The sequence below is a fragment of the Enhydra lutris genome, unplaced genomic scaffold (genome assembly GCF_002288905.1).
Source record: "Enhydra lutris kenyoni isolate GAN:26980312 unplaced genomic scaffold, ASM228890v2 scaffoldscaffold5, whole genome shotgun sequence".
NCBI classification, from domain to species: domain Eukaryota; kingdom Metazoa; phylum Chordata; class Mammalia; order Carnivora; family Mustelidae; genus Enhydra; species Enhydra lutris.
In genome coordinates, this window is record NW_019154089.1 from 36,417,277 (window position 1) to 36,479,108 (window position 61,832).

The 61,832-nt window shown below is 55.1% G+C and overlaps 1 protein-coding gene across 2 annotated transcripts; it reads right to left on the bottom strand.

Annotated features, from left to right (window-relative positions):
* Nucleotides 1–2,810: 2,810 nt before the first annotated feature.
* LOC111141220 (synaptopodin) lies at nucleotides 2,811–37,576 on the bottom strand. 2 transcript variants are annotated; one of them, XM_022493630.1, is made up of 3 exons: nucleotides 31,223–31,274; nucleotides 8,769–11,122; nucleotides 2,811–3,616 (listed from the first exon to the last, which is right to left on the bottom strand). In XM_022493630.1, the coding sequence occupies exons 2-3, from the start codon at nucleotides 10,788–10,790 to the stop codon at nucleotides 2,924–2,926; spliced, it is 2,715 nt and encodes a 904-aa protein (XP_022349338.1). In that variant the 5' UTR covers nucleotides 10,791–11,122; nucleotides 31,223–31,274; the 3' UTR covers nucleotides 2,811–2,923. The 2 variants fall into 2 exon arrangements, with proteins under 2 accessions (XP_022349338.1, XP_022349337.1); XM_022493629.1 differs by lacking the exons at nucleotides 2,811–3,616; nucleotides 31,223–31,274 and adding an exon at nucleotides 37,067–37,576 and having other exon boundaries at nucleotides 8,718–11,122.
* Nucleotides 37,577–61,832: the final 24,256 nt, after the last annotated feature.

Here is a 61,832-nt window from a genome sequence, read left to right on the forward strand (position 1 = left end):
GGGGGTGCTTCTGGCTGAAGATAAAGACTGGGTCACTTGCAGGGAAGCGTGGGCTGGCAAGGGTGCGCTCAGTCCAGGGCGGGCAGCACCTGTCCCCATGTGCCAGGACTGACTGTCCAAGGCTGTATTTCTGACATGTCCTTAGGAAGAACCCGGGGCTCTGAGGACTCCAGGAGCTCCATGCTCTGCCCCTTTGGTTCCTGTGCCCCGCCTCTGCTAGGCCTGAGCTTTTAGAGAGGAAGGCGAGGGATGTTCTCAGGGCAGGCTTGGCCTCACCCGGGAGTGGGGTCACAGTCCCCTTCTCGGGACAAAGGACACCCCCATCAGGTGAGGAGCACTCCAGATGGTCTGGGTCCCAGGCTCATTGTGGTTACCTGGACTCAGATGGGATCACTTGTAGGGATCTTTCCTCCTGCATGGAGCCCCAACCTGCCAGCAGGAATCTCACCCACAGCATTGGGCCCTGACCCAGCTTGGCCCTGCCTGCTCCAGTGACAGTGGCTTGTAGGGAGGACCAGGGCAATACCACCTTGCCCAGCTCACCCTGCACAGATAGGGAAGCTGAGGCTGGCTACGCAGCGGGCTTGCTCAGGGTCACCCAGTTAGTAGAAGACAGGATCAGGACTTCAACCCTGGGACCTCATCTACGGCCTGGCGCCCATTCCCCCTGTGTCAAACATTCCCATCCCTGCAGAGTCCTTCAGACTATCCATGGGGAGAAGGAGGGGCTTTAGACGCAGCTGAAAATGACACAGGAGGCGGAAGGATGCAGGAAGCATTTATTGAGGGCCAGAGATGAATTCTACAGGAGGCAAGAGACAGAACACAGGCAGTCTCTAGTGGGCTAGAGGGGAGGATGTTGGGGGGAAGGTGGTGACAGCGAGAACAGCCAGGCAGAACTGCAGCTTTCCAGGGCTGCCTCCTGCTGGCTCTTTAGGGAAATGCAGGCAGAAGTGGATTTTCTATGCCCCTCTATTAACCAGTGGCCTGATAGGGTCTCTTCTGTGAAAACGGCCCTTAGCCCCAGTCTCCCGTGCTACTAGGAACCCTGAAGCAGATGGGGACTTCAATGTGGTCACTCATCATCAACCAAGCAGGAACACTCTCTTATCTTCCCACTGTCAGGGCCTGTGTTCCCAAGCCTTAGGCCCTAGGCACCCTCTGGGATCACTCCTTAATTCTAAAGACCACCACCCAACTTTCTCTGACCCTGAGCCCAGCTTTCCCTAGTCTTACATAGGGGCTCCAGGTCTAACATCACCTGATGGGTGGGTAAGTCTACCCCTATACCCAAATCACACTCGGTCCCTCACTGTTAGCAACATCCTGGTATCCTTTCTCCCACATCTCTTTGATCCTCAGCCAAGTCCAGTGGCCCACCCCCACCCTCCTCTGCACTTAGTACCCTGAAGCTGAACCTTTAGAGGGCACCACCAGCCAACTCTGGAAACTACAGAATTTAGCCGCATTCCTCCCATGTCCCTCCTGGGGACTGGAATGAGAACCACCCACGTCTAACGGACAGACCAGTCTGCAGCCAGGCTCCTCAGGGTCACTGGGCCCAAGGCACAAGCTAGGCCGGAGTGTAACAGGAAAGAGATGGGGCAGAACAGTGTCCAGCCATCGGGGCATGATATGGATACTGGAGCCTAACTTAAGCATGGGGTATTTCCCAAGGAACAAAAAGCACAGGCAGACTCTAGTCTAATCCCTCACTCACCCACCCATGCCCATCTGCCCCCAAATTCTGCCCAGCCAATCCTCCACCACCATCTGCCTCCCTCCCTAACATCAAGCAATGCATTTCAGGACTGGAAGAGCCCTCAGAGGTCATCTGAGCCAATCCATTTCCTACTAGAATCTCCTCTATGCATCCTGGCTCCTGCTTGAATACCTCCCATAAGAAGGAACTCTTGCCTCCCCTTTTCCAAGTGGGCAACCTCAAACTCAGGGCCACCGGTTAAAGTCATAGGAGAGCAGATAGCTCCCTATCAACTCCTCTCTCCCCAGCTCAGCGTTGAGCCTGGAACCTGCCATGAAAGGGCGCAGGTGAGATAGGTGGGTTGGAGGCACCTACAGCATTCCTGGAGGCCCAAGTCCTGGGGCCGGGGATGTCAGCCATTACCTTCCTGCTCTCCCCCTCTGGCGGCACATAAGAGGCCCCAACAGTCTGAGCCGGGGCTGAAAAAGCATGAGGGATCTGGGAAGAGAAATCTTTCCACCTCTTATCTCCTGAGGGGCCAGCAGGGCACCTTGAGCTGGCCTGGAAGACCTCTCTAAAGGTCATCATGGTAAAAATAGAGCTTCTCTGGGAAGGGGTGGAAAACAGCTGCTCCGTCTGGGACTTGGTGCCAGGCAGGCGGATGGTCAAGCCAGGGCCTGGATAGGGAACGTAGGCTTAGGATCTTGTGAGCACCCCTCATTTGCCAGACTCCAGACAGCAGAGCCAGGAAGGGAGGGAGGAGTATGGAACCCTGAACTGGAGTGAGTCTAGGGGTCCATATTCACCACACCCTGACTCTTTAGAAGCAGGTGTGTGTGCATGTCTGTATGTGTATTGACAGGAGCGGAGGGGAATTTAGACCTGTGCAGATGGTTTTGGCCAAAGTCCCATTAAACAGATAGGAAAGCTGAGGGTCGGACAGAGGAGGGGTCTTACCCAGGGTCACACAATCACTGAATGACAGAGTAAGGGCTACACCCAAGTTTGGATCACTACCCCAGCCCCAAGCCCGGAGCACTCCTCCCCTGACCCCTCGTCCAAAGCGGCCAGACCTCACCCTCCATCCAACCCCCACAATCACCCCCTCCAACCCGGCCCCCCCCCCCACCCCGCACGCGATGCTGGAATCTACCAAGCCCCACAACTCTTCTTCTGGCCCAGCCCTCCCGGGGTGGGGATGGAGCCGGAGCGGGGGAGGCTTTAGGTGGTGCAGGAGGCCTCGGTGGGGAGGCTGCCACGCTTGAGCCTCAAGCTGCCGTTCCACCCGCGGGGACAGATGTTGTAGCCGAGGATGCCGGGCGACTTAGCCCCGGAGTCCTCGGAGTCGAGGGACACGTCCGAGTCCGTGGGCGAGCGGCGGTAGGGGAAGGGCCGGGGCGTCGCGGGCAGCGGGCTCCGGGGGCTGGCGCAGGGCGAGGGCCCGGCGGGCAGCGGGCTCCGCGGGATCGGGGAGAACGTGGCCCCGGGGGCAGCGGCGGCGGGCGGGCCCGGCCGGGCGGGCTGCGGCGAACGCAGGCGCGGCGGTGGCGGCGGCGGCGGCCGCGGTGGCTGCGCCTGCGCCCCGGGCGGCGAGAAGGGCCGCAGGCTCTCGGCGCCCGCCGGCCGCGGGGAGGCGCTCTTGCGCCGGGCCGCGTTGATGATGTTTCGCGCCAGGAGGGCCTGCAGCTGGCGGCTGGGAGGCCGCGCCTCTGCCTCGGGTCGCAGCGGGGATACCGAGCGCTCGCTCCACGAGGGCGACATGGGCGGCGGCGGCGGGAGCGGCGGGGGGCTGCTCATGCTGCTCCCCCGGCCCGGTTCCCACGGCCCTGGGCTCACCCAGCCGTCCAGGCTGCTGGGGGGCCGGGAGGCGCCCGGCGTCCAGGGCGGGGAGGTGGGCAGGCTCTCCTGGCGGTCCTGGGGAGAGAGCAGAGGGCGGGGCAGGCGTTAGTGCTGGGCTCCTCTAGACCCGAGATTCGGGAGCGACTGCGTCTACTTTGTTACTGTAGAGTCGGGAGGGCAGCGACCCAAGCCAGGAAAGAAGTGCCTGCCATAAAACGCGGGGTGCCGCAGCCGTCAGCACCTGCTCCTGCGCTTAACCCGGAGGCAGGGGACGTGTGGTTAAGAACGCTGACTTCCGAGACAGGCCCTTCTGCTTGCTGAATGAACGCAGGCAGGATGTTACAGCAGCAGAAGCAATCGGAAGCCTCTGGGCTTCAGTTTCCTTCTCTGTGAAAGAGGGGTATAATATCAGCACCTACACTTTGGGGGCTGTTGTGAGGATTAAATGACATAATTCATGTAGAAGAATATGATATGCCTTGAAAGATTCCCTGAAGGAGAGTCAGTGCTCTCAGTAGATGTTACCTTAAAGAAACATTGGAAGGCTACACGTGAAACTAACCAAAGTGGGCCGCTGTTAGGACATGGCGCCAATAGGGCAAGGTATGCAGCCACAGGAGTGGGAATAAAGGTTTCATGTATTACCTTTTATATTAGTTTAGGTTTTTGAAAGCTATGGATGTATTATCTATTCTAAAATTTTTAAACGAGGGGCACGTTGGTGGCTCCCTCCGTTAAGCATCTGTCTTCCGCTCAGGTCATGATCCCGGGGTCCTGGGATCCAGCCCCCACCCCATCCCTCGGGTCTCCCTGCTCAGCAGGGAACCTTCTTCTCCCTGTCCCTCTGCCACTCCCCCTGCTTGTGCTCTCTTTCTCTCAAATACATAAATGAAATCTTTAAATAAGAATTTAAAGTGAAAATATTGACCATTATTACTAAGGACTTAGGGAAAGGCCCTCTTTGCCCCAACCCCCTTGCCATGTTGCCATGGTCACCTCCTAATTTTTCCTTGTAGGCCTTGAGCAGAGAGGAAGTTCCCACTGACAGATGGGAACACAAAAGGAAGTTGGGTCCTCGAGCGCTAGGCAGCATGCTCTCCTGACTGGACTTCTTGCCAGCATGGGGTAGAGAGTGAGGAGTCGGTGAAGCCGAGTTGGTGAACATCTTCGAGGAGATAAAGCACTACTCTGCTATACACGACTGCACCTGTTTCCTACCTCTTTAGGGACTTTCCAGTCTACAAGTTTCCATGTCATCCTTTCTCCCCCATTAGATCCTCACAGCATGTTGATGTGGTGGCTGGCATTATTTACAAGGATGAAAATGAAGTTCAGAGGTGTAAATAACTATCTGGTGTGTTCTGCCCCATGAGGATGTGTGCATGTGTGTGTGTGACTGTGTGTGACTACCTTCTGCTCAAAGGCCACACCATGCTAAAGCAGTTTGGAGAATTGGTTTGAAAGTGGAAGGCTTGGGAATCATGCCCAGCTTGTATCTGCTAAACCTTCCAACTCTTCATCCAATCAGATTACAGCTGTAAACCAGTCCACTCAACCTTCGATCCAATCCAGATTCACCAGCAGTCATTTCTCAGAGTCCAGACCTAGCCAGTCCCTTCAATGTCTTCTGCCCAATCAAAATCTAGAACCATTCATGGATCCATTCTTTCATCCAATCAGTAATCAGCCACAGTCAAGCCTGTCAGCCTCTCATCCAATCAGAATCTGATTTCTCCCAATCAAAAGGAAGTAGCGAAGTGTTATGTTTTCTCCCTACAATGCAGCAGCTACTAGATGACCTGACTCAGAATGGGGTCCCTTAAACAGCAGTTCATATAGGAGATTTTTCATGGGATAGTAATGCTGGAGGGAAACTTAGGGACCTCCTGGGGACAACCAAGACCCCAATCATCAATTTGAAAAGGTAAAAAGCTCAGCATAGGATCCACCCCTTTCATTCCCAGGATCAAAGCTGTGTCTGTGTAAGCCAGAGACACTGGGACCTTCTCTGTCTGTGACACATCCCAGGAAGCTTTCAATCAGCCCAGCTATGGGAAATGCAGCCAAGAGTAATTGATCCCAGCCTATTGACAAGTCTGGGGGCACAAGGACCAGGGCTCTGCAGCTAGGAAAAGGGCAGGCTGGGGCAGGAAGAGTTATACCTGTCTGAAATCTCTAAGTGTTATCTCTGCCTTCGGTGGCCACGAGGGGATGGCTAGGCCAGCCGGTGGAAGGAAGAAGCAACAGAACTGACTTCCCAAGCCTGGGGTGGACTATTGGACAATGGTAAGCAGTTCGGCATCATTTGGAGGTGGGCCAGAGCCTGACCTCATCGGAACTGCCATGTCTGGGTACTGACTGTGTGTGTGCAGCGCAGGAGGTGGGGTGCGCAGTACAGAAAAGCTGTGAGAAATCAGGGCTGTTCACTTCCTGACAGAGCCCTCAATGTCTTATATAAGCCAGAACTCCCTGGAAATGCACATGGGTGAAAACTCAGAAACAGCGCCCACTTAACCCAGCACCAGCCCCACGGCAGGACATGTGTGTGGGGCGAAGGCTTAGGCAGAGCAGTCAGACAGGAACTATCAAAGACCAAATGGAACTGGCTCCCAGATTGCCATCCGCAGCCCCTTTCCTTGGAGGGAAGGGAAACTGAGGCCCAGAGTTGAGAAGGGGTTGTCTAAGGTCACACAAGGAGTCAGGTGGGGACCACAACCTTCTCTGACTCTTGATGCCAGCTTGTTCCTCTCCACCAGGGGCAGAAACCGTTTTCAGGAGCCCGGAGGTGATGAAGACGGGAAACTGCCAGATTAAGAGAACACGGAGAGGGGGGAGGGGGCCTGAGGGAACCAGAAAGTATATGCTCTGGCTAAAGGCATTTACATTCCACTTTCAAAGAATTCAAACAAACCTTGACTGTAAGGGGCTGTGGGTTTTCCCCCATGCTCTATAAGCTTTTTGGCCAAACTCTGGAGGAAGGAAAAAACAAAAGAATTTCCACAGGATTATGGTTCCCTACGTCTGACCCAGGGAAGAGAGAGGGCAGCCCTGGCTTCCAAGCCACCACACATCCGTACCCACAGCAGAACCAGAGTCACAAACAGCCCACGGAGACACGCCACACACTCACACACAGGAACGGAGTCGTCCAACCCCCCCTTCCCAGGCCTGAATCAGGGAGGAAGCGGGGAGAGCCCAGACCACCAGCCAGGGAGCGCGGAAAAAAGAAAGAAGCCAGACAGATTTGAGGCTGAGTGTATTGAGAACAGGAAAGAAAACGAAGTTGGGGGAAGAGCTCGGCCAGCCTGGCCGTGGGAGCTGCAGGATGGAGGGTGGGCTCTTCCACTGCTGGCCCTCAGGGGTAGAAAGGATCAGGGGCCTGGGGTAGGGGCTTCACTCTGTCCTGGGAGGGGCCTGGTATGAAGAAGCTGAGCTCACTTATGACTCCCTCACGCATGCCCCCCAGTTATGGGCAGAATGAACTCACTAGGAAGGCACCCCCCTGTTCCCATGGAGACGAGCCCAGAGCTCACGAAAACTGCAGGCTCAGCCCAGCACGGGCACCGCCTCCACCACCCTTCGCCCCGCTGGGGAGCCCAGAAATAGGGCCGGGGAAGAGGGAGTGGGTGGTGCTCGGCCCCCAGCCTTGGGAGGCTTCCATCTGAATTCTGCCTCTTTCGTCTGTATTCTCACACCGTCCCCCCCAACGGAGTCTGGTTTCAGGGCTGGCCCACCTCAAACATGTCAGAGGTGGTGAAGATCTCACCCTACCTGACTCAGTATCCTCACTGTATGGGGAAACTGAGACTCAAGGATACACATGGAATTAATCTGGTAGACTCCAGATCTCTTAAATCCCAGCCTTTTCCTCAAAACCTTAAGGTCTCCTCCTCGGTCCCACCACGAGGCTGTGCTCCTGCCCTGGCTTCCTATGCTTCTATTGTCTCCAGGCTGTCCCAGCCTGGGCTTCTGGTTCCCTGGCCTCCTGCAGCGGCTTCCTCCAGCAGTACCCTCCCCAGGACGCCCTCACAGACCTCTCATCTCCAGCCCTTCTACGGCCAACAGCCCATTGCCTCCCCGTCTTTTCCCCAGGGGACTGTCTTACCACTTACAAGGCCTTTCTCCCAAAGCACCAGCCTATTCTCTCAATCCTCACAGACAGTCACAGCTGGAAGGGTACTGACTGGGTAAATAAGAAAACTGAGGCCCAGGAAGGGAAAGTGACTTGGCTAGCCTCACACAGCAAAGGGGAGGCTAGGATGGGACAGACCCTCCTCTCCAGCCTCTCTCCGTGGCACCCACCGCTACGCAGAGATAGTTGCTTTTAGTGGGGCAGACCTCGGCTGAGGTTGAAGCCCAACTAGCCAATGGGTACGCTGCCAGGGGCCGCTCTCACTGCACGCCCACACCTGCACGTCCTTCTCTCGGGGACTCCCTGGGACCTCGCACACCCCAGCACACAGAGGGCCAGCCAGGTGGCACCGGGACCAAGGTCTCATCCCCAGCGCGGAGCCAGGTGTCTGGAGAGGACAGGGAAGCAGGGGAGCAGAGGGTCGGGACGGAAAGCATCAGACAGCAGTGGCAGGCTAAGTCCTCATCCAGCAGAAGAACCCACGAGAGGAGAAAACGTGGCGGCCGGGACAGAGCTCTCTGAAGCAGCGGAGAGGAAACGGCGTCCAGAAGGCAGAGGTGGAGGAGACAGGCCAGTGCAGGTAAGAAGCCAGCGACAGGCAGAAGGATGCCAGGAGCTGGGGCAGCTGAGGAGGCGGACCCGTGGCTGGCTGGCTGCACGGAGGCACTGGCCGGCTGTTTGTTCCAGAAGCCCACGGGAGGGTCCCCTTCTAGGCCATTCCCCAGCAAGACGCTGGCATCCCCACAGCTCACAAAGGCCTGAGGGAGTCTCTAGCCTCACTGCGGCCTGCCAGGGGAGCTCCCTCTTCGTTGCCCTCCCCCCGACCCAGTATGGGACGGCGGGTCCCTCAGACATGGAGTCTAATGACCCTTGCGGCAGCTGCAGCCCAGAGAGCAGAGGCGACTTGCCCAGAGTCACAAAGCTAGCTGGTGGCAGCATCGACCTTTGAGCCCCGAGGCCCCATACTCTTGACCCTCAGCTCAGTGCCACTTTCAGCCACATCTGCTCTCCATCCAGCCCTCAGAGAGGGGGTCCTGCCAGGCAGTGGGATCCCTGTGGGGTCCTCTACTTGAAGCAGAAGGAAGGCTTCCACACCTGAGCCTCGATCCCAGCATTCCGGGTAGAGAAGGAGGGCCTGGGGGCCTGCTTGGCGCGGGGAGACCACGCCCTGGAGGGCGACACGGGGGAGATATCACTGCTGTAGGTCGGGCTCACGGCTGTGGGCTGGAGGCCGTCCTGGCCAGGGGAGCTGTAGAGGCCCGGTGAGGAGCGGGAGGCCCGAGGCAGGGCTGGGGACGCCGGGAGGGCCCCCTTGGGGAGGCTGGGCACCAGGTCTAGGGAGCTTGGCTTGGCGGGAGAGGCGGCTCTCGGCGAGGCCTTGACAGGCTCCTTGATGGGCGAGAGGACGAAGAGCGAGGGCCGCAGCTGGTAGGCTGGCTGCTTAGTGGGCTCGGGGCGTAGGACCCCATTCTCGGGCAGGTACCCGTGGTAGAGGGAGGCGGGTGGGGTCCGAGCTGGGCTCCGGGATGCCACTCGGAAGCCGCCAGGAGCATTGGTGGAATATTTCCAGGATGAAGGCAGGGACATGGTGGGCGAAGGGCAGCGGGCCAGTTCGGTGTGGCCCGAGGACTCGATGACGTACTTCTCCATCCGGGATTGGCGGCGGGCGTAGAGCTCAGCCCCCTTCCCGGAAGCCTCGGACAGGTTCTGGTTGGGTTTGGGCTTCGGCTTGGCCTGGATGCGCGGGGACTTGAGGCACGAGGCCCATTCCGGGAGGACCTCCTCGGCCGCCGCAGGGCTGGCTCTGTCCCGGGGCGCTGACTCCTGTTGAAAGTTGGAGGCCTCAGCCCCCAGTGCAAAGGGCTCCTCCTCCACGCCTGCCTCCCCCTGGTCCCTCTGCCTCCGCTTCTCATCAGCCGTCTGCACAAGATCCAGCAGGTCCGGGTTCGGGGTCACCTTGGGCTTCTCCACGAAGGTGAACATGGATTTCCGGCTGCCCCTGCGGGCCATCGACTCCTCCAATATGCCCGTCTTGCTGGCAGGAACGGCCTGGCCCTTCAGAGGAGAAGGCTTGGGGTCAGAGCTGGGGTAAAGGGCAGAGTAGGAGGGGGGAGACCTAACCCGGGAAGCCGGGGGAGCCGTGGACAAAGTCTCAGCATAGGTTGGGGGTGGGGTGAAGTTCCCCAAAGGGCGTCTCTCCAAGGCTGGGCTTCGTTGTGCCACAGACCTCCTTTCCACCATGGGGCTATGGGACATCATGTGTCTCTGTGGCCGAGGGCTCCTGTCTGCCATGCTGGGGGGCTGGGGAGTCAGGGCCTTCTCTCCGAGATGTCGTCTCTCTACCATGGGGCTCCGCTCTATCTGGCTGGTGCTTCCTGACCCCTGGATCCCGAAGGGTCTGGCGGTCCTGTTGACCACTGATGGGGGCTTGGCCAGCGTGAAGTGGACCTCACTGTAGAGCTTGGCGGGAGTGGCCGTGGCTGCCCACACAGACGTCTCTTGTTCTGCTGATACTGCTGGGGCGCTGGGCCGTAAATCAATGAGCAGGGAGCTGGACATGAAATCTGGGGCCGGGGTCCCGGAGCTGGAGAGGGGAGTTGTTTCTCTGGAGAAGGTGTTGGTGGTGGTAGGTGGCACTGACACCTTATCAATTAGGAGCGTGCTGGGTCTCACCTCCGCAGCCGGCTCTGGCGGCTGCCCACCGGAACACAGGGTGCTGGGTTTGGAATCAGACACTGTGCCGTTGGGAGGGAGCTGAGCCTCCGAGGGCTGTGGGCTGCTTGAGAGCGGCGGGCTCTGTGGGGTGACGGGCCCCGGCGGGTTCTGGTTGATGTCTGCAGCTGGCAGGCTGTGGTTGCTGTTCGAGGTCGGTGTGATGAGGGTGCCACTGAGTGAGGAAAGGTTCTGGTTGACGTCTGCAGCCGGGCTATGGACCTCAGCCGTCGGCGGGCTTGCTGGGCTCTGCTGGGCTTCTCGGTTCTGGGACAGGTGCAGCCCATTGGCCGTCAGCAGGGCGGCGTTCTCCTTCAAATAAACCACCAGCGGTACCTCCTCCTCCTCGCTGGCCACCTTCTCCAGGTGCCGCAGCAAGTTGGCCTTCTCCGAGCATCCCTCCATGCTGTGAGCAGGGACCCCTAGGTCGGGGCTCTGGCTGCTGGCGTGCCTTGGAGGGCCTGGTTCAGGCAGTGAGGTGGGACTCAAGCTGAGCCCTGAGGCATAGCCTGCGGGACTGGCAGGGGGCGCTTGGAGGGACTCCTGGCTGGGCTTCTGTCCCCTCCGGCTGTGGTTCTCCAAGGTGAACTCGTTCACCCTCTGCCGGCGCCTGTTGAAGAGCTGGACGCCGCGGGAGTTGGAGCTGGGAGGGGTGGTGAGCTGGGCTGCGATCTGCTGGCTGCGGGCCTTGGCCTCTTTCAGATCTCTCTCAGTGAGGCTAGTGCTCAGGCCCAATGCTGCAGAGAGAGACAGAGATCCAGTTAGCAAATGGGAATGCGAGCCACTGGGGTACAGAGACAGACAGATGGCCACCGTGTCCCTCCTACTGATGATCTTTTCCTCTGGAATCTGATCTTTACTCACTGTTTTCTGGAATCCCCTCTCCTCATGAAGATCCCTGCCCCAATAATCATGGCCCAACTCAAACGCTAACACCTGTGTAAAACCTCCCCTGATTACCCCTTCAGCATGACCCGGCCCCTCATTTGGCTTCCCCCTGAAGGCTGTTGATACTGCACTTTATCAGACTCAGCAAGAACACATCACCCTCGCAGTAGAGGCCCACTCCATCCCTGACTCATCCCTTACCACCCTTCACTCACTAGGCTCTGCCCTGCTGGCATTCTTTCAATTCCTTGAAAATGTCAAGTTTGTTCCTGCCCCAGGACCTTTGCACTTGCTCTTTTCTCTGCTTGGAATGATCTTTTCCCAGGTGGCATTCCATGTTGGTTCCTTCTTGCCACACAGGATTTGCTTGAATGTGCCCTCTCTGGAGGAGTCTTGCTCTATAATCAGTCCTCTCCCCTCCTATCCCATCTCTTTATTTTCTTCAAGGCATTCACCATCATTTGGAATCACCATTTCCTTGTTTATCATCAGACACCTTACCTAGAATATAAGCTCTAACAGGGCAATGACCTTGTTTGACTTGGTCATCATTCTGTCCCCTGCCCTTAGAATACTGCCTGGCATAAAGGGGGCCCTTAGTAGGCATTACCAAATGCATGAATGAACCCCCAGGACATTTTCTATGTGCCTGTCTTAGGGTCCTTTTCACTTTCAAACTCATAGTATACTCATTTGCTAACACTAACAGTAACACATTCCCTTTTTAGAGCAGGGAATGCATTCACATGGTCTAAAAATTCAAAAATTTAAAAAACCAAAAAGTCTACAGTAAAAAATGTCCCTCCACCCCTGAGCACCCCCACCACAAATCAGTAACAACTGCGACCAGTTCCTTCTTATAGAGTTTCTTCTTTTATTTAAATAGTTGTTTTAAAATTCTCGTATTTTAATATCATGAGAGTAGGGTATTCAGCTAATTTCAGCAGCAACTGTACTAGAACACTGCATTACTTGATTTTGTCCACGCAAGGACACTGGGAGACAAACGTTACCTGCCCTTGTTTTACAGAAGCAGAAAATGAGGTCCCGATGCTTTGTAAGTAACTCACCCACGGTCACATGGCAAAGAGCGGCAAGGCTGGGCTCAAAACCAGTTCTTTCTGGGTTCACAACCCATGCTCGAGTTGCCCATTTGTCCCAATAGGTCCCTTTGGGATATACAGCAGGCAGAGTCAGTGGTTGGGGACGGGCTCAGTCTAGGGCTGTGGAGTCTGGGGCCTGAGGTCAGTGATCAGGCTATCAGGCTGGGGTCAGACCCCTGTTAATCTGTAAGTTCACTGCAGGCAACCACTTCTCTTTACATCCCCAGTGCCCAGCTGGCACACCGTTGGTGCTCAATTTATGCTTATGGAACAATGAATGAACAAAAGGACCAGTGGGCAGATGGACGAGATAGCCTGTGGCCGTGGTCAACAGCTCCGTCAGTGGCTGGGAAAATTCCTCCCTCTGTCATCCTCCCCCTACCCCTCCTTACTGTGGGAAGCTAATTAGTTCTTGAGGAATCTGACCCTGCCCTCCCTCCTGCCATGCCCTCATTAGCACTGGCCATGAAATGCTGAATGGGTCTCCAGGGACAGTCTTTCTAGGCATCCTGCCAGCGAGTCTCAGAATTCATGGGCTCCCAGAGCTGGAAGGGCCCTTACAGAGGAGCTATTTGACCACCACCCCCATTATATAGATGAGAAAACTGAGGCCCAGATTGTCACACTAGAGTCTACAGGGAGGCCCACACAGAGGAGAGGCTCTCTGGTCCCCACCTCCTTCTCCCCTCCTCCCATCAGGATCTGGCTCCCCACCCACACATACCTGTGCCCACCTGTCCAGAAAAGCCTACCCTGTGCACCCCGACACCTGCTCCCTCCTGGTAGGACTCCTCTCCTGCCTGGGTTGCGCCATCTTTAAAAGATGAAGGATTTGCGGGTTTGGCCAGGTTGCCGCCCGGGGGTGGGGTCTTGAGTGGGGGCACACAGGCCACACAGGAGGGCCCTGAGCGGTTGCTGGGCTCAAGCAGTGTTCACCTCCTCTGCTCTGCCGAGAAACCAGGACTCCTGGCCCGAATCCGGGCTCCGCCGTTTGCTACTTGTGCGACCTTGGCAAGTCCCCACACCTGTCAGAGCCAGTTTCCTTAGCTGAGGAGCAGTGATAAAAAGCTCTGACGTTAGGCTTGCAAGGCTGCAATGAGTTCATGAATGCCGGCAGTACTCATTGTCATCAAGCCCCGGGGGACAGGGCAGAGGGTGCATGCTACCCCCGGAGAGGAGAAGCTGCTCCGTGGTGACCATACTCTACTCCCTGGAGGGGATCAGAAATTTTTCTGGCAAAGGAGGTTCATCCCTAAGATCAGGATCCTGAGAGGGGATGTGACTCTCTTAAGGTCACACCTGCAGGGATTTCAGCGTTATGGAGAGGCAGGAATTACTGCCCCAAACCACGGAGCCTCAGGGTCTTGGGGATGGCCACCACTGGGTCCAACTACCCTCATAATTCCTGTGTCCCTAAGACCACACCCCTGAGTTACCAGCCTGTGTTTACACACTCCACTGACGGGGAGCTCACTACCCTAAAGAGCGGCCTTCTACTAATGCGTACTCCTCTGCTGTAAAGTCACTCTTCATGAGAACTCCCAACCTCTGCTGCCACATGGATGAAAAGCGTTTTCTTTCCAACCTGAGAGCCCTGTAGAGACTCACAGACACAATGCCCCTCCCCATGGGGCATGGTCAGGATACACATCCGTCGTCTCCCACTAGTGTTTCCTATGACACAACTGCTAACATTGATTATACATATTATCTTATTTAATTCACACAACAATCCTATGAAGCATGAACTATTATTATCCACTTTGTAGTAATGAGAAAGAAAACCAAGGCTTAGAGAGTTAAAGTGAGTTGCCTGAGGTCACAGAGCCAGAAAGTAGCAGAGCTGGCTCACCCAGGCTCTGTGTGACTCGCCTGGGCTCTGTGTAACTCCGGAGAGCACCAAGCCTTCTGGCTAACTTGTTCCCACAGCCTGAGGCTCATAGAAAGTGCTTCAGGGTTTGAATAATCCAGACCTCCCAATGTCCCTGCACTTGCCTGTTTTTCTCCTTGCTTCTCTGCTTCCATCCTGTCCCCAGACTTGCTCTAAAGGCCATGGGTTTCGAAAATGCTCAAAATGTCAGAGCATGAAGGGCCCTTGGGGGCTAAGCAGGCCTGGGAGGCTGAGAGAGGGAAAGGGTGGCAGAGTAGGCCTCAGGCCAGGACCCTGTCTGCTGACCCCCAGCTGGGCTTGGAACTCTGCCCAGTCCCCCTGCTGCTGTTCTGGGACAAGAGGAGGGTAGCAGGAAAGGCCAAGGGGTGAGAGAGCCCTGCCTCCGAGAGAGCTCCCGGGCCCCCACCCCCAGCCTGCGGTGACTCCACGGAAAAGGAATCCGGCAGGAGGCTTGGGCAAGACCCTGCCAGCCATCCAGCCGATTTCTGCCACCCTGCACAAACAAAGCTGAGAGAAGGGGGGCTGGGCCAGCCACAGGCACCCCAGAGTCCCGCACTTCAGGGCACCAGGGGAGGGAGCCCCTGAGTCCCCCAGAGCAGGAACTGGTGCCCCTGGCCGTGCCCCAGCCAGCCAGGACCTAGATGGGGCTCCCCGAAGCTGGAGAAGCAGGAGGCGGCCAAGGACCATGGGGGGACAGGTACCTCAACTGATCCCCCCATTTGCACAGCTGCAGCCTGTGCCTGTGTCAGCCACGATGCCCCTCTCTTCTCAGGATGGGGTGCTGGCCCTTGAAAGACCCATTCTGGACAGTGGATCAGGAGTTCTGAAGACAGGCCTTCAGGAGAGGAAGGGGTGAAGGCAGACACAAGGAAGAGATGCCCAGGGTCAGGACACCTGGGTCCCACAAGGGTAACTCCCTAAGTGTAGGGGAGATAAGAAGCCCCAAGGACAGCTGTCAGAATGAGGACCACAATGGCAATCATGCAGCCCCTGCCACTGCCCAGGGGCCATGCTGCATACTTTACACCCATCCTCCTTCTCAATTCTTGCCCCAAACTCTGAGAGGCCAGCCCTCTCATTCTCCCGAGTTGGCAGATGAACCTGCAGCTCAGAAAGGCCTATCCAAGTCCATACAACTTGCAAGTAGCTGAGCTGAGTTTCAAAATTCTAAGTCTGGTTGCTGAGTCTCATTCCTTAACCATTCTGCCTTCTAGACCCAGACTTTGGAGGGAAGGACACCAAGAGAGGCTCCAGAGCACTTGGATAAGGCTCTGCAGGACGGCCTGTTTCTCCGCCTCACGGTCCGTGTCCCCAGCAGTGCCCTCTCCCCTCTCAGCTGCCTAGAACAAGCCATGCTCTCTCCCTTTTTTCTCACAGGAGAAGAGCTGATAGAACTCATTCTTACTAAGGTAGAAATGACTGCTAGGAAATGAGAGACCAGTAGAGTGGAGAGAGCATAGTATCGGGAGTCAGGAGACCTGAGTTCCAGTTGTGCTTAGGCAGAGATAAGCCCTTTCTCCAAGCCTGATCACCCCTGTAGGCAGTTGCCTGGTCTGCTGACCATCAGGCCTGTCTGGACGGAGGATTTGAAGGAAGGAGGTGGGGCAGGGGAAGGGAGGCCAGAGCAGAAGGTCAGGACAGGGAGAGAATTCAAGGAAATGCTTCTTCACATGGCTATGGTCAATGGGAGTACCCAGGCCCCAGAGAGGGTGGAGTGGAACAGGGAGCCAGAGGAGGGAATAGAGACTGGCTGGAGGCAGCCCATTGTGGTCGCCTGGGAGTCTTGGCAATGGGACAGGTGAGCAGGCTGGGTAAACCGCCCCCCTGCCGGGGTCAGGAAGGAACCAATGGCTGGCTGCTACACAACCTCTGGCTCAGCTAGGGGCAGGAAGATGAACTGGGCCTGAGTAATGGCCTGGCCGCCTTGCCAGCCCCTACCCCATCTTCTCCCAGCCACAGGAGGAAATGACACAGTCTCTGTTCCCTAGGGAGTGCTCCAACCATGCCAAAGTCCCAGGGAGTGCAACCTGACTGAATCTTGGCAGGCTGCCAGCCATCCTCTCAGGAGGAGAGTAATTCATACTAAGGTGAGGAGGACTGCCAGGACATGGGAGATGCATAAGAACAGAAACAGGGAGCCCCAGACCTAGCTCCAGCCTTGCCACTAACAGGCTGGCAGAAGTCATCCATACCTCTTTTCTTGATGCCCAGAGGGGAGCTGAGACCAGAGAGGGAGGCCAGAGGCCCTAAGTCACACACCCCAAACCACAAAGGCACTGCCGTGTGCTCCTCTTACTCACTCCAACTGGGTCCTCCCTGCAGCCCAGCTTCCCCCTGGATGCTGAGCCAGCCTCGGTTCTCAAAGCCTCCGGGAAAGGCAGCCAATTGCCCCGCTGACAAAGAGAGGAAAATCCCACTTCGAAGGCAGTGCGGGAGCTGGATGTGACTTCTCTCCTCCACAGATGACTCAGCCCAGCTCTTTATCAGGAAAACCGATTTTGCAAGAGCTTTTTAAATGGCCTTTCCGCCCCCCCAGTTTCTCCTCCGCCAATCTACCCGCCCCGTGATGCCAGATTCATCTTCCTCTGCCTGGCTTCGCTCATTTCTCTCTCCTGCCTCCCCAGGATGTGGAAGATCAAACAGCAAGTCCTCATCACAGCATTCAGGGCCCCTGCCACCAGGGCCTGCCTGAGGGCTTACTAACCTGCTCTCTGTGCCCTCCCAGCGGCCACAGAAAACCCAAGGGCTCCCATGTGCCCCCTGGCAGTTCCCGCCTCCCCTGTGTGGTCTGCACCTGAGCAGGGGCCCCAAAGTCTTCCCTTCTGTATTCTCCCCTGTCCCCCGCACCTTCCATATGTGCTCGCAGAATAACAATAAAGTCAATGAAGACAACAATAGCCATCATGTGAGGAGCACCAGCCGCTGCTAAGCAAAGGGGTGAGCCTGTATTTTCTCAATGAAACCTCACACCAACTCATAGGGGAGGCTCCCTGACCTGTGTTGTGGAAAAAGAGACCCACAGAATTAGAGAGCTCACGCCGGGTCCCACAGCCAGCAAGGAGCAGGCAGAGCAGAGTTGGAGCTGGGAGTCCGGTGCCAACCAAGCCTGGGCCCCCTCGTTCTGAAGAGCTCATTTTCCCCATCCCCCATTCCAGGCTCAGCCCAACTACTGCTTCTTCCAGGAAGCCCTCATGGATCCATCCAGACTCCTGAGATCAGTGCTCCATCCCCAGCTCAAGCAGTCCCCAGGGCCTCAGAGCATGCTGAGAAAGTTTAGGAGCCAAGACCTGAGGGGAAGCAGGCCTAGCCTAACTCCTGGCATCTCTATCTGGAAGTGGGTTGGGATCAGGCAGGCAGAATGGGTGGGCTGGGGGGAAACTAAGAAGAAGGCTGTCAGGTAGGCGTGGGCCTTAGCTGGCAGCAATCCCTTTAGGCCACAAGCACTGCTCATTGCTGGGTCTCTGCTGTAGGGTCCTTTTCTGCCAAGGACCAGGAGCCACCACGCCTCTCCTATCTGCTCTACTGGCCTAAACACCAATCTACAATTAGATTTTCAGGGACTTGAACATGGTGACCCAGAGAGAGGCAGGCTTTTCCCCAGGTGCACAGCAAACTGGAAAGGACTGGTTCACAGGGATCCAAGCTCAGACTCGGGCCCCCAGTTCCTACTCGAGCCCAGGTAAGCCAGGCACAGCCTCCATCACCCCAGCCCTGGGAGCCTCCTGAATACGGAAAGGACTGCCACACCCTGCCCTTCCAGACAGAATGTTTCATCCAGGAGACAAAAGGCGGTGAGCCAGCCTGGGGAGAGATGGCTTCCCCGAAACTGCCTCTGCCAGGGGTGTGGTGGGCCTAGTCCATCCCTGGGTCTCCAGCACCCAGCCCAGGGCCTGGCACACTGCGCCCTCCGCAAAGATGCAGCCCTTTCTCTTGGCCTGTAGCATCCTGGGGCCAGAGTAGGTCTTCATCCTCTCTCAACGCCCCCACACTCAGCAGAGGCTGGCACTCATTCAGTGTGTGGAGGAAATTAATGACTGAAGATGAGCCCTCCCCAAATCCAAATCCACCTTCACAGTTTGCCCCACCATTCGTTCTGGGAGCCAATTTCTAGAAACCTCTAGATCTCAGATTCATCTAGATTCTAGATCAGAGCTCTAGAGGGTACTTCCTGGAAGAAGTGGGGAGAAGGAAGGAGGGAGGGAGCAACATGTCTATGGGCGAAGACGGAGACGAAAACTCAAATCACAGGGTTTGACCTAAGAGGCAGAATATTCCAATAAGCATGGAGAGAATTAATTAGGATGAAGGAATCCCAGAAGGCTTCCTGGAGGAGGAGGCATATATATATATATATATATGCTCTAGGTCTTGAAAGATGGCGCTGTGGAGGCATTCCAAGCAATAGTGCCAGCCCAGTGGAAGCTGGAAGGCTCAAGGCAATCCCCACCCCACTCCTCTCCACCACCCCTACCCCAAATCAAGACCAGCTGGAGAGGAAGGCACCTTTGAGAGGAACGCAGCCCAGCGTTGGGCTTGCCCGGAGTCTGAGAGTGAATGGAGTGTTCCAGGGGGAGTTCCACTGGAGCTGTGTACATTACATGGCACATTCCCCCAAGGGACCAGCGGCACCGTGGTACCTGGGCCTCCAGGTGGGTTACACAACTGCCCACCGTCCAGGCCGTGGATTCAGCCTGACCCTCCTCTGTGTCCACCTCGGCCTCCTCAGCCATCTGTCTGGGCCACTTGCCTCTTACAGAAGAGGCTCTGCAGCGAAAGTGAAGGCCAGCACCCTGTGGTAAATTCCCCACATTCCTTCCTCACAGAAAAATAAATAGCCCGGGAGAAAGAACGCAGGAGGAATGATAATGACGGCCTGGCCGGGGCTTAGAGGAGTCCTGGCAGCAGGGTAAAGAGCGCAGGGAGCCTGAGCGCCCCGAGGAGCCCCCGGCCACAGTGGACCCGGTGCCTGTCCCCTGGAGGCTGCCGGGCCCCGGGCCCCTGGAGGCTGTCTAGGGGCCCCGGGCCCCTGGAGGCTGCCTAGGCCATGCCAAATCTCTGAGGTCTCAAGCTTGCTCACATCTGCCCAAGAAGGCTCTGGGAATCCCTTGGTCAGGGCAGGTGACTGCGGAGGGCAAACTTGTCGGGGCGGGACACACTTGACTTTTATCACTCAAGCTGCTGTTTGCTGGGAACTTCTTAAGTTCCAGGCATTCGGTTTAAGTAATATCATTAGGTTATTATGTTGTTTCATTTTCTCTTTGCAAGTTATGGCCTGGGGGTGCCGTTATACCCACTTGACAGATGAGAAAACAGGCTCAGAAAGGTTTTTGGGCTTTGCCAAGGTTATCTGGCCGGTTAGTGGTATGCGGTCTCCACTCCCGCCTCTCACTCCCACGTCCGTTCAGCCTGCCTGCCCTTTCCAGAAAGCCTTCCTCGACCAAGTCCAGCGTGAGGCGCGGCCTGTTCTCCTCCTACGCCCTGTTCAAGCAGGCGTCCTGTACCACTCGCAGGCTGCCTTCCGTAGATCGCCTCACCTCTCTGGGTCTCGACTCCCTATCAGTGAAACAGAGATCATAATATCTGCTTTGCAGAGTCACTGCTGCGTAAATGAGATGCAGAAATGCTTCCTGTGGTATGCAATTCTGTACTCGCCTGAGGGGGACTGAACTCAGCTGTTTGCACAAAGCCCCCTCTGCATAACTCTGCAAGGCCCAGGCTCTGTCTGTCTCTCTTCCTCCCTTCTCCGGCCCTCTCTGGGTCTGGTCTTGCTCTTCTGCTCACAGTCAGGCACAGCCCAACTGCCCCGCACTCTCAGATCCCTTCCTCCCCCAGCATCCTCTCGGCAAAGGCACCCCAGCATCCATCTCTAGCCAACATGCGGTAGCAGAGAGAACCAGGTTTGAATCCCAGGTATACCCCTTGCTAGACGTGAGTGCCCCAGGCCCTTTGGGAGTGCCCCAGCTCCAAGAGTCCTAGGAGGGAAGGCGCAGCCATGGCTGGCTCCCACCTCCCAGTGCACTGCCCTACAGACTGGAGGGCACCGTGGCCCAGGGCATGCGGGAGGCTGCCGACCCTGCCATGCGCTCATGCCATCCCCCGGTGACCAGGCCTGTCTGGCTCGCCTCCAGCAGGAGGAGTCTGCTGCCAGAGGACAGGCTGGACCACCCAGCCCTTGCCTGCCCCTTGTCCCTCAAACTGCAAAAGAACAGAAGACTAGAGGCTAAGAGATTTAGCCCCAGGATCTGTCCTGTCACAGTTTGGGTGAGACACTGGACTATTTCCTGACCGTCTTTGGGCTTCAGTTTGTCCATGTGTCCAAAGAGAGGATCAGACTGGAACAATGATTCCTAGAGTATGGTGTCCCATGCCTCTAGCGGAAGCCAAAGGATCTAAGTGGGACCCCGAGACCTGAAATCATACTAGGTAGGTAGGTTTCACGTGGGTAGTGACAGAGGAGTAAAACGAACACGTCAAAACTGTGAAGGGCGTATTCCTGCTTGGGGAAAAGCAGGTATTTCAGTAATGAAAGTTAGACACTTTAAAGGAAAGAAGGAAGTAGAGGTGGTGATGGACTCATTCCCTCCCCTGATATTTACTGTACCCAGCCAAGGGCATGGCACTGTTCACAGCCATGAAGAGTGACGGACAAAGATCCCTGCTTGCCTTCTGGTAGGGGAGCAAGATGACACCTACATGAGTTAACGACACCAGTAGGTCAGAACGCAAATGTTACAGAAAGAGATAAAGCAGGGACGAGACATATACTGACTGCATGGGGGAGGGGGAGGGTCTGCAAAGAGAAATACAGTAACCGAAGCCCCTGAGAAGTCACACCTGTGTGAAGAAGTGAAGCGGGTGAGGGAGTGAGACCTGCGCTTGTCTAGGAAAAGAGAGATCAGGTGGAGGGAACAGGGGGTGTTAAGGTCCTGAGGCAGGCTCGCACCTGGCAGGTCTGAGGATGGGGCCTGTAAGGTGGATGTGGGGCACGCATGAAGAAACCAAGTTCTCGGGGTGCCTGGGTGGCTCAGTGGGTTCAGCCTCTGCCTTCAGCCCGGGTCATGATCTCGAGGTTCTGGGATCGAGCCCCGCATCGGGCTCTCTGCTCAGCGGGGAGCCTGCATCCCCCTCTCTCTCTGCCTGCCTCTCTGCCTACTTGTGATCTCTCTCTCTCTCTCTGTCAAATAAATAAATAAAATTAAAAAAAAGAAAAAAGAAAAGAAAAGAAACCAAGTTCTCTAATGGCCCATCAGGATCTGAGGGACCCCCTGCATGGTAGCCATTTGTGCACGTGCACACACACACACGTGCGTGTGCACACATCCTGCAACACGCGTTCTCGGTAGCTTCTCAGTGCTGGCGACAGCCTCGCCCGCAGCAGCACCTCCGCCTCTGCGCTCACGCCAACACGCACAGGCGCTGCCTGCTTCACGCCTGCAGTACACGGAGGCCTGCTGGCACCCCCTCAGAGGGGGCAGAACCTACACGCTGAGTGTGTATGCACTGAGCACCTGCACGTGTGCCAGCGAGACACACGGCTCCCCGGCTGGCCGACTGGCCCAGCTGCACCTGCCGCAGGCGGAGGGCCCATGCAGCCCTCTCCCGCCAGCTTGTCCAGTCCACCCGCGGGGAGCTGAGCTGCCACACGGCCCCTGCCCCGAGGACACACACTACTGTAGAAGGTTAAGTGCACTGCGGGCGTGACTTCAAATTCTCCTCTCCAGCCTCTCTGCCCTTCGGTCCTGGTCTCCACTTTCCAGCGATACGTAAAAATCTACCCCCGATGCTCAAATGTGCCAGTGGGTTTTGTCCTTGCTGAGAGTGTCCCCTTTTCTACCCATGCTGCAATTAAACAGAAAAGCCATGTAAAATGCCTTGCAGGGCACTGTAAATGTTACCAGCTGCCACCAGCATCACCACATGTCACCATCCTCGTCCCTGGCTTTGTCCCTTCAGGTTGCAGGGTTGGGGGGTGCGGGTACACAGAGCAGCTGATGAGCGGAGAGGCCGTCCCCTCTCTGGCCCAGAGCAGAAACCTGCAGGTGCTCAAGGATCCCTCAGGAAGTATGTCCCAAAGGCACATTCCTGGGATCCACCCCAGCCGTGGACCACAGATTGTCCACCTTAACAGTCCCCCTGAGGGGTTCTGAAACACTGCCAAGTTGGGGACCCACTGGGCTTTAGAGCGCATGCTTTTATTAATGTGTTTATAAGTGAATTAGCATATGAGGAAATGGCTGGAACATAGTTTGATACATAGGGAGACCCCATAATGTTAACAAAAAATACACTTAAGAAAATACATGTATTTACGTAATATGCCATCCCTTGGCTGTGCGCCCTTTTCTCATTTTACCAGCCCCTTCACATCTGTCAGAGACAGAAGCTGAGCAGGGATTGTTACACTATTTTCTAGACCAAACGACTGAGGCAGAGAGCGACCAAGGGGCCTGGCCAGAATCTCCCAGAATGCAGATCTCCCTCAGCTCAGCGTCATGAGGGTCCCACCCCAGGGCCTTATCGCCCCATCCCCAGTGGCTCTGACTTCTGGCCCACAGTGTGCCTGTCCTTCCCCTACGGGCTTGCGAAGCCTCCAGACACACATGACTTCTGCAGTAACTCCAGGTTCACCAAGAACAGACAACCGCAAACAGGTTGGTTCCTTCTAGCCATAATGTCCCCCTCACCGGGCAGTGCAGGGGCTCCCCCAATTCCCCCAATGGTAACTTACATGCTACCATTTGATCCCAAGTGGTCCTTCTGTTCCCAGCACCCCGAGTTCAAATGCCAGCTGAGCAGATCACTACCTTGAGCGCGTCCTATAAATGCTACGCCCAGCTTTCCCCCTTGTAAAAGGCTCCCCTCATCCCTACCCCGCAGGGTGGTTGTGCGGACTAGATCTCAGATGTGCCAAGCACCTAGCATCAGGCCTAGCACGGGTGCTCCTGGGAGGACACAGCGCTGTGGACTCACAGGCTCAAGCGGAAGCTTCTGGAAGGCAGGGATTCTGTCTCATTCACCTGTGTACCCACACCTACCGAGTATAATGTGTGCTCAATAAACACGTGTTGAATGAACACAGAAATGAAATGATATCTCCAAAACAACTCTGTCCTAGTCCTTGCTTCCCCTTCTATTTCATGACCCATTTCCCAGCTTGGGGGCTGGAGGCTCCAAGCAGGAATGGTCAGGGCCAGAAGGGATGGGTGACGGGTTCATGGGAAGTGACAATGACGGCCATCCGCGGAGGGTGGTGTTCTTCGAGCTCTGAATGTAATCCTGTTGACTCAGAGGCATAAATAATGCACTAGCATGTTCTCTCCTCACTATCCTGTCATGCTAAGAATAGCACCGGCTACCCTTTCAGGAATTCCACAGGGAAGAGAACAGGACACCAAGATGGGGACAGGCAGGGAATGAGGTCTTGCCAGACTGTGGATGGTCAAGCACCCTCCCTCCAAGCCCAGCTTTCCAAGCCCGTGAGACAAAGGACCCTGCACGTCAGAACTGAAAGGGCTCTTCCAGGCTCCTGGTCGGGGGCTCTCCAGGGGAAAGGAAGAAGCCAGAGAAGATGGGACACCACCCCACCCTCTTCCTATTATCTTTTCCTCCTCCCTTCCGATGCCCCTCCTAATACGCCCAGGCCTCAACCACCCCACCACACTCCTCCCCGTCCCTGTTCGTGCGATGCATAAATACAGAGTGGGTGGTTCCCCTCTTATGTGTTTCATATGTAAAACTTCAGAGAGACAGGAAGATTCTGTAGCTTTCAATTTTTAAAAAAATGTTTAAGTTTAAAAGCGACCGACCTAGAACAGGGCCTCTCAAACTCCAATGTACACTCAATGTAATTGCTCAGGGATGTTGTTAAAACGCAGATTCGGACTCAGGAGGTGGAGGGTGAGGCCTGCTGAGAGTCTCTCTTTCTAAGAAGTTCCAGGTGATGCTGATCGTGTATCCATAGGCCATATACTGAACACAGGAAACAGTATTTGCCTACGATACAGATGGAGAGGGCACCTGGGTGGCTCAGTAGGTTAAGTCTCTGCCTTAGGTCATGAGCCTCAGGCTCAGATCATGATCTCAGGGTCCTGGGATCTAGACCGCATTGGGCTCTCTGCTCAGCAGGGAGCCTGCTTCCCCCCTCTCTCTGCCTGCCTCTCTGCCTACTTGTGATCTCTCTCTCTCTCTCTCTGTGTCAAATAAATAAATAAAGTCTTAAAAAAACACAAAAACAATACAGATGGAGAGGCTGAGGCCCAGAGAACAGAAGGGATGTGCCCAAGAGCACACAACGGACCTAGGCTCAGAACACAGGCCCCCAACTCCTCCTAGGATTTGCCGGGACAGACTCTGGAGTTGAATGGTGCTGCTTGGAGCGGGGCAGGGGACAGGAGGCAGTGACAGGCAGTGGCCAGAGATCCAGGGGCAGGCCTTCATTTAGCCACGCCAAACCTCCTGTGGCCACAGGCTCTCACAGGAATAAAAGGAAGTAAGAATTCTCCTGAACAGAGGCACTCAGCTGAGTGGGTAGCTAAGAACATGCCCTCACCAGCCTGCATTTGAGGCCTGATAGACCACCAGAACCTCCTAGAAGGCAGGTGCGTCTGATGGCCATTAAGCTGCAAAGAAGATCCGGACATTGGATAAGGAGTCTGGGGGAGTGAGGAAGGACCCTGGGGAAGCTCTCTCAGGGTGCAGCTTCAAGGGAAAGGAGAGAGAAGGCAAGACCAGCCTCCCACACCAGCGCTGGCAGTCACTCCTCCTTCCCAGGATGGGCCTCAAACCCCTTCCCAGGCTCTAGGCCCTGCATAACCAGCCCCGCTGCCCGTGAGCCCCCTGCTGCAGCCTCCCCCCAAAAGGAGCCTCACCGCCCTATCTTCCTGCCATGCTGCCCCTCCTTCAAGCGCTCAGACAGGGCCCAAGCACCTCCTCACCCCAGAGCCTTGGCATCAGCTGCTACTTAGAAAGCCTAGAATGCTTTCTTCCTTACCCCCTGGGTTGTCCCTTTCTGACCACACTTCTCACCCTTCAGGTCTGTTTCTGGGTCTCAGGGAGGGCTGCCTGCCCTCAGAGGTCACATTCCTCTGCCTCTCCTCCAAACTCTCATTAGATCTGTAATTCCATCATATTTTTCTGAGTGTCAGTCTGCCCTGACTGGCGACAGTTAGCAGCCCTGAAGGGCAAGGGCCTTGGCTGTCCTTCCTCTGCTCTGCCCCTGCATGGCTGGGGCTCCGTAAACTTTTCTCAACTGAATGAAGGAAAAGATGGATAAAAACATGGTTCACATCACTACTGCAAAAACATCCGTGGTTTCTGGCCCTGCTCACCCTGAAGAAGTTGTACAAGACTGGGGTTCGCAAGATTCCCTCGGTCCAGTCCTCTGCTCTGCTGGTCTCCAGCTCAGTGGGCTTCGCAGGGCACCTCGCTCCCTGAGATGGGTCTCTAGCATGGTCTGCTGGGTTGAAATGAGAGATGGAGTCTGGCAAAGACTTGGGAAGCTGTCAAGAGCTTTCACTGCTAGCATCACTCTGGTGTGTCTGAGGCCCAGAGAGGGAAAGAGCCTCAGTCAAGGCCACACAGCCAGCATGTGCTGACAAGAGGTCCCAGGCTCACAGCTTAAGCCTACGGCTGAGCTTCAGGCCCACCCAGGCTCACTGAGAGCGCCATCTGCCTGGAGGCTGGGCAGGGGTAGGGGAGGGAGAGCATTCAGCCTCAGGCCCAGAGCCAGGGTGGGGTGGGCGGAGCCCCCAGCGGGAGCCCTGAGTGGGGCCTGGCAGCTGGGCCTGGGGGAGCCAACTGGCGCCCGCTGGGTGATGGCATGCTGACTCCCCATGCGCGTGACAGTCTATTTTTTAATCAGCACCCTCCCCCCAACTCCATGTACCCTCCCAAAGGGCCCAGTATCAGGAATCATGTCCTGGCTGAGACCAGAGCCACCTTGGAGACTAGGGGGAGGATCCCCAAGTCCCATCGCTTCAGGGAGCCCACAAGTACTAAACATCAGGGCAGGAGGGCTGGCAAGGAAGAGCACCTCCCACCTGTGTGACCTTGAGCGGGTCCCTGGACCCTCGGACCTCAGTGTTCCCCATCCGTGTAGCGAGAGGAGGCACGCCGGACTCCACAGGAGTTCATTTCAGCTCAAACTCTTGGGGTCATGACACCTCCTCGCCAGGCCCTGGCAGAGCCTCTGGGCCCACAGCCCTCCCAGGGTACACTTGATCCTCCCTGACCTACTCCCAGGGGACAAGGGGGGTGGGGAGAAAAGAGGCTGAGCAGCCTCAAGGGCCAACCCCAGAACCCCAGATCCCAGACCTCAGGTTCCTCTTTCCAGGACCTGAGGGACAAAGATGAGGAGGCTCAAAAGGAATGCTGTGTGTTCTTAAGCAGGTGGCCTGGCCTCTCTGAGCCTCTGGCACACCATCTAGTAGAAGAGTTTGTACAGAAGCTATCTTCTGTACAGAAGCAAAACTGCCTGGGTTAGAATCTGGCCACTTACCAGCTGTGTGACCTTGGGAACTTCACTTAACCTCTCTGTGCTTCAGTTTCCCATCTGTAAAACACTGATAATAACAGCACTTTCTTCACGAAGTTACATGTAAAGACCTTAGGATGCCCTTGGCACACAGTTAAGTAACCATAAACATTAACTTTTTTCTTTTAAGAACTTTGGTTTTTATCTATCGAACACTCTTAGTCTCCAAGAGATTTTATTCCAGAAGATTAGATGTGTGAGTCTCCCGTCAGCCTCCTCTCCTGTCTGTGGGGCTTATTCAGCCCGCCCCTTCCTAGCCTCTCTTGCTGGCTCCATGTTCTTAGTGTCTGCCGAGCTCTTTCTCGCCCATGATCCCCTCACATCTTTTCTACCCCATTTCATCGCAGCTCAGAACCGGAGCCTGGGCCCCAGAGGAAACGAATGATTTGCCCAAGACCACCAACCAGTTAGCTAAGACCAGAGGTTCAAGTATTTGTTCCCGAAGTGCAGTCCAGGCCCTTTTCCACTGCACTGTACCCATCCTCCTGCCATCAAAACCTGTTTCTGGCTAAACATCAAAAAGCCACTTATCCCAGGGGCACCTGGGTGGCTCAGTGGGTTAAAGCCTCTGCCTTCGGCTCAGGTCATGATCCCGGGGTCCTGGATCAAGCCCTGCATCAGGCTCTCTGCTCAGCAGGGAGCCTGCTTCCCTTCCTCTCTCTCTGCCTACCTATGATCTCTGTCTGTCAAATAAATAAATAAAATCTTAAAAAAAAAAAAGCCACTTATCCTGATATGAATCTTGAGCTAGTGTCCATCTCCTCAAAGGCTTTCTATTTTCACAGAGATCAAAACATGACAATGCTATCTCAGAAGTAATAATTAACTTTTTTAGCATTTATCATCATTTAATTTCAAGACAACAGTAAAGATAGGGTTTATTATTATTTCTATTTATAGATGAGGAAATGCAAGCCCAGAAAGGTTATAGAATGTGCTTCAGATCTCCCAGCTAGCCAGGAGGAGAACCCAGGGGTCCAGCCACCGAATCTGGATGTTAGCCATGCAGGAAATTGGTCACACAGGAGTAGACTGAATTTTGCTTCACCTGCAGTGGCCCTGGGAGGCTGGGCAGGGGAGGAGAGGGTTGCTACAGCTCTACACTATACTGCCTCAACGAGTGGAAAAGATGAAGCCAGGATGGTGGAATTTCAGGCAGTGGCCAGTTGGTAAAGATTTCATTCTGGAGAGAGAGGGCTTTTGTAAGCCTCTGGAATTACAGGGCCTGGAGGCTGTCCCCACATTGATTCCTCTGGCCACACTGGGTAGCAACTGAGCCCCAGGGTCCGGGGACAGTTCACAAAGAACTATGAGCTCACACATACACAGGCCTAACTCAGCAGAGCCCAGCCACCCCTCTGACCAGATCACAGGCCTGGGGCTCCTTTGGGTCTGCAGCCTGAAGCCATGAGCGATGAAGGCATTTTCATAATCTGCAGCCAATGGTCGCCCCCACCCGTACCCCAGCCCCAGCTTCTGGTTTAAACCATTTATTGTCCTTTGAAATGCCCTTCCTCCCAACCAAATCCCTCCCCTTCTTCTAGATCCAGGTCCTGGACATGTCTCCTCCATGAAGCCAGCCATGACCACTCCTTCAGATAATACTCAGGTCTCCACTCCAGTGGAGTGAGAGAGCCCTTCCCTAACTACCAACACAAAGTAGCCCCTTCAAACTGTCCTCCATCTCAGTAGCATGGCTTTTATACATATATATATCTTTTTATATATCTGAAAATGTCTTATTTCTTTGCCATCTTTTTATATATATATTTATATATATATTCTTTTTATATATATATTTATATATATATCTTTTTATCTATCTGAAAATGTCTTATTTCTTTGCCATCCTTTTTCTGGTCTATCTCTCTGATCAAAATGTGAGCTCCTTGAGGACAGGGACCCATCTGTCTTGTTCACCACCGTAACCCTAGTGCCTAAGGACCCACCTCATCCTGTAGCTCACCAGGGACACTGAAGTCCATAAAAAGAAAGGGATTCATCCAAGGTCACACAGCAAGCAAGCACAGATATCGGCTTAATACCCAGCTCCCTGCTCTGCAGCCCAGGGCACTTGGCATTCCCCCCCCCCCCCCCCCCCCCGTTGACCCTCTGCTGGCCTATCTAGTCCCTGCCTCCACACAACAGTGGGGGCCAGCGCCTACAAACCCTCCACAATGGAGGCACCCAACCCAAGCTGGGCAGCCCTGCCTGCTTCCCCCCTCGGTCCCGCCCTTCCTGGCATCAACAGCTCTGATGAGCTCATGTCTGGAAGGCTGGGAGCTGCCCTGAAGGAAAAGGTGCCTCTCAGGCCAGGCCCCTAGACCTGCAGGTGTGTAGAGCCCATGCGACGTCAGCGCCAGCAGGTGGAACGAGTGTGCTGACCCATGCCCCGTCCACCTTCTAGGCTCAGGGTGACATGTGGCAACCATGGCAAGAGGGCACGACCAGGGGGAAAAGAACATTCAGAGAAGTTTTCCTCCTGTGCTTCTCTCATCTCTACAGCTGTTCCTGTGTCACTTGCCCCCCTCCCTTATCAAGGAGCTGCTCTGTCCTAAGGAAAGTGGCTCTGCTGCCTTCTACTCACAGAACTACCGTGGGCCGATCTCATCCCATCCCCAGACTCAGTCTCCCCAACTCTAGAATGGGGAGTTTAGATAAAATGCTGACCGAAGAGGCTGGGGATCCTCTATGAAGTGGGTACCTGAATACTACAGGGTTTTGTCCTTTTTCTCACCTTAGGGGAAGGGCAGCAGCCAACAAGAGAGGGAAGGCATTAAAGGTTTTATTTTAACCATAAATTATGATTCCAACCACAGCTTAATTTGGGTGCTAGTTTGGGATGTGGGGGGAGCTAGTCCACAACCTGCAAAGTGGGGGCCACTCTGAAAAAAGTGGGAGCTGGGGGCAGCACGGCAGCAAAAAACTTGTCTTTCGGAAGTTCTCCGAATATCAAACTACGTGATTCTGTGCATTCCCCTTGTACAGATGAGGAAACTGAAGACCAGAGAGGAGAAGAGCCTAACCAAGATTTCATATAGAGACAGAGGCCGGGGACTCCACTCCAAATGACATTTTCAACTCCCTCAAGGAGCTCCATCCCACTGTCTGAGGTAATACGGAGGTTGGTCTGTGGCTCTGTCCCCCAGCACAGGACGGGGGCAGGCAGGGGGGTGGTGGTGGTGACAGCCTGGTGGGCACCATGACTTCCAGTCCCTCCCAGCATACCCTAGTCCCTCTGATCAGCATCTGATCTCATCCTACCCTTGCAACATGACAGGGGTGGGGCACCCTGGAACTGCCCCTTCACCCACCTGGTCCCTGCTGTCTCCAAGGCAGTTGTCCCCTCAGGGGTCACTCTGCTCACTCTCTCATGGGGAGCCAGAGAGGACAGGGCTTGCCTCCAGATCACACAGCAAGTTGGTTTATTCCAGAGCCACTTGTCACTCAGGATAAGGTGGGGAGTTGGGTGTCTGGCTCTTCCCTGCTCACTCTTGCTCCTTGTAGATAACCCAGACGGGGAATACAGGGGGTCCCTGTCCCAATTCAGAGTAAGCCCATAACTGGGGGTGGGGGGAGGGAGAAAGGCAGACCCTTTCCCCAGAGCCCTCAGAGAAGCCTTCTCAGGGGCTGGTTGGAGCCCGATTCCGCATTGTAGGGGCTCGGGAGGAGCCCCACCCTCCCCTCACTTCACCTCCTTGGCCCCTCACCTTGGAGTAGTGGTCCGGGAGTTGTGCGAATCTGAGACACAGCCCTTAAGACAGTTCCTTCTCTGCCCCCCTAGGCGCTCAGGAAGGGCCTCGATTTCCCCAGAGCGCTCGGCCGGTGGTCCCCGCGGTCGGAAGGTTCCCGTGTCCTGCAAGCCTCGCCCTCGCCCTCGCCCTCGCCCTCGCCCTCGCCCTCGCCGCGGGAGCCGGCGCCGCCGCCCCGCCCGCGGGAAGCGGGACGCGAGACCAGCACACGCCGTTCTGCTACCCCACGGGCGCCCATGTTGGTCAACCCGGCGCAAGCCCAGCCCGCCTTTCCCGGAGCCGGCTAGGGGCCGCAGACCCCTCCGGCCGGTGCCCATCCGTCAGCCCTGGCTGTCCCGGTCCCCGAGGTGCTTGCGGGTTGGGACTCGAGAGCCGATGCCTCCGCGCAGCCCCGGGAAGTAGCTTCCCCGCGTCGGGGCGTCCTTCCGCTTCGGGGCTGCTCCAGAGATTCCCGATTTCTCAGACTCCCCCCGCCCCGGCCCCCGCCACCGTACAGATGGGAAAACTGAGGTCCACAGTGTAGCAGCGACTCGGCCAAGGTCACCCTGCGCGCGGGCACTGGAGTCCAGATGTGCCACCTCCACCTGCGCGGCGCGGGGAACAGCACAGGTGGGAAGGGGCGAGGCTCGCCGGGCGCCGGCACCCCTGCCCCGCCAGCGCCCCTCACTCACCTCCTGCCGCCGCGCGCTGTCCCTGAGCTCACCGGCGCCGCCGCCGCCACCGCGCACCTGGCCGCGTCCGTCAGTGCGCTCCGCCCCCGAGACCCCCGCCGTCTCCGCTCCGCCCCGGGCGCCCCCTCCGCGTCGTCGCCGCCGCCGCCGCCGCCGCCACCACCTAGCGGGCTGCTCCGGGACTCGGAGCCGAGAGCCGGGAGGGCTGGGCGGGCGGGCGAGACGCGCTCCTGCCTCTCGCTCCCCGGGGCCCTAGCGCCGCCCCGCCCGCCGCCCCGCCCAGCCCCCCCGGAGGGGCGACTCCCTCAACCCCACCCCGCGAGCTCGGCCCGGGGATCCCGGCGGTCCCCCTTTCCTCCCGCTTTCCTCCCTTGTGCCACACTCGAATGTCTCGTTGAGTCTCTCTGTTGCCTCCTCCTTTTTTGTATCTCCAGGTCGGTCCCTAAATCCTCTGCTTTCATTTCACCCAGTTCTTCCTGTCTCCCCATCTTTTCTCAATCCCACCAACCACCCCTTTCTTAAATGGGTCTTTGTGATTCTTTCCCCATAACTGAACTACCCCCACCTCCCCAGCCCCTTTCCTTTCATACCCAGATGCTGTACCCCTTAGGGCGGTCTTCCCTCCCCCTTCTCAGCCTAGGTGACTAGAATAACTGTCTACCTCGGTAGGACTCAGGCAAATGGGGACCGAGGAAGGTTGCCACCTCCCCGCTGGCCTGGGGCCATCCCAGGGCTTAACGGGTAGGTCAGCAACAGTAGGGGGTAGGGAGGCTGTGTGGCTCCTGGGTTTCAGTTCCCCATCTTTTCGTTGAACTAAACACCACTCAGATTGAGCTCAGCAGAGCCCCAGGACAGTGGTCAGTGTGCATCAGAGTCAAGGGGATGCTGTTACAAGTCAAGACGCCCACCTTCTAGCACACCCTCCCAGTGGTGAGGAGGCCATGGGCTTGGAAACAGTTCTGATAACAAGCACCCTTCACACTCCCACCAATTTTGAAACAAAACTATGCTTGGAAAAATGTTGACCTGGGTTTTCACCAGAGTTTCCCTAGGTCCCAAGTACCCCACCCCTCCAACCAGGATGGTTCCACTTTCATTTGTCTTTCATATCAAGGTTCTGTGTTTAGATTTCTGCTAGAGGAAGTTAGAAGTGTGCTGACAGGAGCCCACACTACCAGAGGTCCTGTGAAACCCAGAGCTGCAGGTGGCCTGGGTTTGGGGGACATCCCCTCTCCCCAGTGGGGACAGCATGCAGGAGGTCAGGTGACAGAGGGGCAAACCCTCCCTGGCTGCTCCCATCCCTCTGGTGGGCCTCAGGGTCTGCAGAGAATTCTTCTGGCCTTGTGGCAGCTTTAGCGCTGGGGCTGTCCCAAGTGGAGGTGGGAAACATGGAGGGGGTCCTGGGGATTGGCACCGGGTAAGCTACTTCCTGCCTGATGAGTACATGTGCTAGAAAAGTGGCTATAGCCCAGCCTGTGGGAAACCAGGAAACAAACTGTGTGGGTGAGAGAGAGAGAGAGAGAGAGAGGGAGAGGGGAGAAGCTAGAATTACTGTGTGGGTGGGTATGAAAGAGACAGGGATGGGGAAGAGGAAGGAGGACAGAAAGTGGTTCAGTCTGTACGTAGGTGTGTGATAGTGGGTGTGCAAGAGTGGATATGCCTGTAGGAGAGAATGTGTGCATTCAGGAGAGATTTTAAAGTATAGGTATGTGAGCAAAAGAAAATGGAGAGAAGAACATGCTTTTAACCTGTATGTAAGGAAGGGAATATGTGTGCTTGGATATTTCCAGGTGGAACTGTAGTTCTGTGTACAAATCTGTGTATTCTGTGTGCACATGTGTCCACATGTGAAAGGTAGGCACGCCTGAGTGAGGGATGTGTGTGTGTGTGTGTGTGTGTATGTACTAGTGTATGCCTCATGCATTGATATATAGGTGTCTGAGGGTATGCACATGTGTACACGTGTGTGAAGATGTGTAATTATATATGTGTGCCTATTGGCATAAGAACTGCATACATGCACCTGTTGGGCGGGGGTGTGAGCGTGTGTGCATATGCGAGGTACATGTGAGCCTGTGAGCTTTGCTCCCACACCATTGCCCTTCTCTTCTGGTCACTGTGGAATGTGGAAGTGAGAGGGGGCATGGATGGTATCCTGCCTGGTATCTGCTCCGTCCTCTCTCCCACAGACCTAAAGAGCAGGGGCCTTATCTTTGGCCCAGTGACCAAGGTCAGCTCTTATCATGGCCAGGGGCTCCTCTGCCCCAACAGTATAGACACAGCCAGGGGCAGGGTGTATCTGACAAGCCAGATCCACACCCTCATCCCAGCCTTAGAGGCTCAGAGCAGTGTCCGGTAAGAGTTGGAAAGGCCTCCAAGTCCTTAGATAGATACCCTGGGTCCCCAATAGCGAATGGCCTAGAAAAGAGGGAAGATGGCTCTCCCCAAGCCACAGATACAGGAGGGCTGCATCAGCAGTGGGTCCCAGGTCTCCCTAAGTGTATTCGGTGTTGGGGGGGAGGGTGAACCATGGCTTGGCAGAATCCTGCACCATCCTCCAGAGCTTGAACAACCTTTTTCCAGCCCTAGGTGGGTGGAAGAACACAGCCTGCTGCCTCGTTTCCATGGAGACAAGGCAGCACAGAAGGTGGTTGAAAGCAGGGGCCCAGACCTCCTGGGGTTCAAATCTCTGCTCCTCCACCCACAGGCCTGAGACTGGGACAAGTCACTTAAATTCACTGTGCCTTAGTTTCCTCATCTGTGTAGCAGGGATAAGAAAAATGTGAATTTCATAGGGTTGTTTAGAGGATGAAATGAAGTAACCTATACAAAGCATTTAGGATGGCGTGTGGCGGCCGAACTTGGCGGGGGGCAGGGGGGGATGGCAAAAGCCCTGAGTTCTAGCTTTAGCTTGGCACCAACGTACTGTATGACCTTGGACAGGCTGCTTGCCATCTCTGGGCTTCAGGGTTGCCACAAGATTATCTCCAGAATGATGGCAACCAGCCCTGCCCAGTTATGAGCAGCTGAGACGTTGCAGTGAGGGCAGCAGCTCTGGGCTCTCTTGATGAGCTGTGGACCAGCTACTGCTGGCGGAGGCCCAGCCGTGAGCCCTACCCAACACCTTCCTGCCCCTATATATTCTCTCCTGATGGCAGGAAACTTAAGCTGCGGGCTGCTGCCCACCTCATCTCGCTGAACCCTTTGCCCCTTGAGCCTGCGACGACCCAGCTCTGCCCCGCTCAGCTAGTACTCAGGCTCTAGAGAAATGGCACCAGTACCCACCCACCCCAGGTGGTGGGTGCCCAAGGCAGAAGATGCCATGACCCATCCTGCAAACTGCCAGGGGGCACTCAAGAGAGGCAGGTATAATTGCGGAAGGACGGGTCTAATTGTCTGAAGATGCTTATAATCCCTTGGCGGTACTGGGAGGAAGCTTTAAAAGGAAGCCCTAATCCGCTAATAACCTGGCAGCTGCACAGGCCTCTTCCCTCCGGATCTCCAGGCAGAGAGAAGGGACTCTGGCTGCTCCCTTTCCCGAGGGAGCAGAAAGGCCAGAGTGGGCTCTGACCCAAGACCACCCGGATTTCTACTCTCCTGCAAGACCTAGCTTCCTTCCAGTCTCCGCCTCCAAGAAGACTTCCCTGAGACACATCGTCCTAAGGTCACTCTTGCCCCCTCCATCCCTAGAAATGTTCAGGACAGAACTGGAGGCCATCTGGCTGGACATTAAAGGAAGAAATGAACCAGACTGCGAGGAAGAAGAACATGATCGTAGTCTCAGCTCCCACACTATGTGACTTGGGCAAGGGACTTAGGTGTCTGAGCCTCAGCCTTGTCTCCTGTAAAATGGGGAGATTTTGCCTTAGAAGACTGTATAGTGAGAGGGTTGAGAATGGGATACTACAAAATGACCAAGCTCTGTGTAAGGAGCCAATAGGAACATGAAAGGTGGCCCCTCTCCACCCTTCATCCATGGTCTCTTCCACTCCAGGAGGTCACAGACAACACTCTCCCCCTGTAACTCTAGGATACGGTGGTGGCTAAGAACAAAGTCCCGTACTCAAAAAGCCATGGTTGAATCATGGCATAGCGGTTTACTAGTCAGGAGTCTTAGACAAGTCACTTATGTTCTTTGAGCCTCAGTCTTCTCATCCAGGTAATGGACATAATCATAGTACGTCCCTCATGGAGATTGCTCTGAGGTTCAGTGAAATGATATATGTAAAGCACAGTGGGCTTGGCACATAAGGGCTTACTTAACGAATAATAGCTTTCATACTGTTGAGTTGGTGATGATCATTTTAATTATTATTAATGTCCATCATGTGATCACTCTAAAATTTCCAAAACACTACCCCAATCTAAGATCACTGCAACCTCACAATGGCTCTGTGAGGTAGAGAGGGCTCATATTTAATTTTGTTTTCACGGATGAGGAAACCAAGGGAAACTCACCAGAGGAATGCAATTTGCTGGGGTTTGGCCAGTTGGTATCAGGTCTAGAACCAGCACCCATGGCTCCTCACACTTGGCCAGGGTCTATGAGAGGGAAGGGAGCAGGTACTGGGGCTTGCAGGCTCTTGGGGACTTGAGTTTGGGCTGACTCTGGTATGAGGGCCCATCTCCAAGTTCAAGGCTGCAGGGCCCTCCTGTGTCTTCCTTCTTCTTGCCCTTGATGCATTGAAGGCATCTGCTGGATCCTGCCCAGCTGCCTGTGTGACCCAAGCATAGGGGAGTGGGGAGATGGGGGGGGGGCGATGCTGGCCATGGGTGGTGGTCAGGGCCTGGCGAGAATTATTTCAGAAAAGAGAGTGGGCGGGATGGTCAATGGGCTGTCAGCCAGGGGATCAGCCATGCCTGCAGAGAAACGACGTGTTCCTCCAGTTTCCTGACACATTAACCCTCCCAGGCCTGGGTCCCCCACATGCCCTGTGCCCCCAGCATCTGCTGGCAGTGGCTCCTGCCTCAGCAAGCATGGCTGGGCTCACGTCCTCTCCATCTGGGCCCACTTCAGGGTTTCCATGGGCCCAGGCAATGAAGGTGATTCAGTGTGGGTTTCCTTGTCTGGCTCTGCTCTGCTCTCTCCTTAGCCTGCGGGGGGGGGGGGGGGTTGGGGGGTAGTGAGGGGAGCGGGGGCGGGGGGCGGGGGGGGAATGCTTTCCCTTCCTCCTTTCCTCCCTCCTTCCTTTCCTTCATTTCCCCCTCCCTCCCTGACTCCCTTCCTTCCTTCCTTCCTTCCAGGCAGTGCACTGTGAGCTCTTCCCTAGACACTGTCTTTGGGTCTTCGCCCAGGCGATATGGATGGATCAGACCATGCCTCTGTCCTCTCTAACAGATGGGAAACTGGGGTGGGGAGAATGTGGCCCAGCTTGGCCACCAATAGGCCACCCGGAGCAGTGTCTTCCTCACTCCGGGCCCGTTTTTCCACCTGTAAAATCAGGAGGTCCAATCGGATCAGACAGCCTCAACCTCGAAAACTGCACGAGGGCAACAGCCTCATGGGCTTTGCCCAGTGCTGCGTCCCCAGCACCCTCGGGCAGCCGGCACATGATGTGTTCAGTGAGGCGGTCCTGCCCTGTCATTGCCTGGAATCCAAGGCCATTTGTTGCCACGGATGATTAAGGGGGGACGAGAGTGAGGGAAGGACTTCCGTTGGCCAAGCGTGATCACAGGGCTTTCTCTCGTGGACTTTTCACGTGCCCTCTTTGGCAGAGGAAAGAGTGGGCATAGATGAGACCCAGCTGGATCTGCACAGAACTCCCAGCCCCCCATCTCCTCACAGCTATTAATTGGAGTGTGTCCATGGGACTGGCAGCCCAGGAGAAAAGGTCATGAGCTTACCTGGTTTCTGGGCAATCCTGGGTCCCGCGCTGGGGCGGGGGGTGGCTATCACCACCTGCTGAGCCTTCACTGTGTCCCAGTCCTTGCGGACCCTGTAATCATGCTGGGGACACCCTTGGGCTTCCCTGGAGCAGCTGGGTGGCTGGATGCCCAGGGCATTGGGCAGGTCTGGTGCCCCTTGGGTGGCTCTGCAGGCCAAGTTGTCCCCATTCCTGCTGGCCACCCTGTCCTCCTCCAAGTTCATGAGCCCCGCCTCTCCCTGCAGGCCCTCCTCGCCACTGCTGTTCGCCTCAGCCTCCAAGGCCAGACACCTGTAGCTGCCATCAGGGATCCGGAAGGTGGAGGGGGTAGGCCTGTCTTCGCTGAGTCCATGGGGTGGAGGTGGGAGATGGGGACCCAGCATGGTGCAGCTTCTCCTCAGGGAGGCGGGGAAGCTGGGGCCAGGCTGGCTGCCTGTGTGAGCACCGGTCTTTTCTCCTCTTGGTGTCTCCTCTCTGGCTTGCTGAAGCTTTGTCTTCCTCAGCCAAGTCCCAGAGCTGGGGCAAGGTCCAACTGTGGGGCCCTCCTGAGCTGGGTGGGGTAGTAGGCCCACAAGCCTTCCTCTCAGCCTGTGTCCGGGCTGTGAGGCCCTCCTTCAAGGTGATCTACCTGCCCAGAGAGAAAAGAAGCAGCACGTGAGACAGTCTGCTGGGTGTTTTGGGCTGAGTTCCTGAGACCTGTCCACCTTGACGGGGCCGTGAGAATGGGCTGGGGTTTGGGGTACAGGTCTCACACACCCATGGGAAAAATCCCAAGCTTCAGCCATTCAACATCCCAAATTTTCACCATCTCCTTATGCCACATGACCCCTTGTTTGCTTACTATTTTGCCATAAATCAACTTTAAATAACTTACTTCTATTATTTCAGACTTATCTTAAGTACGAATGGCAGGAAAACCACAAGTATGTTGTGCTAAGTCGTTTCCCCCCTAATACACGTTAAATAAATATCTAGTTATTTAAAGATACTTAACTGGGCACTGCCTAGAAAGAATTCTTTCACATGCCAGCAAAGGTACATACACCACAGGAATCCTGGGAACAATGGGGCGGAGGATATAAGGCTGGGCCCAGGGACTCCCTGAGGAGGCTGTGCGCCAAGCCAGGGACAGTGGCAGCGGTGTGCTTTTGTGCCAGGCTTTGAGCTAGACCCCCAGCCCTGCCACCCGTGGAGCTGGCAGCAAGTCCCATGGCCTCTCTGCACCTCAGCTTCCCCATCTGTAAAATAGGAACGTTAATATCTCCAATGTGGTGTTGCGTGGAGGATTAAGTGAGAAAAGGCCTGCAGAGGACTCCGTTTGGGTTCTGACATGTAATCTAATACACGTTGGCTGTTCTTTTATTACACAAAAATGTCTTGAGCTTTTATTGCATGGCAGACTCCGTACAAAGCCAGAGTACAATGGAGGAAAAAGAAGATATGGTACTCTAGCTTCACGAAGCCTTAAAATCTGGTCGGGGGAGCTGTGAATGATAACAAGAACCATAATAATAACAGTGTGATTATTTATAAATGTTAACAATGAAGATGATTTCAGAGAGAGGGGACAAGGCTTCCCATAGGGTGTACGGGATGCGGGGAGGGGATGCGTGGGAGAGGAACTTGGGCGGAAGAGCTGGCTGGGCTGGGAGGCAGATGGAGAGTGGGTGTAGAGGAAGAGGGAGGAGTCCAGGCTGCAGGCAGGTTTGTCGCTCTGGTGACAGGGAGACTTTGTTCATAGAGATCAGGAGTACATGGGAAGGAGCGGGTGTCCAGAGGAGTAGGGAGACGAGTTTGATTTGGCTTCCGCAGGAGGGAAGTGTGTGTCAGCTCCATGTAGGGGCCTGGAGAGCAGAGGAGAGCTCCAGGCTGGAGAGAAAGGCTTGAAAATCATTTGTGGAAGCACAGGGAGGAGGTAGACAAGATGCCCCTGGACGGGCAGATAGAGCTTAAGACAGGGCCAGTGGCCATGGACACTGGCCGGAAACCCTGGCATTTACAGATCTTGGCTAGCGAGTCCATCACTGCTTAGCTGTGTAATGCAGGCAAGTGTGCACCCTCTGAATCTCATCCTATCGGGAAATGGAGAGAGAAGAACCACCCCACAACACACACACACACACAGGCTGGCCATGAACTGTGAGAATCCTGAGATGTGACGCAAGTCTGGGGACACTGGCGACCTCAGGGCTTGCACTGACCTCATCTGCTGTGGTACTTGAACTGGAGGTCACTCCTCTGCGCCCCCCACCACCAGGTGGGGTCAGGCCTCCCCACCCCCCCCACCCCAGCAAGCTGGCCCAAGGCCTCAGCCTCCGGTTGGCGCTGCACCAGTGTTTTGTGGTAGGCAAGAGGAAAGATAAGGGCACTACCAGGTCCTGGGGCAAATCAGTGCCAACCAGGGAAAGGCGAACAAGCGTCAGGATCAGAAAGATAACAGGCACCTGTTACAGCAGCCTCAGCGGCAGTGAAATGAGCACAAAGGAGCCAACCTTCTCCCGGAGAAGAATTGAACACCTGTTCCACGCCGGGTTATTCATGGAGGGTGTTGAAATAAATCACCAAGATACGCTTCGAGAGAAGTACTGCTGTTAGACCATTTCAGAAGTGAGGAAACTGAGGCTCAGACAGGTGAAGTGACTTGGGCCTACGTCACACAGCTAGTAAGCGGCAGGGCGCCATCTGGACACAGCTCTGGCACCTTGACAGTGAGGATGAGGGTGGATACATAGAGACATGGGAGGGATGGCTCCTGCACCTCTCTCCTCTCTGGACTTTTTCTCACTCCCCAGCTGCTGCCAGATTTCACACTAGAGTGTCACAGAATCTTAGACTCTCATGAAGAGCCAGTAGAATTCTGAAAAAAACCTAACTGGCCATGCGACCTTGGGCAGGTGCCTTCTGTACTCCTAGTCCGTTTGCCCCAAGGCACAATGGCGGGGTTGAGCCAGATGGGGGCAGGTCTCATTGCAAGATGCCATGATTCTAAGCCCTTGGAACCCCGCTCCCCGCCCCCAGCCACTGCCATGGCCACCCACACCATCACAGAGCCAGATGGCAACAGGCAGAAGTGGGCGTGGGGGGGCAGGGCTCCCTCTGATACCCCACGGGAGCCTCGCCTCGCTCTATCTCTGCTTCTGTTTTGCTGTATTTGATGGTGGCCACGGTTTCCAGGAAAGAAGAGAGAGGCGGAAGAGTTAACTTTCCGCCACCCACACAAATATTTTTGGCCGGCTTTGTCTTTGGGCTGCCAAGCCAAGAGGGAGGGGTTGGCAGGAGCACTCCAATGCAAGTCTGCCTCCCAAAGAGGGAGGACTCCCAAGCCAGCTGGGGGGCCTGGGCAGGCCCCTTGCGGCCCGAGTTCTGGAACACCCACTGAGCTCGGGAGCCCCGTGCAGGGGCAGGTGGTCAGGACCCCCAACAGGAATGACAGCTGCCCCTTACTGAGCGTCCCCTAGTGGGTGGCCACACCTTGCACCCAATGCTCCTGGATGACAGGTGTGTGGGTGCTGTCTACAGATGAGGAAACTGAGGCAAGCGGAGATAAATTCCAAATCCAGAAGCACACCATGGCTGAGTGGTAGAGCGGGACATGTGTCCAGCTGCTGGGCTCTGTGCTCTTACCCTCTGCTCTCAGTGACTGCAGACTAACTCCAGGAACCCCCACAGAGAGCCTGCCTGTGTGGGAACATCTCCAAGGTGGACAGGAGAGAGCCTGCTCCAGTCTCAGCAGAAACGGGTGGGGAGGGGTCTTCTAATTCTGGCTCCCTCAGACCCACATCCCTCATCACGGCCACAGGCTCCAAGGGCACAGAGCCTCAGCAGGCAGGGGTGACACAGAAGGCACAAACCTGTTGTCCTCTTATCAGGGAGGGCAACTCTCAGCCCAGAGCCACGGAAAGCTCTCCCAGGTTGTCCAGCAAGTCCGACGCCAGGCCGGCACTAGGACTCAGGCGCCCAGGCACCTGCCTCCAGCTAAGCCCTGCTCCACCCTGAGGGGTAGGCTTTCCCTTCTCCCTCCCCTGACCTCAGGGAGCCCAAACAGGGTACCCAGCTGAGCTGATGGTCAGATGCTCTACAGTCCCTGTCCACGAAGTCTGAGGGCCTGCCCAGATCTCCCGAGGGTAGGCCCAGGGAAGATGGCCATGGCAGCCTCATGTTCTTCCTGCTGTTCGCTATGTGATGGGAGGGAAGGGCATTGGAATCAGATCTGGGTTCCGATTCTGACTCTACTATTCAGTGGCTGCCTGACCCTGGGCAAGTCTCTTCATATATTCGAGCTTCAGCTTCCCCAGCTGCAAAATGGGTTAAAGTAGGGCCGACTTCAAAGGGTTGATGCAGGGATTCATTGAAAAACACAGGCTCATTCCTTTCCTCCGCAGGGAATGAGGGAGCACCGCTGTGTGCAGCTCCGCAGCTGGGCTCTGGGGGTGAATGTTAGCACAGTCTGGCCTCCCCAGGTTCCTCATCCACAGTGCCCACAGCCTGCTGTAGGGGAAGGTGGAGGGAGTGAGGAGTGGTGAGGGTTGGGCTTAAGTGGGTACATTGCAGGGGTCAGGGCACGGGGTCCCAGTTTTGACTCTTCCACTGACTTGGTGAGTCTTGTCGGGGGAAAATCACAGGCTCTGATTCCACAGTGGAGAGATGGAACTAGGTAGAGAGGGGAGAAGCAGTCCAGAAAGACTAGACCCTCATTCCTCTGAAGGCCCTTTTGTCCCAGAAGTCTTCGTACCTGGCCTCCCCACCTGCAGTCTTCCTGTCTCCACCCTCTCCTGGGTCTACTCCATTCTTCTAAAGTGCAGCCTTGAATGTGCTCCCTTGCTCAAGGACACTCCATGGCTCCCCATTTCTCACAGAATAAAAGAAAACAAACAAAACAAAACCAAAAAAGTCCAGTTGCCAACAAAGGGAAATGCAGATTCAAAGATCTCATGATTCTTGGTTGAAGGCAAGGAAGGAGGGCTTCCTGGGGGTGACATTTCAGTTGGATTTGAAAGACCTTGACAGGAAGTGTTCGGCATTCTGATGGATGGAAGGTACTTCATCCACCAAGGCCCAGTGTAGGCAAAAAGGCAGGACTGTTTGGGGATGAATCTGGAGAAATGTGATGGCCTCGATAGGCTGAGGCTAGGTCATGTGTGGCAGGGCAGCAGGAGGTAAGGCTGGAAGACAAAATCCCCAGGCCCCAGCTGCCTGGAGGCTCGTTCCTCCTAGCTCGAGATGTGATGCAAGGGCAGCACGATGGGATGAGGGGAGCCACCGCAAGGCCCAGTTCTAGGGGTTGGGCCGGGAGGAAAAGGTGGGAGCCGGAAACCAGGGCTGGCGTGCAGGGATCCCTGCCAGAGGAATGCTTCAATGCCTGGCTCAGCGCCAGGCACATAATAACAAAAACAACGATAATAGCTGATGTTTATGAAGTGTTTACTATGTCAGGTGCTGTTCCAGACACTTACTGTGCAGTAACCCATCCTATCTTCATCACAACCCTATAAGGAAGGTACTATTATTATCCCATTTTACAGATGAGGAAGTTGTCACACAATGAGTAAGTGGCTGAGTCAGGGTTCATATCCTGATGGTCTAGCTCCAAATAGCACTCTCACCCATAAGACTATACTGCCTCAGTAGTATGACTGTTACTGAATGAATGAATGGGAAGGAAGGATAGGAGGAGGGAAAGTTGGAAGGGAGAGAAGGAGGAGATTATTTCCAACACCTGGTACATTGCCTGGCACATAGTAGTCACTCAATAAATATTTGTCAAGTAGAGTAATGAGGGCAGTGTGACTGAGGCATTAACTGTGTGCATAGCCGAGGGGCAAAAATGGAGTTTCCGTGGGGAAAGGAGTCGGTCAGAACTGGTCCAGATGGCTCAGGGTACCTCTACTTACCCCACCCTTGCCTGACAGCCCCTCAGCATCAGGAGTGAGTGGGGCGATAGTGTCCAGCCTGTCTGGAGCCGAGTTCCTCCTGTCACTGGAAAGAGAGCTTCTATTGTCCTCAAGAATCTGAGCTGAGAGTACGTTCCTGCCTTATCATTTCTCTCCCAATGAGGTGATGGGAACCAAGGTGGGGGGGCTCAAAGGGGAAATCCCAAGCACTCCCAACCTCTGGAATAGGTGAGCTTGAGAAAGCCCAGCATTCACGATTACCCTGCTGTATGTTCTCAGAAGAGTCACTTCCTTACAGTGGGCCTCAGTTTCCCCAGCTGAAAAAGGCCTTGGGCAGAATGGTTGGTGGGGGTAGGAGCCGCCAAGATTGAAACTATCCCCAAATCCTCCCTGAACTGGCCCTGTCCCTGCATTTTCCGGTGAGTGAAGTCAGTTCTAGAAGGATATGCAAGCGTGACCACACATTACTGACCCTTCCCTCCAGTGCTGCAGGGCAGATGGACCAATCCTGCCTTCCTTTCTTCCTGTCTCAGCCTCCAGCCATCACTGCCCTCGCTGCACAGCCTGCTCTGACCTCTCCTCCTTCCTCCCTACTTCTCTCCATTCCTCCATTCCCGTCTACCTCCTGGGGTGGAAGGAGCCAGTGGCAGGGTGGGGGGGTGGTATCATGTGAAGGTGGGGAGCTCTGGAGGCATCAGGAAACCATCCCTTGGTGAGAAGGAAGGGGCTGGGAAGAGCCCCCCAAGCTGGGCACGCTGGGTGGTCCCTGGAGGGATGAGTGTCAGCCGGACCTCAGTTCAGCCTTCCTATAGCTGGGTAACAGGACCAGTCACATCATCTCACCGGATTTCAGTTGGGTTTTTTTGCTAGAATGGCGACTCAGTCATTCATTTGTTCCTTCATTCATTCAACACATACTCATGAGTGCCAGCTATGTGCCACTGGCTATTTTAAGCACTGGTGGTACACAGTGAACAGAAAAGAGAAAAGCTCTGCCCACGGGACGCTCACATGTTAGTTGGGGTGGATGGGTAACAAGTAAATAAGAAAGCATGTCAGATGGTGATAAGTACAATGGAAAAATAATTAAGCAGGAAAGGGAAGCAGGGACTGCTCTGTATTAGGAGGACAGAGAAAACAGTGATATTAATATGAAAAACCTTGACAGATGCCATTCTGTGTTTTTATGGCACATGTATTTCAAGTTCACAATTAAGTTAAATTCTCATATGCAATTATAAATACATAAAATCAACATTAGGTGGCAAACTCGAGAACAGAAGCCTTGCAAACCTCTGGGAGATTTATTTCTTATGCTAATATTTTGATTATGCAATTGTTCATTTCATCTTCCTCTACGAACAAACCTACCGTTTAGATTGAGTATTTTTATAATCCTGGATATAAAAATATGACTTTGCGTATTAGCATTATCTCTTTGAAAACATTCTTTTCCAAGTTCATTAAATTGAGAGTGTCTCCTCCATGTAAAACACGAACTTGAGGATAACAATATTGATGTCACAGTGTTGTGAAGATTAAATCAGGTAATGTGTGTAAGTACTTGATAAGATACAACTATTGAAATCATTATTATTTCTGTTCGGGGGTGACTGCGGACATAATCAGAACAAAAGCTACCATTTATTGTGTACTGACTATGTACTGGGCACTGAATTCATACATTATATCAATTATGATCTTATTTATTCCCCCCAATAACTTCATGAGGCAGGTACCTACTATTATCCCCATTTAACAGAGGAGGGCAATGGAGGCCAGGAAGATGAGTCTGCCCTTGGTCTCAGAGCAGGAAAACCACTAGCCAGGACTTGAGGCTGCCTGGGACCTGAGCTGGCCACTGGGGGGCTCCCTGAGGGTCAGTGCAAAGAACCCCCTCATTCTGCCTTCTGCCATGCCCTGTGTGACCTGGGGCCACATCCCTCCACTCCGGGGCCTCGGTGACCCCCTCCAACCACACAGTTGCAGGGCTGAGCTTGGGGGCTCCACGTGGCTCTCCTGTTGCAGATTGCCCATGAGTCCCAGCACCCAGGATGCTGGAGGACTCAAGCCCATTCCAAATGGACGCCTCAAATCCAGCCTGCTCACAAAATCAGCCAAGTCCCATGCGCGTCACATCTATTTCTGCCCTGCTGGGTTTATAAATATGTGGGACAGGGAACCAGCTTGGGCAGAACCAGAGGGACTGAAGTCATGGCTATAAATACAGGGCCAAGGCTGGCTGGGGTCAGGAGGCGGATGCCGCAGGGTCAAGGCCGGCCTGGAAAACCACACCCCGGGGCGTCCTGCATGCAGTCCAGTCTCCTGGAAACGCAAGAGAACAGAGGCCCTAGGGGTAGGGACTTGCCCAAGGCCACATGGGCAGTGAGGGTCTGAGGTGGGCCTGGAGTACAAGGCTCCTGGCTCTGAGTAGAGCGCCACCTACTGTCCTCACTCATAAATACCCCTTACCCCGCCCTGCAGCTCTCCCCGGTTCAACAAACCCATTACATTAAGATTTAAGCTTCGGCTTAAAATAAGCAGAAAATAAAATAAAATAAGCTTCTGCTAATAACATATTTCTTTTTATGTATGATATATTGGGGTTCTCAAAAATTTCAGTTGAGAAAGAGTTCTATGACTAAAAACTCAGGAAATGACTAACCGTAGCTACCTCCCTTTCCATCCGACTCTTCCCACGCAGCGTGGCCTAGCCCTGCGCTGAAGCAGGCCATACCGACCCGACAGCCGACCTGTAATTTCCTCCCAAGTCTGCACTTGGCGACATAACTTTGATAGCTCGAAAATGGCTGCGCGGGGAGTTGTCACACCATAGAGACAGGCAGATGCTACAGATCAGGTTTTTTTTTTTTCCCCTGGAGAGCCAGTTGTCAACATTTATCAGTCCACCACTGCTTACGACCATAACTAGTGAATCCCTACTCTGCCTGTTTCCTGGCTGGCTGACCTCGGGCCAGTTCTCCATCGGAACTCTGCCAGCCTCCATTTTTTCCATCTGCAAAGTGGGAACAATAACCACACCGACAGCATAGCGACTGTCAGGCTAAATAAGCTTGTACCCCTAAGGGTTAGCACAGCGGTTTCCAAACCTGTCTTCATGTTCGAATCCCTGGAGGACTTTTTACACATGCCAAAGCCCCGGCCATCCCCCGGGCCAACTCAGTTACAGCCCAGGGATGTAGGACGGGGGCACCCGTGTATTTGGAAATTTCCCAGGTGATTCCAACATGCAGACAGGGTTGGGAACTGCTGGCTCACATAGCCTGCCTCTTGGCAAGCACTCAGCAGCTGTCCAGGAACTAGGAAAGAGAAGGGGGCAGTAGTGGGGAGTCTTGCTTGTATGTTGGTTCTATTTAAAGGCCCAGTCTGCCTAAAATGTGCAGGAGATGCTGCCTCCAGGGACCATGAAAGGAGGGTCTTGGCCCTCTCCTTTCCAGATGTGCTCTTGGACACCCCTCCACGCTCCAGAGCCGATGGGCGCAAGCCGATATACCCCAAGGAGGCCTCACTTCATGTGGTACTCAGCTGGCCAGCTGGGAGATGAACAGGCCTCAGCCAGGCCTCTCCCTCCCCTCCTAGAGAGGATGAGCTCGGCTCTTCTCAACCCACAAGCCAAGGATCCATGAAGTTTGGCTTAGCCTGGGAGACAGCGAGCTGCCGATTTGGAAGACTCAGATTAAGAATAGAGATTTCCAGTTTATGCCAAGGGCTTGGGGCCTCAGCCCAGCTTTGTCCTGGACCACTGAAAATGAAAGCAGTAGTAAAATGAAAATCAGTAGTAAACATATCCTGGTCAGTATGTACTGGGTTCTTCCTATGCACTAGGACATACCGCATCAGGCCCTTGACAGTCTGGTATGGAGCTATGCTCTCCAGTCCCGCGGCCATGCGCCGCCTGTGTTACCGAGCCCTTGGGATGCAGCGAGTTTACCTTGAGTTGTACTGTCAAGGAAGGATACCGCAAAGGTTTTGTGTACCCAAGGAAGAATGTAAGATGTCTCACTGATAACTTTCTAAGGATTTATTACATGATGAAATGATGCTTTCGTGGACTTCAATAAATGTGTATTATTAAAATAAATCCCCTGAGTTCTTTTTTCCCCACCTGTTCTTTTTACTTAGGTAGCGTGGCTGCTAGAAAATTTACAATTACATAAGTACGTGCATTATTTCAATATACAGTGCTGGCATGGAGGTCAGGAGGACATACTCTCCAATGCCGTGGTCCTGGGCTTTGAGTCCTATTCTGTACCCTGACACTTACTAGCTGGGAAGCCTTGAGTAAGTTATATAACTGTGCCTCGGTTTCCTTATCTGTCAAATGAGGATAATAATCGTAATTACCTCTTGTGACTTTGGTGTGGATTTAGCGTCCTGGCACGGACAAAGAATCCATTAAAAATCAGCATTCAGGGGACCATCTGGCACTTGGCTAAGTGACTTCCTTGGATTATCATGCCTCATTAGAAGCCGAGCTCCCTGTCACTGGCGGTGACCAAGCAGAAGCTGGGAAACTCCTTGGCAGGCTGTTCTAGAAGTGGCCAGAAAATTGAATGTGGGTGCGGGAGGCACTATGAGATGATCTTTGAAGATGGCTCCCAGCTCTGACACTGCTTCGCTCCAACATATCCTTCCCTTTCCCAAATTTTCATTCAACCCAACTAAATATAATAAAGACTTACAGGTGCCCCTGGGGGCCAGCGTCCTGCAGGACACTGTGGGGGAAAAAGAAGGTAAAGCAGACATGGTTTTGCCTACAAGCAGTCCAGCGTGGACAGATGGCCTGAGGCAGCTGGGCTATCACAAGGGCTTCCACAAGGGCTGTCAGTTTTGCTCACCGTTTATTCATTCATTCATTCATTCACTCATTCATTCATTCAGCAAGCAAGCAATTTTGGAGCACATGCTGGAAGCCAGGGCTGCTCTGTGAGTGGCGAGCACAGCCAGGACAAGTCACTCCCCTGGACGTGGAAATGTTGAGAGCAGGGAGGACAGGGAAGACAGATGATACACGAGGAGACAATTAAATAAGCCAGGTAATCACAGATTGTGAGGGGCGCTCTGTAAATTATAGAGGAAAGAGCACCCCTTCTGCTTTAATGTGGCAGCTATCGTCCCCAGGGCCACAGGCCTGGCACCCAGTAGGGCTCCCACAATGCCTGCTGCACAGATCTCAAACGAGAGACAGTGGGGGGTGTGGGAAAAGGGATGGATTGGTTCCGCCTGGAAACTTTCTCTGACATGGGGAATCAGACTGTCAGTCCATCAGTGGCCTGGTGAGGCAGGGAAACAGGCACCTGGGTCTGGAGACCCGGGTTCAAGCCAGAGTTATGATCTGCCATCTCCTAGGAGCCACTGACCCCAGGCAAGCTCTTTCTCCTCTCTTGCTACAATTTACCCCTCCCCAAAGTGAGGAGGCTGGATAAGATGCTTGCTAAGAGTTCCTTCAACTCTGGTAAGTCTATGGGTCTTCCTCATCCAAGATTCTGTGCCTTGATCCTGGAGGGCAGTGGGTGGGGAAGGGTGGAGGCTGTGTGGCATGGACACAGCTGGCTGCGGGAACATACCCAACCCCCTCCGGGGACCCCTCAGCTTCAGCATCCCCTGTGGGAGGAGCCAAAGTCAGGAGACACTGGCGTACAGTGGCCAAATATTGGGACTGGAAAGAGCTAAAGCCCCCATCTGATTCTTGGATTCCCTTTCCTTCAGGGCCCTCAGCCTTGGCTTGTTCACCTCCAGGGTCAGGGGCCTCGCTTTCCCTAGGGGAATTTCATTCATTCCATCCCGAGTGCCCCTTTTCTGTTGAGGTGAAATCTCTCTTCCGGCAGCCCCTTTCATCCCACCCCGCCGATCATAATCCCATCGTCTGAGCGTGATGGAACCACTTTGGCCCTCTTTTCTAACCTTCCTCCAAGCTAAACCTCAGTCCCTTCAAACACTCCACCAGGATCGAGTTTTCTGAGCCCTTCCCATCCCGTTCACCCTCCTCTACCGTCAGCCCAGTCTATCAGATTCTCGGAAGTGAACTGACCCCAATATTCCAGGAAAACCAAACCGGTACAGACCATCACCGCCTTCACTTTGGGCATTCCATCATCACCAACACGGCCAAGCACATTAGCCTTTTTTTCCTTTCTTTCCATAGCCGTACCTCTGCTGCGTCACATTGTCCCCATGGATCACAAAGACCTCACTCTACAACTGCTACTTGCATGCCACATCGCCCATACCATGGACCTGCGCTGTGTCATGTCGAGCCCAGTGGCGGATTCTGATCTGTATTTTGGCAAGTTTGACCCTCCATGGAAAGGTTTCCCTGTGAGGGGTGGAGTCAAGTTAAAAGAAAATAATAATCACCACCAACAACCCACCCCACCCCGCAGCCACCAGCACATACATGCACATGCAGGATAAAATAAAATAATGGAAGGGAAACATGTTTTGTCAACAGTTATCCAAAACTGTTATTAAGAAAACTCAGAACACGCTTATCGAAGCAATGGCTGAACAAGCGGGAGGCGTGGGGGCCCCGGGCGTATAGATCTAGGGCAATAGGGCGACAGTCTCAGGGGTCGGGGCAGGTGGCGGAAAGGGAGCTGTGACAGAAGATGCGGAAGGAGGAGGCCGGAGGTGCTGAGTCTGACTTCTGCAAATGTGGTGGTCTGTCCCTCCCTGAACTCCCGCTTCTCCTGGCCCCTGAAGCCTCTGCTCAGCTCACACCAAGTCATCCAGCCCCGCTCCTTCCACTCTCTGTGACCAAGGGCAGGGCCCTTCCCTTCCCTGGGCCTGAGAAAACGGGCCACCTATGTTTGCAGCTTCACATGGTGAGGGCAGCGGGGGCCAAAGTGCTGAACACGGTGCCTGGTCCAGAGCCACAGCCTAGCACCTCCCAGAGACAGCGGGGGGCAGCGCTCAGCCAACGGGCCCCATGTGCTGGGGGTCTGCTTTGTGGGGGGTGGGGGTCGCTGGAAAAACTGCTTGACGTTGGCTGAATCACTTTGCCTCTCGCATCTGTTTTCCCATAGGCAAACCAGGAATAATTACAGTGCCCACCTCAATGGGCTGCTGTGAGGATTGAAACCAGTTCATATAAGTAAAGGGCTTCGAGCTCACCAGTAAGTACACGGTATGTGTTATTGTGGCTGCCGCGAAGGGCTGAGCCAGGGGTTCCAGAAACCGTCTATCTCAGCACCGGCCCTCCAGCTCAGAGCTGCCGCGCCACGTGTGTGCATGTGTGCGTGGATCTGTCTCGTGTGCATGGGTATATGTGTGCATGTCTCTCTGTGTGACTATATGCATGGGTGAGTCTCCGTGTGTCTATCTGTACATCGGCGTGGGTCTGCACGCCTGTGTGCAGCTGTGTGTGTGTGTCTGTCTCTGCATGTGTGTGTGCATGTGTGTGCACGTGTGTGAGGCGGCTGGGGAGACCGTGTGCAATGCTGCTGGGAGTGGCCTAGGAGGTGGCTCCGCCAGACCAAACAACCCCAGTGCTCCAAGCTCCAGGCTTTTCTCCGACTCTATTTGCTTTCTCTCTCTCCTTTCCGGTTCCCTTTAGCCAGTTCCTGCTTCCAGGGAGCAGAGCTGGAGGGAGGCCCTGGCAGGGTAGGTACAGGGCCCTCCCCTCCCCCTCCTCACAAGGTTTTCTAGCCCCTGCTTTGCTGCTACAACCCCACACAGGCCCCTTCCCTCTCTGAAGGGGTTCTCAGTCTTCCTGTTCCCTCCTGGAGGAAGGCACCCCACGATCCTGCTGGCCATGCTACGGAAGAGCACGGAGAGCCCCTCCACTGCCCCGGATGGGGCACAGCATTCCCCCAGGAGGGGTTTTTGGTAGTGTCTGTGGCTAGATCCGAGGCCAGTCCCCAAGCAGAAGCCGTCCTCGGGCCTCCCCAAGCTTCCAGCCACCCACTATACTACCTGTAAAGGCTGTGGCCCCACCCAGGGACCAGAGGGACTGTTTGGGGGCATTCTGAGGGGCGAGGGCCCCCGAGACCAGCCAGGCCCCAGCCCCAGGGCTCCAGGTCGGATTCAGCCAGGGTGGTGGTCGCTGAGCCCTTACTACCTGCTGGGTTGGCTCACTGAACCCCCACAGACATCCAGTGAGGCAGGTGCTGTCACTGCCCCAATTTTACAGATGAGGAAATTGAGACTCAGAGAGGTCAGGAGGCTGCTTGAAGTTACAGAGTGGGTACAGACAGGGCTGGGCCTGAAGCCCGAGTCTGGGAAAGAGTGGGTGCTCTCCTCTCCTCCCAGGGGAATCACTCGCGGTCCCATTCTCTCCTTCGTGAGGTGGTGGTGACACCCTCTTGCGTCAGCCGAGTCACTGACGGGCCGGACCCTGGCTTCTGCATCGTCAGCTCAGGTTCCTGACAACCCATTTCACAGATCAGGAAAGCAGAGCTGAGAAAGGAGCAGTGACCCGGCCAGGTCCCTCGGCCACAGCAGGAGCAGAGCGCAGGCCCCCCTGACCACTTTTCTTCCTTCTCTTTTCTCCTAACCCCACAGCAAATGCACGCTTTTCCCTCTGCCTGAAGTTGGTGTCATCACCGGTTGACCTGGGCGCAACTCTGCCGGGAAGGAGCCTTGCTGTCACACAAACTCTGCCCCCAGAAATCAAGGTGAAGTCTAAGGAAGTGGAATGCTCAGGGCCTCCCTGTGGCTCGGCAAGGGTTACATGTCTGAGTGGACGCTGGTCGCATGAACAGTTTCGTCTTCTAAATGGCAATGTTACTTTAGGAAGTGTTGTTGTTGAGAGCCCATTGCTCCCAATGCAGCAGGCCCCACCTCCCGCTCCCTGGCCAGGCAGACCTCTCTATAACGACGCCCAGAAAGCTGCCCAGTGCCTCATAAAGTAGGCTTCTGTTTGTCCTTGGCCTTGGGTGTAGCTGTTGGTAGTTCCGCAGGACCCACAAGGCCACTGAAGGCCGCCTGGGGAATGTGATAAGTTCTGAAAGCAGGGTCTGTGCCCCTGACCCTGGCCGGCTGCTTGTCCAGGATTTGAAACAGCTGGTCCAGGCCCCAAGTGAACCTGGTCCATAGGAATGCAGACAACTCCATGTGGCCCACCCCTGCTCCAGGGAGCCCAGCCCTAAAACTCCCAACCTTCCAGAGAAACAAGAACCCCCTAGAAGTAGATGGAGGTCACCCCATCCTCAGACAGAGCTAGGGAACGACTGCAGCCTTGCTGGGAGCAACGTCTCCTGAGGCTGGTGTGGATACTGAGGTCCTGGGAGTGCAAGGAACTTGCCCTGGGCTCCTTCCTCTGCACCTGCTGTCTCCCCAAGAAGGGCTCCTGAATCCATCCCCACTCACAGATGCTGTCCACATCCTGGAGCCGATCTGTGGGGCCCTCTGCCTGTTGCAGGATGAGACCAGAAAGGACAGTCTCAGAAGCTGTGCCTCCTGCAGCCAGGCAGGGTCGTGCTTGCCTAGAGTTACTGCTGAGACCCATCACCGATGAAGCTCCATGGACAGATAGTCATCGTCGTGAGTAACAATGAGAGGATCAGCCAGCCACATAGAAAGGAGGGGATATGAGGGGGCACATCCTTAATGGCACTAGCTCTAAGCATCCCAGCCTGGAGAAGTGATCAGGGGCTCCACCCACGGGCTCCCCACACGCCCTGCATCCTCCCAGGGCACCTCCCCCCTGACAGGGCAGGCCTGGATTGGCACATAAAACACAGCTAAGTAGCCAGGGTGTCAAGGCTGAATGGCAGGAAGGCTAAAGCCAGGGTGGCCCCTCGCCTACCCGCCCAACCCTATGATTCAAAGCAAGGCTGAGGCCTGATAAAGCCCTTGAAAATGTCAGTCAGGGAACAATCTCTTTCCCAAACTCTCCGCCTTTGACCTTGGGCACCCAGCCCTGACCTTGGGATGGGCTGATCTTTTTCCCAGGTCTGCCCGTTCCATCCCCTGTGCCTCCACACACACACACACACACACACACACACACACACACACACACACACAGTATGTGGCAATTGGGCTTTTCACTCTTATCACAGAATTATAAAACTGCTAATTTGTGGGGCCAAGGAATGGTTTATAAACAGATCACACTGGGTCCTAGACATCCCAACCAAACATTCTTCTGGGGATTTAAAATGAGAGAAGCACCAAGAGAGCTGTTGCCAAAATGAACAGGACCCCAGGAACCTTCCCCTGTCTTCGTTCATTTGAGTAGTTCATACTTTCATCTAATATGTTTTTATGTATTTTTCCCTCGTGTAGGTGGAAAATAACACACAAGCCTTGTGAACCAAAATTAGTGGTCCACATGGCACTATCCACATTCCACACTTGGGGAAATACTGTCTTGGCCCAAATCTGCCATTGTAGGGATGGGGAAACTGAGGCCCAAGGAAGGGAGGAGACCCTCCAGCCTCCACAGCAAGGTTGTGCAGGGCCACCACCAGAATCCGGAGCCCTGCTTCCAGCAAGTCTCACTCTTTAGGGAGAGAGGATCCAGGACTCAGGTCACTGGTGCTCCCAGGTGCCCCTGTTTGCCACAGCATCTGAGGGCAGCCCCCGGCCTCTTCCCCGAGGCCTGGCCCTTGTCCCAGTTTTTTTCCTCTGACCCCTTCTGGAGCTCCCAGCCTCCACTACTCTCTCCCTGATGCTGCGGGAAAGCTGTCCCCTCTCTTGGACTGGCTTCCTCACCTTCTTTGGCTACAGGGAGGATGCCACGTGGCTGGAACTGAGCCCTCTGGAAAAGAGGACCAGAGACGTGGGGGAAGAGGCCATTCTCGGCCCTTGCTCTGTGCCTCAGTCTTTCTCTCTGGCAAATAGGCAGAAGTTTGCAGGTGTGAGGAAGGCTGAACTAGGTAGGAGGAAAAGAAAGGAAGGAGTCACGGGGTGTCCCCATATCGAAGGACCAGCACCAACTCAGCTGGGGTGCCTCCTCACCCCAGGGGACCCCTCCAGGGGGCAGCTAGCAGGCTCCCCAGTGCTGGGAGATAGGTAGGAGTCTGCCCAGGACTCTGGCCACTGCAGGCCAAGAGGGAGGCCAGTCTGGCCCTGTGAATAGGGCCGCACTGACCTACAGACATGCTCGCACACACATACTCAGCCATGCAACAGGCACACACACAGAACTCAGACATTCACACACATTTCTTGACATGCCCTCATTTGTACAGATGCAAATGACCCTAACCCTTCCTACCCCAAGGGTTAGGGTAGGAAGGGCACACAGCGGGGCCAGTCTGCCTCTTTCCTCCCGCGCCCCCGTCCCCCGCCCCCAGTCCCCAGCCCCAGGCTTGGCGGCGTCTCTGTCCCGCTGCCTGGGAGACACATGTGGTTTCAGTTAGCAGCAGAGCGGGCATTTCCGTCCCAGACAGCCGGGCCCTGCCAGGGCCCCGGCCCCACAGGCGCCCACAAGAAGGGCCACCTCGGCCCCCACTCCTCCACTGGCCATCCCAGGGACCCCAGAGGGCCCTTTCCCCTGGAAGACCCCTGATCTCCTCTCCCACAGTCTCCCCCTCACCTGGAGCCAGAATCTGCACCCACTCGTGCAGGCACTAGCTGTGCCCGGGCCTCCGGCCACGACTGCCCGCCTGCCTCTTCGCTCTCGCTCTGTCTCGGAGCAGGCTGAGCGGGATGGAAGGAGGGCAGGGTGTCAGGGGGGCGGGCGGGAGGGAGGGGAGGGGGCGTGTGGAAATGAAACTTTAATAACAGAGCCCCTTTTGTTTCCGAGCATATGGGATATTTCATACATACTGAAGACATTAGCCCTCTATATTTTTAAGGGCTCCCGCTAAAGGATGAATAAATACAGCCCATATTCCACTCGGCAAACATGCACATGCCAAGTGCCGACTTCTGGAGCATTTCAAAAACCAAAGAGAAAGCCCCCAGTGACACCGGACACTTAAAAGTAAATATGTTTCCAAAACCTCAGGCTCGCCTTGCCCTTCTTATAACCACCTGGAGGCCTTGGGGCTCCTTTTCTCCCCCCACCCTCCCTGTATCCCTCTACCTTCCACTTCAGAGCAGGGAAACAAACCCCTGGAATCCAGCCTCCATCCCAGTTCTCTTTCCCAGGAAGCAGTCCCCCCGCCCCACTTCCCTCAACTCCCAGCAAGACCCCAGAGTGTCCAAGTTCCAAAAAAGCTTAGAAATCTTTGCCTTGTCATTTCTGAGAAAGGGCACCAAGGCCCAGAAAGGGGCAGGGACTTGCCTGAGGTCACACAGCAAATCGGGGTCTTGAGCACAGGGGCAGTGCCTTCTTCTTTCCAGAGAAGGGATCCCCCACTTCCCTACTTCGGGTTGGGGGTGGGGAGACCCCAGGGCCCCAGAAGGAAGGCCAAGGTATGGGCTGGGAGCGTGCCTGCCTGCCTTTCCCACTGGAGCACTGCTCTGGGCAACCCCCCCAACTCTGGGCACGCATCCAGTGGAGACGTCAGCAGGGCTGGGAACTGGGCCGGCCCCAGGAAATCCCCTTCAGGTCGGCAGATCCCAACAGGCCTGGAGACCTCAGGTGAGGGAGACTCCCTCCCTGACAGCTCAGCTCTCAGTCCCTTGTGCCCTCCATCTGTTCTCCCCGAGGGAAAACGGAGGCCTCGTGAGGGCTGGGCCTTGGCCAGAGTCATGGCAAGATGACAGCCGAGTGGGAAATTGAACGGGGCTTGAACGGGGCTTTCAGACCCTGTGTTTGCTGGCATGTTTTGCTGGTGGGCTGTTCCCCAGCTCCTTCAAGTCAGGGGCCCCTCCGTCCTGTTCTGCAGTCCCCCTGACTGATGTTTCTTCACCCCCAGCAGTGGCCTCTGCTCCCCGCTCCTGTTATGCTCAGTCCCTTCTCACCAACGGTCTCACCAGCTATTTAATTGAATACTTTACACAGAGCAAGTGCCCATAACAAACGTGAATGATCCATTGTGATGACATTGACTGATTATCTATGGTGCTCCGAGCCCCCCGCCAGGTGTAGGGGCTGTGACGTTTACTGAGAGACAGGTCCACTCCCTCCCAGGGCCCATGGAAGAGAAAGAGCAGCCCCTGTGGCAGGCAGCTCTGCACTGAAGGGAAGCTGCGGCCCAGAGAGGTTCAGATGTTTCTCCAGGCCACACAGCCAGTAAGTAACAGGGCTGAGCCTCCGGCCAGGATTCCCTGGTTCCAGAGTTAGTGCCTGTAACCCTCTAGGGCCTCACTCATCGCCCATACTCCACCCTGGTCCCAAGACTGTAGAGCTCGGCTGTTCTCGAAAGCCTCTATATTTAATAAGCATAGGCAGACAGAGCTCCCTTGAACCGTCCATGAGGAAGGGTCATTGACGCAGGAGCTAGAGGCCTGGGTTCTTGGCCTCACTGCACCACTAACACCTAGACAAAGTCCCTTCTCTAGGGACATGACTTTTCTCCTCTGCAAAGTGAAGAGAACTATTTCGCTGAATTATGAAGATCACAGGATATAAAGGATGTGAAGGGGCGGGGGCTTTGCCAAGTACGTGGTGATTTTCCTGTCTGGAATTTCATGCTGTGGATGGATCCTGGCATTAAATCCTGTCTGGGTTCCAACGGCCCTGACTGGCTTCTTTGCCAGCCAGTGCCCCCTCGCCATACTCTGTGTTAGCCCCCAGAGTCAGCTTCCTGAAGAAGGCCTTGCGTCTTGCCACCCCCCACAGTGACCCCTCAGCAGTTCCCACTGGCCCAGGGCAGCCAATGAGTTAAGACTCCTGGGAACCTGGTCCTCACCCCTGCCTCTTGACTCTTTCCCAACCCAGACCCATGTCAGCCTGGCACCCTCAGGCCTCGGGAAGCTTTCCTGCCCCCAAGTGATCTGAACTAGTACCGCCCTCACTTCCACCATCACTTACTGGGGAGAAAGGTCCCTGGGCCTTGATGCAAATACTTGCTACTCTACTGGCAACAGCTCAGTGGACTTTTTTTTTTTTTTTTTTTTAAGATTTTATTTATTTGGGAGGGAGAGAGAACACAAACAGGGGGAGGGACAGAGGGAGAAGCAGACTCCCCACTGAGCCAGGAACCCGATGCGGGACTCAATCCCAGGACCCCGGGATCATGACCTGAGCCAAAGGCAGATGCTTAACCAACTGAGCCACCCAGGCACACCTCAGAGGCCTTTTTAGAAAGGAAGCTTTCTATGAGTTCTTGGCTGGGCTCTGGGAAGTAGGAGGGTTTCCAGGTGAGTGAGAGGTTCTTGTCGAAATGCTAATTGTTTCATCGGGTGATAATAAAGTGGCCATTCATGGAGCACTTTACTCTGGGTCAGGTACCATGCTGGTGCTTACCATGCATTGCCTGTTTATTCCTGACAACCAGACAACCGTTTGAGGCTGGTAGGGAGGCTGAGCTGTTTGCCTGAAGCCCTCCTCACCATCCCCCACACCGGCCGTGGCAAAGCTGGTATTCAAGCCTGGCCTGCCCGGCTCCAGCTTCTGTTCATAACTGGCTCTCAAGTCAGTTTTCTATCCCCATCAACAGTGGGAGCCCCTGGGGGAGGGATATTTGGCCTCAGACGTTTCATTCTCCACACAGCAGAGCCGAGCACAGCACAGTGCTGTGTTCTTAATTGGCATTAGTGATATTTGCTGTCTTGAACACTGGAGTGGTCCTGGTGAGATTCAGTGATGGAAGGAGGTGGGGCATGGATGTGTGCACGTGTGTGTACTACCCACCCCCGAGCCTGGCAAGCCCAGCCCAGTTCATGCGGAGCCCATGACCATGGTAGGTCACCTGGAGCGCAGTGGGCACTCATAGGCGTGATTCCGCTGTTGATACCCGTGACTCGCTCTGTTTCCAATCCTTCGGGCAATCTGGTGGCCCCCAACTGGCGGCCGTTACTAAACTGATAGGTGTAGCTCATTTCAGCACAGAACTCTAGGGCTCAGTGACCCCTCTGTGTATGTGGATGGTGAGGGCTGGGGAGGTTTGATGTCCAGGAACACAGTTCACTAACAATGGGATCAGCACAGGAGGTTTTAAATGCAGACTTGAAGAAAGAGGAAACCCCAAACCCCATTGCTTTCCACTTGCCAACTTAGCAGAAGCTGCAGGAAGACAGCAGGGATCACCTGAATTTCCCAAGGCGGGCATCCTGGGACACAGCACTCCATCCCTGACCCTCACTGCCACAGCCTTACAAGTAAACACCAGCCTTTACCATCCAGGCTCCCTGCTAGGGATGGGAACGTAAGGAGAAGCCGTATGGGTTAACACACTCACGGATTCCACAGCTGCACACGGAGCCAGACCAGTTGGTCTAAAATTCAAACCCCATCTTCCTTCACCTTCCAGCCTCTATGTGCTGACTCACGTCTTGAATGGACGGGGGGCCTGATCCAGAGAGGGACATGGCAGCCCCTTCTGTGTCCCCAACCCCCTGTTTAGCAGGACACTGCTCCCCAGGCCCTGTCCTCTTATGGGCCCAGGCGGGCACCCCAGCTGTGAGAAGGGTGGACCACAGGTCCAGGAGCCCTCATTTCTGGCAGAGCAACCTTCACCAGGGCCCCCTCTGACACATGAGACGTCCTGATCAGATCTCCGGTAATTGAGTTGCTTTGGGGGGTAAATTCCATCCAGATGTGGAGGGCGGGGTGGACTTCCTGAGCAAAGCAGGGGCGGGGTACTGAAACACGGGGGCCATGCAGCCAACCTGCCAAGCACCCGGGGGGCCTGGGCTAGAACATCGTTTTATGATAAAGCCAGAAGGAGAATTTCAGTGCCAGGACACGAATCTAACCCCCTCCCTTAGTGGGTAGATGGGGAAACTGAGGTGTGAAGATCCTAGATGGGAGAAGAGACTGCTCCAACATTGGCTGGTTGGTCTCACATCTCCTATCTAGCCAGATTTCTTAAGTCTTGGAGTTTTTATGGATGGAAGGAGGCAGAGTAGCCTCTTCCCCAGAGTTTCCCATCGGCCCTTGGATTAGAAGGTCAGGAACTGGGGTCATGGAGTAGGGAATCTGCAGGTGGGGGAAACTCTAATCACCTCCAGCTTAAATCCCCAACCAGAAAGTTCTGTGTTTCATTTGCAGGGATTGGGGGGGAGGGGAGGGCAGGAAGGGAGAAGGCTCCAAGGACAAGCCTGTAAACAACATGTCCCCTGCACCCCACCTGGCCCTTGCTGGTGGTGGGAGAGCCTGGGCCTCTTTTCTCAGGGGAAGCCCCTCCGTACTTCTGTCCTTTGACCTCCTCCGGGCCACATACCTTCCTGGCTCCTTTGGGCTGGCTTACTGGAAAGCAGGAAGAGGCCAGCCAGCCGGGTGGGTTGGGTTGGGGGGGGGGCATGAGAACTTGCAGAGAATGAGAGGAAACAAGGGGGGTGGTTAATGGGCTGGGGGAGGACAGATTAAGAAGGGAATTTTTTTCCTCCTGCCTCATGTTTTGGCTGCCTTAGTGTGAACATGTCTAGGCGCCTTATCACAAAGGCCGGCATGGTCTGCACGAGAAAGAAAATAGCGTGCAGTGGGAAAAATGACATCTTGATAAAATATCCCTTTGGAATGGCATTGCGGGTCTCTTATCAGCCGGCGGCTGGACCCCAAATACCTCTTGTCTGACTGTCCCCAGGCCCCTAGCCCCCTCTTCTTCTTCCCCTTCCCTGGCCCTCTACCCCACTGCCTCTCCAGAGTGGCCTGTGCTGAAACTGGGACAAGTCAGGAGACCCGAGTTCTAGTCCTGTCTCTGCCACTGAGGCTGGGTGACCTGGGCCAAATCCCTTCCTCTTTCTGGGCCTTGGTGTCCCTTCAGTAAAGTGTAGGGAGGCATGGATGGACCAGATAGTTTCTGAATATCCTTCCACCATGAATACTTCCTGATACTACCACCTTCACACTTTGCGGTTCTATGCGTTGTGAAAATTCCCAATTTCCACCCAAAGACCATCACACATTAAATGTTTCTGATTAAAAAAAAAAAAAAAAACCGCAGGGAAGTGGGTGGGGGGATAGGGTAACTGGATGTTGGGCATTTGGGGGCACTTGATGGAAGGAGAACTGGGTGTTATATGCGACAGATGAATCTCTGAATTCTACCTCCGAAACTAGTCATACACTAGATGTTCATTTAATTGGATTTAAATAAAAAGTTTTTTAAAAGTGCAAATCCCCTTCATTTCCATTAGACATGGGAAGCTCTTGCCTGAACCCCAAGTAAAGCTATGCAGCTGAGAAAGAGGGCTCTTTTCAACTCTCACCTAAGGAGTCCAAGGAGAGCATAAGGCTTTCATTTCTCTTTGGATGCAAATATTGTCCCCACAAAGTACTTCCTACATAAAAACCCTTGTAGAAAACAGGTAAGGGAAACGATGGGTGGATCTCGTCTTCTCTGACCCATGCTCTCATCCCTCCTCCCCCCACACTGGGAGTGTGCAAAACTCCAGGGTGGTAGCTGGAGGTCTGGATGCAGCCACGGGAGCCTGGCTCAGCCCCTACCTCCTGGTGTGAACTTGGAGGACCCCTTCCTCTCCACGAGCCTCCATTTTGTCATCTGAAAAAAATTGAAGGGGTAGCGCCCGCCACGCCCACCTCACTAGCCACAGGCTGTTGGGAGGTAATCTAAGCAGGAAATAGGAAAGTGCTCTGTCTGCCAACTGTATGTAAGAGCTTCTTATCAGTGTGGGACCTGGAGGACTCAGAGGGACCATCTAGTCCGGTCCTTCTTCACGCGGCTGGAGAAACAGAGGCCCAGAGAGATGCGCAGGGACAAAGTCACACAGCAAGATAGCAGCAGAAACAGGGGCCAAAGGAGAGAGCCAGGGAGGTGGCAGGACCCTCATCTCTGACCATCTGCCCTCTCTGAGGATGGCCTGTCCCAAGGCCAGGGGGCGGGACTTGTGGGTTTTTGGAGACCCTGCCCGGCTTGAAGATTCAATATGAGCCCTCTGAGCTTTCCCCTCACTCAGCCTCCCAGCCCTGAGGGGACGGGGAGAAAGCCCCTTTGTGTAGCCTCTGGGCCCCAGCTCTGACCGCAGTTTTGTTTCCTGAAGACCTTCCCCACCACCCCTCTCACAGAGAAGCCCCATCTGCACCCCAGCTCCACCCAGCCAGCCCCCCTCCCCCGCTGCCTTCTACAGCAGCCTCTGGCCTGTGAGTCTTGGCCTGCGCACAGCACTCCACAGAGCACCTCTGTCCTCTGGCCCTCTGGGTGGCAGGGTGTGGGCCAACACCCTGTGCAAGTGTGCAGGCTGGACCAACATGGGCCGGGGCCAGCTTACCTGCACAGGGTGCCTCCTTGCTCCCAGCAGGGACAGCCCCTCCCCCATATCTGACTTCACAGATCACCTTGTTTTGTCCTGCTTTGTGACTCCAGAGCAGAGTCCCAAACAATCAGAACAGCCACAAGCGTTTTTACCTATAAGAATAGATCAAGCGGCTCCAGGTGCATAGAGCAGAGGGAAGGCCCAGAAAGGAGAAGAGGCTGGCCTGAAGCCACACAGTGAACTAGGGGCTGAGCAGGAACAGACCCGAGGTGTCCAGGGATCTGTCTGCAATTCGGGCAAGCTGGGCCTCTGCAGGGAAGACACTTCCCTCCCATCCCGGTTCTGTCCCCACCTCTGCTCCCAGCATTTCCCATGGGCAACCTCTTCCTTGCTCCCTGACTATAGATAGGGCACAAGTCAGGGCCACCCCAGGCAGTGTCCCCATCCCAGGTCCTAAGCCTTTCCCTGCAAATGAGGAAGCCAAAAATCAAGCCGTCAGATGTAGAGTTCAAAGAAATGGGAAAAGGGTCTGAACAGACTCGGAGGGCTTACCCTCATGACTGACAGATCTCTGAAGGACTGTCCTGGCCAAGAGCAGAGCACTTTGTTCAGAGGGCCAAGGTGAATCTACAGAAACCCAGCAGAAGTTCAGATTTCTGTTCAGGCTAAAGAAGG

What these genes read in the sequence shown, in the direction of transcription:
- LOC111141220 (XM_022493629.1), bottom strand. Translation starts at nt 37,469, where the DNA reads ATGCTGGGTCCCCATCTCCCACCTCCACCCCATGGACTCAGCGAAGAC. An exon ending in CAGGATTGCCCAGAAACCAG is followed by an intron (nt 11,123 to 37,066) that starts GTAAGCTCATGA and finishes CTCTCTCTGCAG; the next exon opens with CATTGGGCCTGAGCACTAGC.